This window comes from Symphalangus syndactylus, chromosome 20 (assembly GCF_028878055.3).
Source record: "Symphalangus syndactylus isolate Jambi chromosome 20, NHGRI_mSymSyn1-v2.1_pri, whole genome shotgun sequence".
Classification (NCBI taxonomy): Eukaryota; Metazoa; Chordata; class Mammalia; order Primates; family Hylobatidae; genus Symphalangus; species Symphalangus syndactylus.
In genome coordinates, this window is record NC_072442.2 from 44339871 (window position 1) to 44408816 (window position 68946).

Below are 68946 nucleotides of genomic sequence, written 5' to 3' on the forward strand. Positions count from 1 at the left end.
CCGCAAATGCAAAATAGAGTCTGCAGGGTCCTCACTTGGCCAGGGCAGGCAGAATGACTGTTTTCTAGAGCTACTGTAAAGTCCTACATTTGGGTTTTGAAAATCAGTGTCTCCGCTGGGCAAGGTGGCTCACACCTGTAATCCCAACATTTTGGGAGGCCAAAGCAGGAGGATCACTTGAGGCCAAGAGTTTGAGACCAGCCTGGCCAACATGGTGAAACCCTGTCTCTACTAAAAATACAAAAATTAGCTAGGTATGATGGTACACACCTGCAGTCCCAGCTACTGGGGAGGCTAAGGCAGGAGGATTGCTTGAACCTGGGAGGCGGAGGTTGCAGTGAGCCGAGATAGCGCCACTGCACTCCAGCCTGGGTAACAGAGAGATACTCTGTCTAAAAAAAAAAAAAAAAAAAAATCAGTGGCACAATTATGCAATGGTGGGTGACTAGGCTTTCCTTACAGTTCATGGGGCATAGACCTAGGGGTTTTAGTCAACCACAAGATCAAATGAAAATAATCTGTGAGATACATCCATTAAAATACTAACGGTGGCCGGGCGCAGTGGCTCAAGGCTGTAATCCCAGCACTTTGGGAGGCCGAGGCAGGCAGATCATGAGGTCAGGAGATCGCGACCATCCTGGCTAACACGGTGAAACCCTGTCTCTACTAAAAATACAAAAACTTAGCTGGGCGTGGTGACAGGCGCCTGTAGTCCCAGCTACTCAGGAGGCTGAGGCAGGAGAATGGCGTGAACCCCGGAGGCGGAGCTTGCAGTGAGCCGAGATCACACCACTGCACTGCAGCCTGGGCGACAGAGTGAGACTCCGTCTCGAAAAAAAAAAAAAAAAAACTAATGGCATCTTGGGCAGGAATCAGGGACAGTGTCCATCACACGGGGGAAACAGTCCCACTGCGCAACCACATCTAGAGTGTTGTGACCCATTCTAGGACCCATATTTTAGGAAGGACACTGATATGTTGGAGTATATACAGAGAAAAGATGGGTAAGGTGACAGAGCAGGAGCACCGTCATCTCAGACAGACACCATCACTTTAAGTTCCAGCTCCCTTTCTAGCTTCATGCATTTCAAGGAAATCACTTCTTTTCTAACTACAAACAGCCAGAAAGAGCAGACAGTAAAACAGATAAGACAGCTCGGGCACAAAGGGAGGTGGGGGAAAGTCTCTTGGGTAACTGCCAAACTTTCCCTTCATACAATGAGGCCCCAGTAAAACAGTGGGCCTTAATAAGCACATTCCTTTCCCTTCAGGTGCACTAAGATAGGGAAGCTAAAAGCAGACTCAGGCGTATGCCTGCAGCTGCAGAAAGATGTATGGGAACATATACACAACTCTCCCTCCCAGATAAGCACAACGAGACACAGAAGCAGTCCAAACCTCTGATAAACTCTCCCACCCTGAATCCTTAAAAACTCTTAGTCTGTAAGAGAGTGTGCCTCCCACCTAACTCAGCCAGAAGCTCCTCTCAGGTTTGTTTTCTCTAAAATAAACTTGTCTTGACTGGTGAGCCACCTTTCGTGTTTCCTTCCTCTTTCTTTAATTCTTACAGAAGGGTCTGGAAATAAATGGAGGCTGAAGGAACTGAGATGCTGAGCTGTGTATTAGTTATTAATTGCTATGTAACAGATTATCCCCAAACTTAGTGGCTTAAGAAACCATACACATATTATCTCACAGTGCCTGTGGGTCAGGAATCTGGTATGAGTGCTCTGCTCAGGGTCTCACAAGGCTGCAGTCAGGGCTTTGGTCAGGGCTATGGTTCAGGGGAGGAGGATTCACTTCAAAGCTCATTCTCGTGGCTGTTGACCAGAGACATTAGTTCCTGCCCTGTGCTAGGCAGCTCGACATGACAGTTGGCTTCCCCCAGAGTGACGGCTCTGAGGGACAGGAAGAAAGAGTGAGCAAGATGGAAGTCACAGACTTTTGGTCACCTAATCTTGGAAGTGACAGCCCACCACTCTTACCCTGTTCTGTTTGTCAGAAGTGAGTCACTATGTCCAGCCCACACTCAAGAGGAGGGGGTACAAGAGGTGGGGCTCCTTGGAAGCCACTTTAGAGGCTGCCTACCACAGGGGAGGAGGAGGGAATACGAGGTGGGAGGGGAGGACAGAGGATAGACATGTTCTTTATTAAGAAGGGGCGCCTGTTGAATTGCATGTGGATTGTGGACATAGAGGGGAGAACTCATGAGTGAGAAATGGCAGGGAGGCCTGTTCAGCTGGTGTGTCAGTTAGAACTGCCCAATAATGGAAAGGACTGCCTAGGTAGATAGTGAGCTCCCTGTCACTGGTTGTATCCAAGCAGAAGTTGATGCCCTGTCAGGGAAGTGGTAGAGAAAGTTCTGCTTTGGGTGGCAGGCTGGACTGTCAGGCAGGCCTCTGATTTTCTGCCGTTTGAACTTTCAGGTATTTGGAATTTAGGAATGATTACTGAAGCAATCTCTACCTCATCATAGCAGAATCTGCTTAAATAGTAAGCTCTTTCACTTTTTAAAAGTAGGATTTTCTACAACGTGGTAGCAAGTGGGTGGGACTATCTTTTGAGCCTCTGTAATAGGCCAAGTACTGTATCACTTACTCCTGCTAACAACTCTCCCATCTCACAGTCAAGCTCCTAGGATTAATATGGTGGCTCCAGAGTGTTGGGGACCCAGGCTCCTTCTTTCTTTTGCTCAGCCAGACTTAGAGCATTGCCTTTGTCTGCATGGCCCAAGACAGCTCTCCACCACTTCTGTATTCCCAAGCAAGGATAAAAGAAGGGTGTAGGAAAAGGTCAGACTATTTTTTATATTTGTCTGCTGACAGATTTTTGTTTTTTTTTTTTTTTTGAGATGGAGTCTCACTCTGTCACCCAGGCTGGAGTGCAGTGGCACGATCTCGGCTCACTGCAACCTCCACCCCCTGAGTTCAAGAGATTCTCCTGCCTCAGCCTCCTGAGTAATTGGGATTACAGGCACCTGCCACTGCGCCCGGCTAATTTTTTCGTATTTTTAGTAGAGATGGGGTTTCACCATCTTGGCCAGGCTGGTCTTGAACTCCTGACCTCGTGATCCACTCACCTCGGCCTCCCAAAGTGCTGGGATTACAGGCGTGAGCCACCACGCTCGGCAGCTGCTGACAGCTTTTAAGCCCTACCCTCTCTCTTCATTTTGTGCCCATGTCTGGCTAGCTGAAAAAGCCCAGGAAAGTTAGCATGGTGGTACACTGGAGGCTGAGGATTGCTTGAGCCCAGGAGTTCAAATCCAGCCTGGGCAACATAGGGAGACCCCATCACAAAACAAAGAAATCCTGGCCAGGCACCGTGGCTCACGCCTGTAACTCCAGCACTTTGGGAGGCCGAGGTGGGCGGATCACAAGGTCATGAGATGGAGACCATCCTGGCCAACATGGTGAAACCCCGTCTCTACTAAAAATACAAAAATTAGCTGGGCATGGTGGTGCGTGCATGTAGTCCCAGCTATTCAGGAGGCTGAGGCAGGAGAATCGCTTGAACCTGGGAGGCAGAGGTTGCAGTGAGCTGAGATCACGCCACTGTACTCCAGCCTGGGCGACAGAACGAGACTCTGTCTCACAAAAAAAAAAAAAAAAAAAAAAAAAGCAAATCCCAGGAGTTCCCTTCTTTGGTGTCAGCAAGAAGTTCAAGTCACAAACTTGATCCCTCACACCAGCCCCACCCCCACCCCCATTTTATGTTCACCATAAAAATGCAGGACAGGTGAGCCCCCAAACTGGGGCTTAGACCAGGCAGGTGCTTCGCTTCACCCAAGAAAGAATTCAAGGGTAAGCCAGTGGTGTGGGACAGCAAGTTTTCTTTTTTTTTTTTTTTTTTTTTTTTTTGAGACGGAGTCTCGCTCTGTCGCCCAGGCTGGAGTGCAGTGGCGCAATCTCGGCTCACTGCAAGCTCCGCCTCCCGGGTTCACGCCATTCTCCTGCCTCAGCCTCTCCGAGTAGCTGGGACTACAGGCGCCCGCCACCACGCCCGGCTAATTTTTTTTGTATTTTTAGTAGAGACGGGGTTTCACTGTGGTCTCGGTCTCCTGACCTCGTGATCCGCCCGCCTCGGCCTCCCAAAGTGCTGGGATTACAAGCGTGAGCCACCGCGCCTGGCAGACAGCAAGTTTTCTTAAATTTTTTTATTTTTGAGACGGAGTCTTGCTCTGTCACCCAGGCTGGCATGCAATGGCGCAATCTCAGCTCACTGTAACCTCTGCCTCCTGGGTTTAAGCAATTCTCCTGCCTCAGCCTCACAAGTAGCTGGGACTACAGGTGCACGCCACCATGCCTGGCTAATTTTTTGTATAATATATATGTATATATTTTGGCCAGGCATGGTGGCTCATGCCTATAATCCCAGCACTTTGGGAGGCTGAGGTGGGCGGGTCACCTGAGGTCAGGAGTTCAAAACCAGCCTGACCAACATGGTGAAACCCCATCTCTACTAAAAATACAAAAAAAATTAACCAGGTGTGATGGTGCATGGCTGTAATCCTGGCTACTTGGGAGGCTGAGGCAGGAGAATTGCTTGAACCCAGGAGGCAGAGGTTGCAGTGAGCCAAGATCATGCCATTGCACTCCAGCCTGGGCAATAAGAATGAAACTCTGTCTCAAAAACAAAAAAACAAACAAACAAACTATATCTATATCTATATATCGGAGACAGAGTTTCGCTCTTGTTGCCCAGGCTGGAGTGCAATGGCGCGATCTCGGCTCACTGCAACCTCTGCCTCCCAGGTTCAAACTATTCTCCTACCTCAGCCTCCAGAGTAACTGGGATTACAGTTGTGTGCCACCACACCTGGCTAATTTTTTTTTTTTGAGATGAAATCTCACTCTATGGCCCAGGCTGGAGTGCAGTGGTGTGATCTCGGCTCACTGCAAGCTCTGCCTCCCGAGTTTACACCATTCTTCTGCCTCAGCCTCCCGAGTAGCTGGGACTACAGGCGCCCACCACCATGCCCAGCTAATTTTTTTTTTTTTGTATTTTTAGAAGAGACAGGGTTTCACCATGTTAGCCAGGGTGGTCTCAATCTCCTGACCTCATGATCCGCCCGCCTCGGCCTCCCAAAGTGCTGGGATTACAGATATGAGCCACCGCGCCTGGCCAATTTTGTATTTTTAATAGAGATGGAGTTTCTTGTTGGTCAGGCTGGTCTTGAACTCGCAATCTCAGGGGTTCCACCCATCTAGGCCTCCCAAAGTGCTGGGATTACAGGCATGAGCCACTGTGCCAGACCAATTTTTTCTATTTTTAGTAGAGATGGGGTTTCACCATGTTGGCCAGGCTGGTCTCGAACTCCTGACCTCAGGTAATCCACCCGCCTCGGCCTCCCAAAATGCTGAGATTTACAGGCATGAACCACTGCACCCAGCCTTGGATAGCAACTTTTATTGAAGTGGTGGTGTACAGCAGCAGCAGAGAGACTGTTCCTTGCAGAGTAGGGCTACTCCATAGGCAGTGTGCCCGGAGTGGCAGCTCAGAGGTAGTTCTGCAGTCATATTTATACCCACCTTAGTCATATGCAAATTAAGGGGCAGATTATGCATAAATTTCTGAAAAATGGGTGGTAACTTCTAAGTCATCAGGTTGTTACCATGGAAAGGGGCAGTAACTTCTGGGTGTTGCCATGGTAATGGTAAAGTAACATGGCACAGTGAAGGCCATGTCTTAAAGAGAGGTGCTTTCGCCTCCTTTCCTGTTTTAGCTATTTCTCAATCTGATCCATTGCTGTGCCCCATCTCTGGAGTCAAGTCCCACCTCCTACCTCAACATGACCAAATCTAACTGCAAGCAAGGCTGGGAAATGTAGTCTCTCTTGGGCAGCCATATGCTCAGCTGAAATTCTAGTCTGTCATTAATGGAAGAAGGCGAGGATGGATGTTTGGGGCCACATCACCCTTCTGTTGAGGCAGAAACTTAGACACAGAAAGGCTAAACAGTCCGGGCGCAGTGGCTCACACCTGTAATCCCAGCACTTTGGGAGGTGGAAGTGGGCAGATCACTTGAGGCCAGGAGTTCAAGACCAGCCAAGCCAACATGGTGAAACCCCATCTCTATAAAAATACAAAAATGAGCCAGGTGTAGTGGTGTGCACCTGTAGTGCCAGCTACTCAGGAGGCTGAGGCACAAGAATTTCTTGAACCTAGGAGGTGGAGGTTGCAGTGAGCTGAGATCATGCCAGCCTGGGTGGCAGAGCAAGACTCTGTCTCAAAATAAAAAAGAAAAGAAAACAAAAGAAAAAGCCTGATGCAGTGGCTCAGGCCGTAATCCCAGCACTTTGGGAGGCCAAGGATCAGCTGAGATCAGGAGTTTGAGACCAGCCTGGCCTATATGGTGAAACCCCATCTCTACCAAAAATACAAAAAAAGGTAGCCAGGCGCGGTGGCGCATGCCTGTAGTCCCAGCTACTCAGAAGACTGAGGCAGGAGAATCACTTGAACCCGGGAGGCAGAGGTTACAGTGAGCTGAGATTGTGCCACTGCACTCTAGCCTGGGTGACAGAGTGATACTCTTGTCTCAAAAAAAAAAAAAAAGGCTAAATGAATTGCCCAAGGCCACAGAGCCAGATATCCATGCCATCAGCCCTAGTGCCATTGCAGAGAGAAGTGCCACTATTACCAAAACGCCAGGCATTTGGTCTAGGTCCTGCTGTTCGCCACACAGAAAGCCAATGATGACCAAGATGACTAATATTGTCAAGGAAGAAGGCTGTAATCGGGTCCTACAGCTGAGAAATTGGGAGCTCAGTCTCAAACCCATCTCCCCAGTGGCCTAAAATTAGGGGTTTATATAGCAGGGAAGAAATGTAACACTGTTCAAGATAACAGGAACTAGGGAGGGGCAAGGAAGCAATCATAATGAATAAGGGATGGGCATCTATCTCAATGTCCCGATGTGGCGATCTGGTGAGTTTCAGTTCTTTGATACTTTTTTTTTTTTTTTTTTTTAAGAGTCCTGAAGGTCTTTTCCTGAGGAAGGAACTCAGATAAAAACAAATGTAAGTTTCAAGCTTTAAGACCAGAAGGGGCAATTTCTATGTTTATCCAAAAAAAAAACTGTCTTGTTTATTGGGTAGGTCTCACCACTTTGTCTCCTGAATGTCTTCCCCAGGAGACTCTGATCTCCTTGAGGGCAGGGCATGTGCCTTTCCTGTCTGGAAGGCACCTAGTAAATGCCCAATAAGCGTTGGTTGTTATTGTGAAAGAGCAGTAACTGATTCACAGCTGCTTCCATAGCACTTCCTGGAGTCCAGCACTCACTCCCGACCAGGCTCAAGTTTCTGGATGGGTAGGAGGGCTGGCTGGGAACAAAAGAAAACAAAGGAAAGCTGATTTGTTTCTTTGTTCTGTGTAGCTCTGAGCTAAGCTTCCCCCTCCCCCAGCAGCTTGCACAGACCCTGGTTCCAGCACTTGCTGTGTTAAGAGTGTTATTATGTATTTCCATGTCTGTCCCACCCCCTAGACTGGAAATGCCTTAAGGTTTCTTTAGTCCCAGCACCTAGATCAGTGTCTGGCACATAACAGGTGTCTTATAAATGACCGTTGACTTCATGAGTGGGTGTTTTATTTTATTTTATTTTATTTTATTTTAGAGACAGTCTTACTCTGTCACCCAGGCTGGAGTGCAGTGGCATGATCTGAGCTCACTGCAACCTCTGCCTCCCAGGTTTCAGAGATTCTTGTGCCTCAGCTTCCCAACATAGCTGGGATTACAGGCGTGCACCACCACGCCCAGCTAAGTTTTGTAACTTTAGTAGAGATAGGGTTTCACCATGTTGGCCAGGCTGGTCTCGAACTCCTGGCCTCAAGCAATCTGTCCGCCTCAGCCTCCCAAAGTGCTGGGATTACAGGCATGAGCCACCATGCCCAGCCAAATTTTTGCATTTTTATAGAGATGGGGCTTTGCCATGTTGGCCAGGCTGGTCTTGAACTCCTGGCCTGAAATTATCCACCTGCCTCGGCTTCCCAAAGTGCTGTGATTACAGGCATGAGCCACTGCACCCGGCCTGCATGAGTGAAGAACTGAAAAAGTGAGGACAGAAGGAAGGATGGCGACAGGATCGAGGTTTAGCAGGGTGTCAGAACCACCGTACTAGCCAGTTTTACTGCAATAATGCTCCATGACAAGCCCTCCCAAAACACTGGCTTACATCAACCAGTGTTTATTCACATATTTTCCCCACTCATGAGTCTGTGAGTGGGGAGTTGCCACTCATAAGGCTGGCTCTGCTGGGGCTCAGCTGTACTTGGCTCTGGGCTTAAGCTTAGGTATGCTCCGTGTGTTTCTTCCCTTTCTTGGGCAAGTTGCTGTTTGGCATGTGCCCTTCTCATGGTGAATGGCGGGAGTGGAAACATGGTGTCGCTTCAGGCTTTACCTTGGAACTGACATGCTATTGCTTCTCACATCCCATTGGCCCAAACTGGTCACAGGACCAAGCCCAATGCTGCTGGGTAGGGAAATATATTCCACCCACTCTCCTGCTCCAAGGTCATAAGGTAAGTCACGTGAAGAGCTGAAGAATAATCTACCACAGCTTCCCTGAAACAAAACCCAGAACCTCTTCTGTTCCTCCAGTGAGAATCTCTAGAAGAGTGGCTGCTGGTCCCTGAGTGCCACTTGTGGTCCTGATAGCCCTTTCCTCCTGGGTTTATGGCAGAAAGAGACAATTGTCCCCATTGCCCATTGCCCCTTTCTTCCTTTAGTAATAGAATACTCCAGGTTTTAGTTAGGCATGTGGTGCCCACTAGGGGACACATTTCCCAGCAACCTTTGCAGCTAGATGTGATCATGTGACTAAACTGTGGCCAATGGGATGATGCACAAATGCCACAGGCACCTCCTGATGACAGTTGGTATGAGGAAGCTGCATGTCCTCCCCTCCTCTGTCCTCCTTGCCTTGGGCTGGAATGTGGGCTCACATGGATGGTGAGGTAGCTTCAGCCATGAAGACAACGACAGCACTCCAGGATGACGGAGTAACACAGCAGAAGGAATCTGGGTGTCCACACAAGCTCTTGGTGTTTGCCCTGGTTGCCTGCCTAACCCTGGTCCCTAATGTGAGAGAAAAATAAATTCTTTTCTGCGTTATATTTTTGTTTGTTCCAGCATCTTAGCCTGTACCTCAACTCACATAAAGTCCCTCACTTTCCCTTTGCCGCCCATGCTCTGGCACCTAAAGACGCCTTGCTGGCCGGGCGCGGTGGCTCACGCTTGTAATCCCAGCACTTTGGGAGGCCGAGGCGGGCGGATCACAAGGTCAGGAGATCGAGACCACGGTGAAACCCCGTCTCTACTAAAAATACAAAAAATTAGCCGGACGTGGTGGCGGGCGCCTGTAGTCCCAGCTATTTGGAGAGGCTGAGGCAGGAGAATGGCGTGAACCCGGGAGGCGGAGCTTGCAGTGAGCTGAGATTGCGCCACTGCACTCTGGCCTGGGTGACAGAGTGAGACTCCGTCTCAAAAAAAAAAAAAAAAGACCCCTTGCCTACGTTTTATCTCCCATTCACCAAAGTGTGAACCCAAATCCCTTTTCTTGATTTTCCTTAGCAAAATGGAGACAGGATGGAGTTTTTAAAAATCGTGAACTACAAAGAGTAGTCAACGGCGAAATAGAACCCAAGAAATGAAGCAGAAAGCAATCAAGTTTCCATCATAGAGATACCTCGCCCCATCATGGCCATTACCCAGGGCAGTGTGATTGGGCTTTGCCCAGGGGGCTGGAAATTTAGAGGATATGGAATTTAAAACAATAATTGTGGAAAGTGATGAAAGTGAAAATGTTACGACATTTTTAACATTTTGACAGCACATGCACCCCTGCATGACACAGAAACAAAGGGATTTGGCCCTTCCGTAGGAAGCTTCCAGAAGGCCTGTGGTTAATAACACCTCCTTCATGATTCCTAGATGGAAAACCAAAGTCAGTTTGAGGGTGTGTTTCAGACCCTGAGGCAGCCAAAGTGCCAGTTAGAGCTCTGTGTCCTACCACAGGTGACTCACCCCATGGACTCTGCACCTTTTCGCTCTCACCTTTCAGAATTTCCAACTATTCCGATTTCATGGCCCCTTTATGGAGCTTCTTGATCCGCAAACCTCAGGCTACTTCCCTCTAACCCACATCATCTTTTTTCCTGCCCTCTCTGACCTGGGCTCCTGGCCATGCCATTTCTTTCTTGGCCAAGACCAGGAAAGTTCCCCCTAACTCTCTGGAACCCTTCTTCATCATTCCGGGTTCCATTCACAGTGACTTGTGTCATCCCTAGGCCATTGCCAGGAATCTGATGATGAGTCCAAGAAATAACGTGTGACCCATATTTTCCAGAGTCCTGCAGGAATCTGACATTTGTAGATCCCAAAGTCTCACAATTGCTTTTTTTTTTTTTTCTTTTTTAGATGGTCTTGCTCTGTCGCCCAGGCTGGAGTGCAGTGGTGCAAACTTGGTTTACTGCAGTCTTAAGTCTTAAGCTCCTGTGTTCAAGTGATCCTCCTGCCCCAGCCTCCCAAAGTGCTGGGATTACACGCATGAGCCCCCATGCCCAGCCCAACAATTTCTTAATTATACTATAGCCTTTGCTTCCACAGGAAGGAAGGGAGGAAGAAATTTTCTTTTTTTTTTTTTTGAGACGGAGTCTCACTGTGTCGCCCAGGCTGGAGTGCAGTGGTGTGATCTCAGCTCACTGCAAGCTCTGCCTCGCGGGTTCCCACCATTCTCCTGCCTCAGCCTCCCGAGTAGCTGGGACTACGGGCGCCCGCCACTGTGCCCAACTAATTTTTTTGTATTTTTAGTAGAGACGGGGTTTTACCATGTTAGCCAGGATGGTGTCGATCTCCTGACCTTGTGATCTGCCCGCTTCGGCCTCCCAAAGTGCTGGGATTACAGGCGTGAGCCACGGCGCCCGGCCAGGAGGAAGAAATATTAAGGGAACATCTATTATGTGCTAGATATTTTCCTATTTTCTTTCTCATCTAGCTGCAAGATCGTATGATAACATGAGACAGCAGAGAGGAGAAGACCCCTGTCTCACAGCCAGTAAGTGGTGGGGCTGAGGTTTGAACTCGGGTTTCTCCAACTCCAAAGCCTGGGCTGTTTCCTTCATGCAATCTCCACACAAGAACTTGCACAGGTGCTCAAGGGTGCTGAGGAGGAGTGTTTGGTTGAAGATGCAAGAAGAGAGACAGATTAAATGGGAGTGGGCTCAGATGAGGAGGAAGGAGATGATGGGGAAGGAAGGTGGCAGACGGACTGACTGATGGAGAGGGGAGGTGGGGGAGGAAAGGGTCACAGGGTTCTGCTTTGACAGGGATTTGGGATCCCAAGAATGGAGCTTTTTTTCCACACTGTGCCTTGCTGGAATCACCTCACGTCCCCACATGCGATGAGCTCATCCTTTTCTTGGCACCAACTGCCTCTCATCTTGGCCCTGGCTGGGACACACCAACATTTCTGCAGGAGGAATAAAGTAATAACAGGAATCTCATTTTTCTCCTTAAAATAATATCTCTGTTCTGCCAGCAAGCAGGGAGCTACTCCTGCCAGCACTTCAGTGGGAAGCCTGTTCCCAATCCGATAGGATTAGTCTGATACTGGCTTCCCAGGAGCCTCCAGCAGCCAAGGCAGCCCTCAGGTGACCTTGAGCTCTTGGCTACAGATCCCCTGATGTCCTTCTCAGCCCCCGGATAGTCACTCACCTCCATGCCTCCATCCCAGGCTCTCCAGGGCATAGGGATGCTATTCTCACTAGTTCCAGGCTCCCCTAGCTGGTAGCTCCTTCAGCATCTCTTTAGGACCCAACCAATTTCCTATAAGGAAAGGATCACTGGAAAAACCATTTTGAACAGGAAGAATTTAATTTTTTTGCAATAGGCTTTCCCCTCTTTAAAGAAAAGAAAGAAAAAAAGAGTCCTCATTTACCTAAAGGTCTGAGTGCCTGGAAATTTCTTCCCTGTGTGCACATTACCCACTTCCTGGCTGCAGGGATGGAAGGTCTCGGAGAATTCGAAGGATATTAAACAGATTCATAATGGACTCAGCAGTATAAACATGTCTCAAGTGCAGACAGAAATGCCACAAGTTCCTACTTGGTTTAATGAAAACATACACCAGTTGTGTCTGTGTTCCCATTTTACAAATAAACAAGGTGGGGAGATGGACTCAGAAATTGTCCCTGGGGAGCCAGGTGCCTCTGTCCATTGCAATTTCAATGGCTTCTCCTGCCCACAAACAACTCGGAAAAGAACGCTTAATGTAGCCTTGCAGATCAGTGCCAAAAGGCACAGCAAATGGGAGACGCCCGGCCAAATGGTCCGCAGCCATTCCCATTCTTTGTGGTGATGCTCCGAGTGGCTGGGGGCTCAGGGGACCCGAAGAGGGTGTTACCAACCAAACAGCTCCAGGCAACAGGATGTACACAGGACGGTGCATTGGGAGGCCTGGGTTCAAATCCAGCTTGTGTTCCCACTGCCAGCAGGCTATGCCATCCCAGACACCTGACTCCACCCCTCTGCCTCCAGCCAGGTTTTCCTCATCTGTGAAATGGGGTAACAACCCCAGACCTGTGTCGCCGCATGATCGCAAGGGATCTCTGAGGCAAGGTGGGCCAATGTCCTGGGTTAAGATGTAAATGACTTCAGTAATGGCTATTTTTCCCATTTTAATTCAAAATCAGTATTTCCTATTACTGGTTCTTTCAAATCTAGAGCTGGAGGGACTGTGTCACTGTCAGAAAGCCTAAACAAGTCGAGGCAGGATCATTGACTCAAAGCCCAGCATGACTAATTTGGCCCCATAACTAGTTAGTTCGGTGCTAGGAACATCCACCAAACCAGTGAGCTGGCTGGGTTGACCAGTGGGTTTGGTCAAAACAGCTGCCCGGTTGTTCCAGCAGGGGCACAGCCCACATCTGGACAGGGAAGGAAGATAGATGTGGACATTGGAGCCAGCATGCCTGGGTGTTGCTGTGTGACATGAGGCAAATTCTTGAACCCTCCTGTGTCCTGGGCTCCTCAATTGCCAAATAGGGACTAATAGAAGGCCCTCAAAGGGGACTTGGAGGATGAAATGGTGGAGTTGTGTGAAGCACTCTGGACAGTACCGGCCCCCAGCAAGTGCTCTGCAAGTGTTTGTTAGGTAATATTTGTGTCAGGGGAACTCTAGGCATTAACAGCAAGATGTTTCTAAAGAATAAAAGAAATTCTCAGTTAAGGAAACCACGGCTCCTAAGTGGGGCACGATCTGAGGAAGTTCACACAAGTTCAACTCGCATTCAACTGACATTTTGCAGGCACCGTGATCATAGTAATCATCGCATGGTTAACATTCAGGGATCCCTTTCTCCATTCCAGGAAGAGTGCAAAAAGTATCTTGTGCTTTAAAGAATCAAATCCTCACCTCTACTCTGTAGGGAAAACACTATTATCCCCATTTTACAGTTGAGGATATTGAGGCCCAGAGAGGGAAAGGACTTTTCCTGACCTCAGGCAGCTGGTAGCTGAGATTAGTCCATTTTTCTTCCCCAGAATGCTCGCCACCTCTTTGGCCAGGCTTGGGCACCTGGTTCTTTGTTCTTGGCCCAGACTCCAGTGCTCCCTGCATCACTCCCTGTAGCTTCTTCCTCTGTACTTCAGCCTTCCCAGGACCTGGGTGTGCAGTTTCACCCAGCGTGGGGACATGGGACAGGACAACTTTGAGCTCAGCCTGGGGCCTGGATCTGTGTCCCGGTGGGCGTCACTGTGTCTCCCCTAATCTCCGTGTCTAGCACTACATTTTTCACTGTGCTTGCAGCATTTTTCCCCCCAGGTTTTTGACCATGCTCATGTCCAAGGCTCTAAGGATTCTCTGTTCTCAGATAATAAATAACAAGTTCCTAAGTCTTCCAGAAAGGTGGGAAGGGAGATGCTCAGCAGCTCCAAGGCCTGAAGAGGCCTTGGACCTAACCCAAGAGTTCCTGGCATCGTGGTTCATCTGTCCCCAAAGATACCTACTTTCCCACCTCTCTGGCTGGTGTGTACATTATCCTCAAATTCTTCCCGAGGAAAATAAAAAAACAGGAGTGGAGAATCAGAGAGAGAGTGGGGGAAAAAATACCAAACCCTTGGGAAGAGAATAATTATTCCTCCTACTCATCATCACTTTATAGTGTAGAGCAGAACCTACTGTCCTAGACCAGGCAAGAGAGGCCCGTGGCCTGAGTCTTCACTTTATAGCTGCTCTTGCTTTTGCCAGCCACGCCCCTCTCCATGGGGCGAGGAGTCCACAGGGAAGGGATGTGCCCGTCTGAAGCCGGCACCCGCTGATACACTGTGCTGGGTGTGCCTGGACCCTGGAATGTCCTGCCCCAATGGCCCTGAGCCCACTTCCGGGATTTGCATGGGCCTCTTCCCGGAATCCATCTTCCCCAGGCCCCCTCCACCCCACCCCCAGTGTGTGCACCTCTGGGCTGAGGGGTGTGTGTGTGTGTGTGTGTGTTAGACATTAGGGCTAGAGCATCCTCATGCATCTGCCTGAAGCCCTTGCTGTGCAGGATGGAGCTGGCAGGAGGAAGGGAAGGGAGAATGGGCCGTGAGTAAGGGCCAAAGGCTGGCTTCTCCCCTTGCTGGGGTGTTCTACATTAAATTCCAAAGAGTCCAGGGACTCCAAATTCAAACCTGGCCTTCCAGGGTGTTACGATAGAATATTTGTGAGAGTTGGAGGATAAAACATTTCATTTACGAGTTTACTAAAGTTGATTTTTTTTTTTTTTAGCTCTTTAAGTATTTAGACATATGTAGCTGAACTTCATCTACACTCTTGCCCCAGGCCCTGCAATTGTTAGGAGTTGGTCTGGTTTCCACATTCCTTTTCATCTCCCTACAGACACGTCTCCTTTAGTCACCATAGCTGGGTATAATCACTTGCACTTACAAACAAAGAAGGCTCTGAGGCTCCGGGAGGTTAAGAACTTGCCTGACTTGGCTGGGCGCGGTGGCTCACGCCTGTAATCCCAGCACTTTGGGAGGCCGAGTCGGGCGGATCACGAGGTCAGGAGATCGAGACCACGGTGAAACCCCGTCTCTACTAAAAATACAAAAAAATTAGCCTGGTGTGGTGGCGGGCACCTGTAGTCCCAGCTACTCAGGAGGCTGAGGCAGGAGAATGGCCTGAACCCGGGAGGTGGAGCATGCAGTGAGCTGAGATTGCGCCACTGCACTCAAGCCTGGGCGACAGAGCAAGACTCCGTCTCAAAAAAAAAAAAAAGAACTTGCCTGACTTTGCATAGGTGGGAAGTGGCATAAACTGGACCCAAAACCAAACCCCCCAACCCCACATCTGGTTCTTCCCACTCCCCTGACCGCCCCCTCGCCCTGCCTTGGAGACTCTTTCCCCTCTAGGAGGTGGTACCTTCCTCCTCTGTGGGTGCCCAGGCCGAGTGGTCAGTCAAGTGGAAGGGGCACATGCAGGCTTGGGGGTGGATATAATAAAACAGACTCACTCCAGCATAGGGGGAGAGCAACAAGGCTCTTGTTTCTCTTCCTTCTAAGTAGGTGCTCTTCCCCTGTCTTAATTGGGGGCAACCGAGAAGAGCACCTACTTAGAAGAAAGAAAAATGACAGCCCGTTGCTCCTCAGATTGGTGATTCCTGACAGCTCCTGTTTCAAAACCATAACCTCATCAGGCCCCCCTTCCCAAAGCTCCCCTCTCCCAACAAACAGAGTTTTCCATTGTAGAGAAGGGAAGAAATGCGGTTCTAATCCCCTTCGTTCCATGATTTCATCTCCTTCTCTCTCTCTTCCCTGGGGACTCCATGCAATCACGTGGAGGAGGGAAGGTGGGCCAGGGAGGGGAGCCAACACTTTCTTCACATGATCTGGGGTGTCATCCAGGGCTTTGGGCAGAAATGGGGGAGCTGGAAGGTATAATCCATCCCCTCCCTAGCAGCCAAGAGAGCTGGAAAACTGGGAGGCTTCCATGAGGCCACCCTCCCTTTCCCTCCCCACTGGCCCACATGCCACTGATTTCACCTCCTTGACTCTGTCCCCAGTCATGTATCATGAGTACATGTGTCATGGATACTCTTGCTGCCTGAGCGCAGACCTCATCATTTCTCACTGAATTTTGCAACAGCTGCCTCAGTGGGCCTCTCAGACTCCAGTGCTGTCTGCCTTGGGCCTGTCCTCCACCCAGCTGTCCCTGTGACTCTCCAGGTCATGCCTCAGGAGCTCTGCAGCACCAGCAGGGTGAAGCTCACACTCCAAATGGTGCCCAAGGCCCTCCTCGTCCTCTCCCCACCTTCTCTCCAACTCAGTCATCACAATCTCCTCTTGCCGCTTTCTTTTTTTTTGAAACAGGCTCTCACTTTGTCACCCAGGCTGGAGTGCAGTGGCACGATCATGGCTTACTACAGCCTCAGCCTCCACATGGAAGGTTCAAGCAATCCTCCATCCTCATCCTCTCACATAGCTGGGATCACAGGTGCAGGCCACCACGCCCAGCTGATTTTTAAAATTTTTTGTAGAAATGAAGTTTTGCAACATTGCCCAGGCTGGACTCAAACTCCTGGGCTCAAGTGATCCACCCACCTTGGCCTCCCAAAGTGCTGGAATTACAGGCATGAGCCACCGTGCCTGGCCTTCCTTTTGGCATTTTATGATCAGTAACTCCAGATTTCATAAGGTGCTGTCCTGGTCTCTGCAAGGCTGCTCCGGTTGCTTTCCCTCCTCCAGGAAGCCTCCATACACACATGCACACACACATACACACACATGTATGCACAGGCGGGACCACCACTTCTCCTTGGGGCTTCTGTAGAGTCCCCTGTGCTTCTCTCTCTCTCGTGCGCACTGACCACATTTTCCTCCAATCATCCTCTTGTCTCTCATCCACTTAACTCCTTGAGGGATACATGGTTTCTGCATTTTTACATTTTTGCTTTCCCAGGTCCTAGCAAAGCTCTTGGCCGATCAGCCTTACCTCATGCTCCCATACACTTCAGGGAAGCAGGCAGGCTCTCTGCTCTTAACCCTGTGCTTCCTATCCACACCTCCCAGCCTATCCTGCTGCCTGGCACGACCCCACTGCAGAGCCCTTCATTTCTTCCATCTAAAGATGACCCTGACCCTACCCCTTCCCCTGCCCCACCTCTTTCTGCCCCGTGCTGCCTAGGGTCTCCTCCAGCCCACTGCCCGCCAACCCTGGGCTCTGCTGACACAGGGCTGCTGTGTGTTTTACAGACTTGCAGTCCTAGTTTGAGGTAATACAGAGTTTCCAGGAAAGAGCCACATAGAATTGAATATCATATTTTTTTTTTAATTTTTTTTTTTTTTTTTTTGAGACAAGGTCTCACTTTGTCACTCAGGCTGGAGTGCAGTGGCACAATCTTGGCTCACTGCATCCTCTAGCTTCTGAGCTCAAGCGATCCTCCCACCTCAGTTGCCAAGTAGCTGGGACTACAGGCACATGCTACCACACCCAGCTAACTATTTTTTTGTATTTTTGGTAGAGATGGGTTTTCACCATGTTATCTAGGCTGGTCTCAATCTCCTGAGTTCAAGCGATCCACCCGCCTCAGCCTCCCAAACTGTTGGAATTACAGGCATGAGCCACCACGCCCAGCCTGAATACCATCTATTGTTAGACCGAGAGTCAACGAACTCTTTCTGGAAAGGGCCAAATAGTAAATATTTTAGGCTTTGTGGGCCAAGAGCAAAATTAAGGCTTATATAACAACAAAGAAAACACATTTTCACAAATCTTTTATTAACAAGTCAAAACAATAATAATAATAGAAAGAGTTATTTTGGGGAAATGACGTTTGGCTTAACTGAGGTTCAAAGTTGGTGTTCCTTCTCATCAAATTGCTTGCGAATGTTCATCTGTAAAAACCATTCTTAGCTCATAGACCCTACAGAAACAGGTGTGGGTTGGATTTGGCTGGTGAACCATAGTTTGCTGAGTTTCACAGTTTCTTCAGCCATTCCCAGCCTCTCTAACCCTCCAGTGCTGGCCTTGGCCTTTTCTCTCATTGCCTCTCCAGAACTTTCCTCTCATCTGCTGTCCACCTGTCCTCTCACTCCACCCCCAGCCTTCCCTGCAGACTCCAGGAGAACTGTTTTTTTGTTTTGTTTTGTTTTGTTTTTTGAGTACTGAGTATTTAAATCCTGTTAGGCTAAATTTTTCCTATCTAGGCCAGCAGTCAGCAAGCTATAGTTTGTGAGCCAAATCTTAGTCTCCTATCTGTGTACATTCGGTGAGCTTAGAATCTTTTTTTTTTGTTTTGTTTTTGAGATGGAGTTTCGCTCTTGTTGCCCAGGCTGGAGTGCAGTGGCGTGATCTTTGCCTCCCGGGTTCAAGTGATTCTCCTGCCTCAGCCTCTCGAGTAGCTGGGATTACAGGCATGCGCTACCACGCCCAGCTAATTTTGTATTTTTAGTAGAGATGGTTTCTCCATGTTGGCCAGCCTGATCTCAAACTCCCGACCTCAGGTGATCCACCTGCCTTGGCCTCCCAAAGTGCTGGGATTACAGGCGTGAGCCACCGCACCCGACCTTCTTTTTGGTCTTTTATTTATTTATTTGAGATGGAGTTTCGCACTTTTGCCCAGGCTGGACTGCAGTGGCGTGATCTCGGCTCACTGCAACCTCTGCCCCCCAGGTTCAAGCGATTCTCCTGCCTCAGCCTCCGAAGTAGTTGGGATTATAGGCACCCCCTACCGCACTACGCCTGGCTAATTTTTTTTTTGAGACGGAGTCTCCCTCTGTCACCCAGGCTGGGGTACAGTGGCGCAATCTCTGTTCACTGCAACCTCCGCCTCCCAGGTTCAAGTGATTCTCCTGCCTCAGCTTCCCGAGTAGCTGGGACTACAGGCACGCGCCACCATACCTGGCTAATTTTTTTTTTTTTTTTTTGTATTTTTAGTAGAGACGGGGTTTCACCATACTAAGCCAGGATGGTCTTAAACTCCTGACTTCGTGATCCTACTGCCTTGGCCTCCCAAAGTATTGGGATTACAGGCGTGAGCCACGGTAATTTTTGTATTTTTAGTAGACAGGGTTTCGCCATGTTGGCCAGGCTGGTCTCGAACTCCTGGCCTCGGGTGTTCTTACCTCAGATTGGGCTAGGTCCTGAGTGGAGTTAGGGAGGACAGAGGAGGAAGCTTTTCTTTCTTAGCCTAATAGACCCATTTGTAGGGCATTTCTCACCTGTGAGCCAGTGGTTCTTAGACCCAGTCCAGGGAGCTTGGCTCTAATGCTGTGCCTGGGCCTCATTCCCAGAGAGTCTGGTTTAGATGGGTCCCCAGAGCACATTAAGCACTGTCCTCTGCCAAGGTGCTCAGACTGCAGCTCCTGTCATGGGGACGAGGGTATCTTCTTCCTGTTCCAGAGTCAGTGACCTCATGGTGTGACAGATGCCACGGGGCCACATGTGTGCAGTGGAGTGGGAGCCCAGAGGAGGGGTACCAAAGAGTTCTGAAGGAGTCCTGTGTGAGCATCACCAGGAAGCGGGGGTTTCTGAAGTGACCCGTCTGGTTTCCAGAATGAATGTGTCAGAGGTAAGGACCAGAGATGCCCGGAGTTTCCTGTGAGTCTGCACCCAGGCAGGTGAAGATGATAGAAGGATTCTGATCAGATGCTAGCAACCTGGCTGGGCGCTGACCTGGAAAGCACTTTGTCAGTCCTGTGGGCCATGGATGTGAGGGTGAGAGATCGCATCTGCTTGGGTCTTTGGCAGAAAGGCTGCCTTCCTCTATGCTCTCAGGGGAGAGGGGCTAGCGTTTCTGAGGGCCACGCAGAGCCAGACTGACCCTTCAGGGGCAATTCTCCTTCTTCTTTGTATTATGAAAAATGTCAAATGTACAGAAAAGCAGAAAGATGAGTATGCCATATACCCACAACTTAGACCCAACAAGAGGTGACATTTTGCCATTCACTTCTCTCTCTCTGTCTTTAAAATCATGTATTAAGCTGGGCACAGTGGCTCATGCCTGTAATCCCAGCACTTTGGGAGGCTGAGGCGGATGGATCACTTGAGCTCAGGAGTTTGAGACCAGCCTGGCCAACATGGCAAAACCCTGACCCTACTAAAAATACAAAAATTAGCCGGGCATGGTGGCTCACGCCTGTAATCCCGGCTACTTGGGAGACTGAGGCAGGAAAATTGCTTGAACCCAGGAGGCGGAGATTGCAGTGAGCTGAGATCATGCTACTACACTCCAGCCTGGGTGACAGAGTGAGACTCTGCCTCAAAAATAAATAAATAAAATAAAATAAAACAATATATTAAAGTTGGTTCTTTTTTCTTTTGGCATACAGTTCTATGAATTTTAGCACATGTATTGATTTGCAGAACCACACCATAATCAGGATTCAGAACAGTTCCATCGCTGCCCAAACAACTCCCTGGTGCTACCTCTTTATAGACACGCCCTGCTCTCATTGGTAACTCCTGGCAGCCACTGATCTATTCACCATCCCTACAGTTCCCCACTCACACCCCTTTTTTTGATACAGGGTCTCATTCTGTCACCCAGACTGGAGTGTAGTGGCACAATCATGGCTCACTGCAGCCTCAACTTCCCCATCTTAGGTGATCCTCTCACCTCAGCCTCCCGATTAGCTGGGATTACAGGTGCACACCACCATGCCCCACCAATTTTTCTGTAGAGATGAGGTTTCACCATTTTCCCCAGGCTGGTCTCAAACTTCTTGGCTCAAGCGATCAACTACCTTGGCTTCCCACAGTGCTGGGATTACAGGCGTGAGCCACTGTGCCCAGCTAGTTTTCTCTTTTGGAGAGTGTCATATAAATGGAACCATACAGTAGGTAAACTTTGAACATTGGCTTCTTTTACTCAGCATGATATCCTTGCCCTTTATCCAAGTGATTGTTTGTATCAACAGCCTTTTCCTTTTTGTTGCCAAGTAGTATTTCATTATATGGATGTACCACAGTTTCTTTGTTCATTCACCTCCTGAAGGACATATGGGTTGTTTCCAGTTTTTGATAATTATGAATAGAGTTGTTATAAACATTTGTGTACAGGTTTTCATGTGAGCATAAGATTTCAGTTCTTTAGGTTAGAAACCCAAGCATGCAATTGCTGGTTCATGTGGTGTGTGCGTGTTTAACTTTATAAGAAATTGCCAAATCATTTCAACCATTTCAAAGAATGACAGACACCATGACATGTCCCTCCTAAATGTTGGACATACATTTCCAAGCACGAGAATTTCTCTCCTCAAATCACAATGCTATTATCATAAGCTAACAAGGGTCCCTGAAACCTATTTAAAAACAAAAGGCCCGGTGTGGTGGCTTGGCTGGGTGCAGTGGCTCACGCCTGTAATCCCAGCACTTTGGGAGGCCGAAGTGGGTGGATCACCTGAGGTCAGGAGTTCGAGACCAGCCTGGCCAACATGGCGAAACCCCATCTCTACTAAAAATACAAAAATTAGCTGGGCATGGTGGCGCACACCTATAATCTCAACTACTCAGGAGGCTGAGGCAGGAGGCAGGAGAATCCCTTGAACCTGGGAGGCAGAGGTTGCAGTGAGCTGAGAATGTGCCTTTGTACTCCAGCCAGGGCGACAAGAACAAAATTCGGTCAAAAAAAAAAAAAAAAAATGGAATTATAATTTAGCAAAGTTTCAGGATACAAGATCAGCAAAAATCAGTTGTGTTTCTATACTCCAGCAATGAATAGTCATAAATTTAATCCAGGAGATGAAAAACATGTACATTGAAAACTGTAGTACATTGCTGAAAGAAATTAAAGACCTAATTAAATGGAAAGACATCTCATGTTCATGGATTGGGAGACTTAATATTGACTTAATATTGTTAAGACGGCAATACTTCTCAAAATGATCTACTAACTTGTTATGATTATTTTTAGTTGTCAACTTGACTGGATTAAAGGACACCCAGATAGCTGATAAAGCATTATTTCCGGGCACGTTTGTGATGGTGTCTCTGCAAGAGAATGGCATTTGAATTAAGTGGATTGAGTAAGCAACATCTGCCCTCACCCAATGTGGGCAGGCACCATCCAATTGGCTCAGGACCCAGATAGAACAAAAAAGCAAAGGAAAGGTGAATTTGCTTTCTCTCTTCTGGAGCTGAGACACCCTTTTTCTCCTGCCCTTGGACATCAGAACTCCAGATTCTTAGGCTTTTTGGCTTTCCTGGTTCTGAGGCCTTCAGACTTGGACTGAGTCATGCTACTTAGTTCCTTGGTTTTGCAGTTTGCACATGGCATATTCTCAGCCTCTGTAACTATATGAGCCACTTCTCCTAATAAATCCCCTTTCATCCATATCGCTCTCTCTCTGTCTCTCTTCTGTTTATTATCTATCTCTGGAGAACCTGACTAATACAAGATTCATTGTAGTCTCTATCAATATTCCAATGTTTTTTCTGTAGAAATGCAAAATTCCATTTTCAAATTCATATGGAATTGCAATGGGCCTGAATAGTCAAAACAATATTAAAAAAGAGAAAGTTAAAAGACTTACACTTGGCTGAGCACGGTGGCTCTCGCCTGTAATCCCAGCAGTTTGGGAGGCCAAGGCAGGTGGATTACCTGAGGTCAGGAGTTTGAGACAAGCCTGGCCAACATGGTGAAACCCCATCTGTACTAAAAATACAAAAATTAGCCAGGCATGGTGGCACGCACCTGTAGTCCCAGCTACTCGGGAGGCTGAGGCAAGAGAATTGCTTGAACTTGGGAGGCAGAGGTTGCAGTGAGCTGAGATTGCGCCATTGCACTCCAGCCTGGGCAATGAGAGCAAAATTCTGTCTCAAAAAAACACACAACGACAACAACCCACAATGAGATACCACTTCACACCCATTAGGATGGCTATAATTTAAAACAATGGAAAGTGGCAAAAGTTGGCAAAGCTAGGAAGAAATAAGAACCTTCATACATTGCAGGTAGGAATGTAAATGTAGCAGCTGCTGGCCGGGCGCCGTGGCTCACGCTTGTAATCCCAGCACTTTGGGAGGCTGAGGCGGGCGGATCACGAGGTCAGGAGATTGAGACCACGGTGAAACCCTGTCTCTACTAAAAATACAAAAAATTAGCCGGGCGTGGTGGCGGGCGCCTGTAGTCCCAGCTACTCGGAGAGGCTGAGGCAGGAGAATGGCGTGAACCCGGGAGGCGGAGCTTGCAGTGAGCCGAGATTGCGCCACTGCACTCTAGCCTGGGCGACAGAGCGAGACTCCGTCTGCAAAAAAAAAAAAAAAAAAAACTGTAGCAGCTGCTTTGGAAAACATTTTGATGGTTCCTCAAAAACCATCTTAGCATGTGACCCAACAATTCCTCTTCTAGGCACATACCCAAGAGAAATGAAAACATGCCCACACAGAAACTTGTACACAAATGCTTATAGCAGCATTATTCATATTAGACAAAAGGTGGAAACAAATGCGCATTAATGAATGAACAGATAAACAAACTGTGGTATACAAATGCAATGGAGTATTATTTTGCCACAAAATGGAATGAAGTATTAGAACATGCTCAAATGGATGAACCTCAGAAACATGCTAAGCGAAATAAGCCAAGTACAAAAGGTCACACATTTTATGATTCCTTTTATATGAATATTTAGAATAGGCAAATCTATAAAGATAAGAAACAGATTAGTGATTGCTAGAAGGTGGGGGAAGGGAGTACTGTGTGTGATTACTTAAATAGTATGGGATTTTTTTTTTTTTTCAAGTGGAGACAAGATCTCACTCTGTCACCCAGGCTGGAGTGCAGTGATGCAATCGTAGCTTACTGCAGCCTCCACCTCCTGGGCTCAAGTGAACCTCCCACTTCAACCTCCAAAGAAGCCAAGACCACAGGTGCATGCCACCATGATCAGCTAATTTATTTTTATTTTTTGTAGAGACGGGGTCTCACTATGTTGCCTAGGTTGGTCTCAAATGCCTGGGCTCAAGTGATCCTCCTCCCTTGGCCTCCCAGAGTGTTGGGATTACAGGCTTGAGCCACTGTGCCCAGACTTTTATTTTCTTGACTTTAACTTTTTCAAGAGACTGAGCCAGTCATCCTGTAGGAATTGTCTATTGTTTCCTCATCTTGTTTAGCTTGCTCCCGCATTCTCTGCCCTTGTAAACTGGAAGTTAGAGCTAAAGACCTGAGTTAGGTTCCTTACCACTTTTGTCAAGCACACTTCTGGGCCATGTAGGGTACATAAGGAGGCAGATCACATGGCTACCCTACCATTTGTGATACTAAATTGATCACTAGATTAAGACTGGGAAAGCCAGATTTTTCCATGGGCAATGTACTTTTTTTTCTTCTTTTTTTTTTTCTTTTGAGAAGGAGTCTCACTCTGTCACCCAGGCTGGAGTGCAATGGTGTGGTCTTGGCTCACTGCAACCTCCGCCTCCCGGGTTCAAGCAATTCTCCTGCCTCAGCCTCCCGAGTAGCTGGTACTACAGACGCGTGTCACCACACCTGGCTAATTTTTGTATTTTTAGTAGAGACGGGGTTTCATTATGTTGGCCAGGCTGGTCTCGAACTCCTCATGATCCGCCCACCTCGGCCTCCCAAAGTGCTGGGATTACAGGGCATGAGCCACCATGCCCAGCCAGCAATGTTCTTTTTTACCTTTTGCCGCTGACCAACCATCTAGGGTGAAACTGGCAGTATAGGTGAATATCTAGTTTCCCTGAAGAATCCTCCTTGAGTCTCCCCAACACCCCTGCCATGTAAATTATTATATCTCATTTTATGAATAAAGAAACTGGTTGGGCGTGGTGGCTCATGCCTGTGATCTCAGCACTTTGGGAGGCTGAGGCGGGTGGATCACCTGAGGCTAGGAGTTCAGGATCAGCTTGGGCAACATGGTGAAGCCCCATCTCTACTGAAAATACCAAAAATTAGCTGGGCATGGTGGCTCACGCCTGTAATCCCAGCTACTTAGGAGGCTGAAGCACAAGAATCACTTGAACCGGGGAGGCAGAGGTTGCAGTGAGCCGAGATCGTGTCACTGCATTCCAGCATGGGTGACAGAGTGAGACCCTGTCTCAAAAGGGGGGGAAAAAAAGAAACTGAGTTTCAAGGAGACTCAATAATTTGCCCAAAGCATGGAGAGATATTTTGAGATTTTCACTTGTATTGTTTTCCTTCCCTTTATTCTGCCGTTTTGTATGTTGCCCAATGCCAGCAGACAGCGTGATGTACTTAGGTACCCTCACAGGGTGGACAGGTTCTACCTTCCCAAATGCAAGCAGCTCTGGCTGGCCCTACCTATTAGCACGGTCCTGTGAAGGCTGAGGACACAGCTTGAGACCCTGAGGACAATGGTAACTGGAGAGAAATGGGCACGATGGGAAGAATGCCCCCTGGCCCCTCCCCCCATCTCTCCCCTACCCTCCACTACCTAAGCCTTTTGTAAGCAAGAGGAGCGGACCAGATCTCCTGGAAAGGAGAAAAAAAAGGAAAAAATTCTCCCATCTGTTGAGTATTAACCTCTGAACCATTTAACCAAACATTGGCTTCTCCTGTCATTTGATAAGGTGTATCCAGCAAAGGGAGATGAGAAAATTGGGAGGTTATTCTTTTAAATTACATCAGCAGGGGTTTGTTCCTGCCGCAGAGCTCGGAGGGTCCCGTCTGGGACATCACATCACCACCAGCACACTCAAGGACAGGCTTGAGTGCTTCCCTCTGCCTGGGAGTTCAGGCATTCACAGGGATATTAAAAAAAAAAAAAAAAAAAAAAAAAAGAAGCAAGAGGGTTTTGAAAATAAAGTCCATGCACGGCAGGCTGTCTGCCCTGAGCCAGCACTGTAGCAAGGAGTGATTATGGAGGAAGGAATGGTTTGTGTCACCGTCACACAGAAATGTCCAACGGCTTTTCTGCAGAGACAACACCTCTCAGTCTCCCAGAGACTCTCTGCTCAGACTTCCGGAGCTGTCGGGGACCTCCAAGGCCACTCCGCCTGTCCCAGCCGCCCTTTGAGTTGGGTTTCTCGGCAAGATGGACCAGCGAGCAGTCTAGACAGATAGGGACCTTCAGTGCTGGCCAGCTGGCTTCCGCTGGCGGGTCGGACCCGTTGTGAGGACATCAAGCCCTGGACAGAGGGCAGGAGCCCAGACTTTGGCTGCTATCTTTGGTCTAGCCCTCCCTCCTGTCCCTCTTCTGAACTCCAACTGATAAGAACAGCTTATCTCCCTAGGCTTAGGTCCTTGCTGAACTAGTCCCGTCTCTCTGGGCCTCAGTTTCCCCATGAGTGCAAGGAGCTGGACGGGAGGGTGTCCAAGGGCCTATCAACTCTGCTACATAGTGGTGTTTGTTCGTAAGATTCCTTTGGCCGGGCACAGTGGCTCACACCTGTAATCCCAGCAATTTGGGAGGCTGAGGCAGGCAGATTGCCTGAGGTCAGAAGTTCGAGACCAGCCTGGACAACATGGTGAAACCCCATCTCTACTAAAAATACAAAAATTAGCCAGGTGTGGTGGTGGGCACCTGTAATCCCAGCTACTTTGGAGGCTGAGGAAGGAGAATTGCTTGAACCCAGGAGGCAGAGCTTGCAGTGAGCCGAGATTGTGCCACTGCACTACAGCCTGGGTGACAGAGTGAGACTCTGTCTCAAAAAAAAAAAAAAAAAAAAAAGGCCAGGGGCGGTGGCTGACGCCTGTAATCCCAGCACTTTGGGAGGCCGAAGTGGGTGGATCACGAGGTCAGGAGATCAACACCATCCTGGCTAACATGGTGAAACCCTGTCTCTACTAAAAAATAAAAAAAAATTAGCCGGGCGTGGTGGCGGGCACCTGTACTCGGAAGGCTGAGGCAGGAGAATGGCTTGAACCTGGGAGGCCGAGCTTGCCGTGAGCCGAGATCGCGCCACTGCACTCCAGCCTGGGTGACAGAGGAAGACTCCATCTCAAAAAAAAAAAAAAAAAAAAATTTCTTTGGTGGGGGGAAACACCTATTCTCTACCTTTCCCAGTGACTCACAGTTCATTTGTTGAAAGTCTTCCCTGCCATCTTTTCTAGCCTCATTTCACTGAAACTTCACTCCTTTTTTTTTGAGATGGAGTCTTGCTCTGTCACCCAGACTGGAGTGCAGTGGCGCGATCTCGGCTCACTGCATGCTCGGCCTCCCAGGTTCACGCCATTCTCCTGCCTCAGCCCAGCTGAAACTTCACTCCTTTTATCTGGTCCTTGGTTTCCAGAGCCAGTGAGGTCTTGCCTACCTCCTCCCCTGGACTCACTAATCCATCTCTCATATATCAGTTCTTTCCCAGTAAAGACAAGGGAAAGGCAGCCCACCTGAGCTCCAGGTTCGGGGCTGGGCTTTTCCACGTGTGTTAGCTTATTTAAACTTCACAACAGCTCAGAGCCATGGATGAAGTCCCACTTCAGATGAGGAAGGTGAGGCTCAGAAACAGTGGCTTGGCCAAGCTTCCACACTAGGAAGGAGGAGCTGGGATTCAGAGCAGATCTGTTTGAGCCTAAAGGCCAGATTCTTTCCACCATATCACATAACACCTTCCCTGAGTCCCTTAGTCATTGGGGCTCTTCCTGAGCAAGATTCCTTCCTGGAAGAGACTCCAGGCACCTTGAGGACAGGGGAGGAAGAACAGCAGAGAGGCAAAGCATGGAATCTTGCTCCAAAGACCTAACCCTCCTCGGGCAGACAGGGGAAGAGAAAGGGAAGTACTCAAGGCTCAGAAACTGGTCAGGACATGGCAATAATGAACTTGAGCCCAGGGTTCCACTGCATGTGACTTCACACCTAATCCATTTCCCATCTCAAGTGATGTCAGGGTGTTGCTGACCAGGGTGGCTCGCCAGAGAGGGCTCTATGGTGACTTCCTTCCAACAGCTCAAATGACATAACACAAGGCACACCATTTCCATCACAGAGTAGGTATGTGATCTTGAGCAAGAGGGGGCTCTGAGACCAACCTCTGTTAGAGCCTTGATTTCCTCATCTGCATAATGGGCATAAGATTATCTACCCACCTCAGCAGGTTGTGGTGGACAACAACAGTGAAAAGACTGTACTAGCTTTGATGTCAAAAATACCGTTTTGCCAGGTGCAGTGGCTCACACCTGTAATTGCAGCACTTTGGGAAGCCCATGAGGGAGGATTGCTTGAGCCCAGGAGTTGGAGACCAGCCTGGGCAACACAGTGAGACCTTGTCTCTACAAAAAATGTAAAAATTAGCTGGGTGTGGTAGTGAGCACCTGTAGCCACAGCTATTTGGGAGGCTGAGGTGGGAGGATCGCTTGAGCCCAGGAGGTTGAGGCTACAGTGAGCTGTGGTCGTGCCACTGCACTCTAGCCTGGTTGACAGAGGGAGATCCTGTCCCAAAAAAATAAAAAATAGTTCTTTTTCTTATTCTCTTTTTCTTATTCTCTCATAGTGCCCCACCAAGTCTTACCTGTAGCAGACATCTGGCAGATGTTTATTAGATGTATACCAGCCACTAACCTTTGGACCACCCTTGAGAGCTTATTGAATGTTTCCACACCTCATGTTCTTCTTCTTCCTCTTCTTCTTCTTCCTCTTCTTCTTTCTTCTTCTTCTTCTTCTTCCCCTTCTTCTTCTTCTTCTTCCTTCTTCTTCTTGATCTTCCTTCTCCTTCTTCTTCTTTCTCTTCTTCTACTTTTTTTTTTTTGAGATGGAGTCTCACTCTGTTGCACTCCCAGACTGGAGTGCAATGGCGTGATCTCAGCTCCTGCAATCTCCGCTCCCGGGTTCAAGCAATACTCCTGCCTCAGCCTCCCGAGTAGCTGAGATTATAGGTGTGTGCCACCATGCCCAGCTAATTTTTGTATTTTTAGTAGAGACGGGGTTTCACCATGTTGGCCAGGCTGGTCTCGAACTCCTGACCTCAGGTAATCCACCCGCCTCAGCCTCCCAGAGCGCTGGATTACAGACGTGAGCGACCGCATCCAGCCCTTATATTCTTTAATTATCCCAACAGCCTTTCAGAAGGCAGGGTTTGCCCTTGCTCTCATTTACAGATGGGGAAACTGAGGCTGGTCCTTTGTGGCTTCCAGCTTGCTGAGGGGTTAAGGTGCTTTTCGGAGCCCTCTGCTGACAGTTCTCTGTCGTCTTGTTCTTTGGAGAGGGCAGCCAGCTGCAGCCCAGATGTGGAAACCCGGCTGGCCACAAAGGAGTTAGGTGGGTGGGAATAGCCTACCATTTCCTCTCTTGAAGACAAATGGTTCAGGGGCCATTGGAGGTTCTGCAGGCTATGCTGTGGCTGGATTAGGAGCTTCCGTGGGGCAGGAGATGTGCTGGTCTTGAAAACAGTTCCTGCCTTGTGAGGTGGCCAGTTGGAGGATGCAATCAGTGGACAGGGTGCTCAGTAAGCTCCCTCCCCTTCCCCTCACACCACCACTCTCTAAATAGCTTTGTTTAGGCCCTAGGCCCCAAAGGTCCTCATTCTGGCCTGTGAAAAGGAAGGGATGCTATAGAGGGTGCCATCTTGGCCAACATTTTGTTTGGCCAGCATTTTGAGCCCTCTCCTGTGGCCATGGAGTGAGCAGATACACACAGAAAGTCAGAAAACACCCACACAACGCACACACCACAGGCTCATAGATGTGTGCACACACAGGTACACACACACACACATACACGTGTGCACACATGTGCGTACAGTCACATCTCCAAGGAGCAGCCGTGAGCTTCCCCAGAGTCTCAGAGCTGCGTTAAGGCCCTCAGGAGAGGAGGGAAGGAAGCTGCGTGTCATATATCATTTCTCTCCAAACAGGCAGTGTCCTCTCTGCCCAAAGCAGGGGTGGGGGTGGTCGGTGGCCATGAACTGGTCTCTGGAAGGAGCCCCTCTGGCCCATATTTCACAGACACCCCAGACGGAGCCTGCTGTCAAGAGCGCTGTCTAATTTCCTCCTGACTGCCGGCCCGGATCCCCCCAACAAAGAGGGGCATTGTGTCCTGCCCCCACCCCTGGCATCTGCTCTACAGAGATCCGTCAGGGGATGCACAGAGGGGATTTGTGGGATGAAGACCCCGCATCTTGTGCCACAGCCCCCAGAAGGGCCACAGATTCTTGAGTAGAAAGAGCCTGGTCCTGGCTGAGGGGTCCCCCCAGGCTCATGGGCCTCGGCCACTCCAGTGTCCCCACCAGCAGTCCTCTCGAGTAATAGCTTCTCCTCATGCCTGTCAGGGAAGAGGTGTGTGAACGGGAGCAGCTGAGGATGAAAGGGCATTTGAAGGGGCCCAGGCCTCCCCCACCCTCTCTTAGAAGAAACACAGCCTTTAGCACTTGGTACCCGCTTCTGGAGGGGGACTTGCCTGCTTGGCAGGCCTGCAGGGCACCTTGCTGTGGGGAAGAGACAGTTGTGCCTGGTTTTTTCGTACTCTAGATCTTTCACGGGCTGGTCATGCTAGGAAGGAAAAGTGGGGTCCTAGGGGGCAGAGCCATGGCGAGACAGGATGAAGGGAGGGTGGACAGTCAAGCTTGACAACGGGCTGAGCGCCCTAAGGACTTCCTGGGAGAACACAGTCAAGGATTGCCCTGGGCCTTCACTTTCTGGTTCCTTCCTGAAGAGGCTGCTCCTCCCCAGCTGCCCCTGGGTGAAGATCTGAGCAATGCCTCCCATGGAGGGGGTGTGGGTGTGAGGGGATTGACATAGTGGCTGAATCGGTATCATAAGATGTGCTTAGGGGCTGTCACGTGTGGCCACAGTGTGAAAAGTTCTGTTCTGGGTTAATGCATCAGAAGCAAATCTGGATCTGGCATCCTCCAAGCCCTGGACTTTCCCCACGATCCCCTACTGCCCCTTAGCAGCGCTTCTTTTTTGGTATAGCTTGGCGCTTTGAAAACATTTTGCCCATAGTGTCTGTTTAACCTTTGTACTAGAGGCAGAACAAGGTATTAGAATGCTCAGTTTTTTGCAGTTGGGAAATCGGTCCAGAGAAGATGAGTGGTTTGCTAAAAGCCACGCAGCAAATGAGTAGAAAAGCAGGTACTGAAACCTAGGCCTCCTCCTCCGGCCTCCGTGCGTGTGCTGACACTGTGTTGCAGCCTCCCTGAAGAAGGGGAAGAGCACTCTGACTAGAATCTGGGGTGTGTGTGTCTGTGTGTGTGTGTTTGTGTGTGTGTGTGTGTGTGTGAGAGAGAGAGACAGGCTGACAGGGGGCACTCACTCCCACTTGGAGGGCCCACTCTGAGCCAGGCACCGTGCGAGGCATTCTGTAGACCTTACCCCATTTTCCTGGGGACAGTCTGACCATCTCCACTCACTCTACCTAGGACTTAACACATAGTTAGCACTTAAGTAATATTTTTGTGGAGTGAATGAATGAATCTAATCCTCCTATCAGCCTTTGAGTAAAATATGATCTGTACTTTGTAGGAGCATTTTTCAGCAAGTGTTTATCAAGCACCACTACTTCTGCAGGCCACTGGATGGGGAAACTGAGGCTCAGAAAAGATGAATGACTCCATGCAGGCCACACAGCGAATCTGTGGCACAGCCTGTGTCGGAACTGGAATCTGTCAGTGTCCAAAGCTGGGGTATGTGTGTGTGTGTTTGTGTACGTGGCAGTAGGGTGAGAGCCGTGTGTGTGTGTGTGTGTGTGTCTGTGTGTGTACATGCGGGTAGGGTGAGAGCAGTGGGGAGGGAAGGTGATAAGAAACACAGGATTTCTCCTCCTGCAAGGTAGAGAATTTTTTTTTTTTTTTTAGGAGATGGAGTCTTGCTCTGTCACCCAGGCTGGAGTGCAGTGGCACTATCTTGGTTCACTGCAACCTCCGCCTCCTGGGTTCAAGTAATTCTCCTGCCTCAGCCTCCCGAATAGCTAGGACTACAGGCACACATCACCATGCCCAGCTAACTTTTTGTATTTTAGTAGAGACGGGGCTTCACCGTGTTGCCCAGGCTGGTCACGAACTCCTGAGCTCAGGCAATCCACCCACCTCGGCCTCCCAAAGTGCTAGGATTACAGGCATGAGCTACCATGCCCAGCCAATGCAGAGAATATTTTAAAGGAAAATAACCTGAAGATAGCATGGTCCCAGCAGGCAGTCAGCCAGCTCAGACACAGGCCTGCAGCTCTCTAGCCAGGTGCACCGGGTGCTTTAGACAGGATTTGTGTTCCTGGAAAACTGGTTTTAAATCATTTTTTAAAGCACAAATAAAACCATCCTTTACAGCCACTGGGGAAGCCTGCAGCTTTCTGGGAGGCTGCAGCAAGGTTTTTTTTACCAGGAGGAATTTTTTAGAGCCTTTGGATCTGCCCTACTGGATTTTCTCAAAGCAGGGTGAATCTGCTGGATGGTGGAGAAAGCCAACCACGAGGCTCTTGCCAAGATGAGCACAGACTCAGTGGATGTTCATCCTGGGGGTTCTCAGACCCTGGCTGAGCCTGTTCCCTTCCCACTAACGCTGGATTGAAGCCCAGCCGTGGGCCCCAGCTCTGGGGACAGGCTGGAGTCCTGAGCCAGCAGCTCCGGTTAGGAAATTAATAAAGAAAGAGAAGCTCTCGCAGCCAGGCCCACGGCGAGAGACGAGTTAGGTCATGTCTCTTTCTGTTCAATCGGATATTAGTCCCAACCCTGATGTCACCTTGAAGCTATTAAGCGTCACCCTCGGAGACGTGCGTGAGTGGCTCACAAACCTCTTATCAGGCACGCCTCTGAGTCTCGCTGTTGTCAGTGGTCAGGCTCTGGAAGCTGTTTTTTTTTGCCAACCACGGGTCAAAGAGGAGAGGCTTGTCCAGACTTCAGACAGAGCTCAGAGAGTGGGGGAGGGATTTGCAGAGAACCTTGGTCCCAGAGAGTTCCCCAGGGCTGTAGAAACAGGGTGACTGTTCAGTGCCCCTCTTCAAGGGCATGGCCCACCAGACCTGGTGGTCTCTGAAGCCCTGACTGCATCAAGCCACCTAACCAGCTTCTGGACTGAGCTTCTTCTACACTGTCCATATGTCCAGCAATGGGCAGTTTTGAACCGAGATGTCAGTGATGTCAATAGTTTAACGGTTCCTCCATCCATGCATCCATCCATCCATCCATGTGTCCACTCATCCAATACTGTCTATTGAGCATTTATTATGTGCCAGGCGTCATGTGGTAGCTGGGAATAAAATGGTCAGAGAAACACATCCTTTCTCTTTCTTCCAGCCTATAAAGCAGACCATAAATGAATAAGCAAACAAAAAAAACAGAAGAATGACAAATTGTGGTAGTGGCCATAAAGGAACACACACAAGGTGGGAAGATAGAGAATAAAGGAACAGTCATGGCCACAGGTAGCATTAGAGAAGGGCATGGATTTAAGATTTTTTTTTTTTTAAGACGGAGTCTCGCTCTGTTGCCCAGGCTGGAGTGCAGAGTCATGATCTCAGCTCACTGCAACCTCTGCCTCCTGGGTTCAAGTGATTCTCCTGCCTCAGCTTCCCAAGTAGCTGGGATTACAGATATGTGCCACCACGCCCAGCTAATTTTTGTATTTTTAGTAGAGACGGGGTTTCACCATGTTGGGCAGGCTGGTCTCGAACTCCCAACCTCAGGTGATCTGCCTGCCTCGGCCTTTCAAAGTGCTGGAATTACATGTGTGAGCCACCGCACCCAGCCGGATTTGAGATATTTTTCAAAGTGTTTCAAAAATATTCAGGTAGCCAGGGTTGGCAGCAAATGGGACTGAGAAGGGACAGCCAGTGAGAGAAGGAACGTGAGAGCCCAGCACCATGGTGGCCAAGAGATGATGTGACTGACCAGTGCCTCACTGGTGGTTGTGAGGGATTAGCGGGCACAGGCTCCTCTGGCCGGAGAATGTATAGCTCTTAAGGGCAATCATTTCCACTCAATGGAAGGAAAGAAAGCCACCCACCACGGGCTTGCCCAGTTACTGGAATTGTGGTGCTTTGGGGGTCTGGACGGAAAAGAGTAGATAGATCTCTCCCTGACACTGATTCTCATCTTTGAATACAGGAACTATCAGAAATGCACACATCCATCTCAGGACCTGGCGCAGACAGGTGGGCAGATTTCTGAAGGCCTGAGCCCCTCCAGGCCTTTTCCTTTGGAAATGGATTCCCTACTCGCTTGCTTCTTCTGTCTCTTTTTTTCATATCTCCTCACCTCTCTCAGCAGGTCAGCCACACACTCGCTCGTCCCTGATGCTCCCTCGAGGATGGAGAAAACCATTACTGAAAAGTTACTGTCTGGGAATTCTCAGTTGTTTGGATTCCTACCAAGCCACCATCTCTGGTCACACTCACTGGTTCCCATCAGGGAGTTGCCAGTGGGTGGCCTTGCTTCCTTCATGCAGCTTTGCCCTCGGGAGAAAGTGGAGGATTTTTACCAACTTGAAGAACAGCTGGTCCCAGCTACTGCTCACCCAGTGCTGGTCAATCAAACACCAATGCTGAAGTGGGAGAGGAGTGCAGGGAGTACTCAAAAGAAACCAGAAACCTCTTGATTGATGTGTGCATGTACTTTTAATTTCATGATCAAACTCTCCTCAGCGGGCTTATTAACTGGGTTTATTGGGGAAAGGAAAATTCTCACACTGAGGTTTTTTTCTGATGGTTTTAGAAATTGGTGAATGTTGCTGCCTCACGTTAGGCATTGACCTACTATTGAAAATTAGTTTGGGTTGGGTGCAGTGACACATGCCTGTAACCCCAGGGCCTTGGGAGGTGAGACAGGAGGATCCCTTGAGGCCAGAAGTTCAAGACCAGACTGGGCAACGTAGTGAGACCCCCATCCTACAAAGCAAATTTAAAAATTAGCTGGGCACGGTGGTTCACGCCTTTAGTCCCAGCTAGCTACTCAGGAGGCTGAGGTGGGAGGATTGCTTGAGGCTAGGAGTTTGAGGCTGCAGTGAGCCATGATCACACCACTGCACTCCAGCTTGGGAAATGAAGTGTCTTAAAAAAAAAAAAACTTGGGCCGTATTTATATTAAAACTTCCTGCGTGTTCCTTTAGAGTGCTCCTAGAATCCGTAAGTCCTTGGGGCTCCGGGTGTGGGAGAGCACTCCAGACAGAAGGGAATGAGCCAAGGAGTGGAGAAGAGAAGTCACATGGCCTTTGGCTGTGGGATGGAAGGTGGCTTGGTCTTGCTAGAGCCCAGGATTTGTGGCAGAGGTGGGAGGTTGCGGCTGTGGAGGTGGTCAGGGGCTGGATCATGGAGACCTGTGAAGGCTCTTTATTTTGTAGGTGAGAGAAGCTACCTATAGGTTTTAAGTTGGGGGTGACAGGGTTGAATTTTTTTTTTTGTGATCACTCTACAGGCTGAGAGGGGATGGGATTTGAGCAGCCTCAGATCAGGAGGGAGGGCTCTCAGAGGTTCTAATTCAAGTGAGACATCAACAGCCAGAAGGAAGGCAGTGGTGGTGGGAAGACAATGCCGTGGGTGGGAGAAATATCTATATGGGAAGTAAAATGAGCAGGACCAGGTAGTGGACTGGTTTGGAAAAGCAGAGGTCAGTATAATGATGTGCCCCAGGTTTCCAGTGTGAATGAACAGGTAGGTTGTGGTGTTGCCAGCTAAAGTAGAAGAATCAGAATGTAGGCAGTGGTGCTCACCTAATTGCGGGAATGGCGATTTCCCCTTCGATATCAGAGTTTATAGTCATCCTAGGTGGCAAAGGGCAGTAGGCAGCAGAATATAAAAGCTTAGGCACCCAGATTAGGCATAGGAAGTGTTGGCCTGGGGCCAGAATGCCTCAATTCCAAACCCAGCTTCATCACTGGAGTGGTCAGTTTTCACGAGCTCCTGTGGCAGCGACAAGTGACCCACAAATCCCAGTGGCAACAACCAATGTTTATGTCCTCACTGACATCTGTGAAGGCGATGGGGTCAGCTTTGGCTTTGTTCTATGTTTTTCTCCTTCTGGAACCCAATTCCATGTTTTTCTCCTTCTGGAACCCAGGGAGCCTCCATTTCAGCCTCGTACAGAGGGAAATGAGCAGGAGCACAGCCGTGTGATGACCCGTAAAACTTCTGCTTGGATACAGCACATATCCTTCTGCTCACATTCTATTGGTCAAAGCAGGCCACAAGGACAAGCTGATGTCAATTAGGTGAGGAAGTGTGCCCTTACCGTGGCAGGTGCATCATATGGCAATGATCAGGGAGGCATGTTCCCCAGTGGAGAGGGAAGAAGATAACTGGGCCCAATAATACAATCCACCCCAGACACTAACCACCATAAAACCTTGGGAGTTTACTCAGCTTCTCTCCGCCTTGTTTACCTCATGTGTGAAATGGGAATGACAGTAGTACTACCTCTTAGGATGGCTAAGAGAATTCACTTAGTTTGCACATGTAAAGCAGAACAGTGCTCAGTACAGCGCAAACACTATGTAAATGCAGGTGAATGGAGGGGAGGGGATAGGGGTTAGTGTTTTGTAGGCACAGGGTCTCAGTTTGGGAAGATGAAAACGTTCTGGAGATGGATAATGGCAATGGTTGCACAACAATGAGAAAATGCTGAATGCCACGGAACTGTGCACTTCAGAATGGTTAAAATGATAACTTTTATTTTATGTTAGAGTATTTTACAGCAACTTAAAAAAACGTAGGCCGGGTGCAGTGGCTCATGCCTGTAATCCCAGCATTTTGGGAGGCCGAGGCGGGAGGATCACCTGAGGTCAGGAGTTTGAGACCAATCTGGCCAGCATGGTGAAACCCCATCTCTACTAAAAATACAAAAATTAGCCATATCCCAGCTACTCAGGAGGCTGAGGCAGGAGAATCGCTTGAACCCGGGAGGCAGAGTTTGCGGTGAGCCAAGATTGCGCCACTGCACTCCAGCCTGGGCGACAGAGCGAGACTGTCTCAAAACACCAACAAACAAAAAAAGTAGGTGGATGGGATCATCTGGGGAGAGATTGAAAAATAGGGAAGATGGTGGAAGAAAGAGAAAACCTTGAGAACCAGCTGTGAGAGCAGAAGCATCGAGAAAGGGGCCTGCATGGGGGACAGAGAAGGAACATCTAGGACAGATGAGGAAAGCCAGAAGAGGGTGATGTCCCCTGAAGCCACAGAGTTGAGTTTCCAGCAGGAGGGTGGACGGGGGTGACTGAGCGTGTCCACGTTACTTGGCTGTGAACCTGATCCTGAGCCACTGAACCCACCTCCATTTGGCACCTTCATTTTGATGGGTCTGCCTGATTCCAGCTTCTGGTGATGTCACTTCCAGGCACTGCCCTCACCTGGCCCAGGCTGCCTCAATTTAAGATCCTGGCCAGGTCTCCTCTCCTGCCTCCCTCTCTCCCCTCACCGTAGCCAGTCCTGTTTTGTCCATTGTTGACATCTTGGTGAGACAAATTGTTTTTTAGTTAAAAAGACATAGAGGCCAGGCATGGTGGCTCATGCCTGTAATCTCAGCAGTTTGGGAGGCCAAAGTGGGTGGATCACCTGAGGTCAGGAGCTGGAGACCAGCCTGGCCAACATGGAGAAACCCTGTCTCTGCTAAAAATACAAAACAGCTGGGCATGATGGCGCATGCCTGTAATCCCAGCTACTCAGGAGGCTGAGGCAGGAGGATCACTTGAACCCAGGAGGTGGAGGTTGCAGTGAGCCAAGATGGTGACACTGCGCTCCAGCCTGGGCAACAAGAGCGAAACTCTGTCTCAAAAAAAAAAAACAAAAAAAAAGACAAAGAATATGGAATATTTTTTTATGTCACATTTTACTACTATTAATATACACTTTTCTACCCTGAAAAATAAAATCTCCAAACTTTGAATTTAAACATTAGGGATGGTTACTTTGTGGTCAAGATTCCTTTATTAACAAAAGAGTTCATCTTTTGTTTACAAAACATTGACTATTTGATAGGTCATAGTTTAGGGAAACTGAAAGCTAAACTTTTACAATGAGAACTGAAGACCATGTATTTGCATGGGAGAAAAAATTTTTTTTGGCACCAATTATATTTTGTACCCACCTTTTGAAAAACTAAAGGGGGACAGCTCGGTCTAGATCATTTCTTCCCTTTTTCTCTTGCTTCTAGACACTGGTCAATCAGAAGGTTGCACACAAGAGCTGTGATTGTTTGCTCTGCAAAGAAAAAGGCCTGAGAACTTTGCTTTTTATTGATTTTATTTCTCCGAGAGTTTTCTTACAAAGTGAATTGACCTTGCACAATTAGCTTGATGTAATCTTAAGAAAATATATGAAGTATGCTTTAGAAAAAATCATGCTCTAACCAGCCATCTCATTTGGCAATCATTTTCCACAGCTCTTGCCCTTTTTGGGGTGGGGAGGTGGGGTTATTTTTACATGTGAATGATTACATCTGTGTACAAGAGATCCAAACTCGCGTTGACCTCCCTCTGCAACAGCAGCTGGTGTTGGGCGACAGAGCGCTGAGGCAGCCAGGGCTTCAGTACCCCTTGCTCTTTGGCCATCAGTCCTCAAGTGGCATCTCCAGAAGACCTGGCTGAGGTCTGGGCAGTCCACACACAAAAACCTAGCATTTCCTCCCATGATAACAGCATTTGTAGAACACACAGCAAGAGCTTAAATTCATCCCATGGAGGAAGAGGGATTTTCTTGTCCCCTTTTGTAGTCACAGGACACTGTAACTGGAGAACCTTCCACTCCAGGGTTCCACATCTCCAGGCCCTCACCCAGCAGCCCTCCTTATTATGTCCCCTCCCCTCCAGAATGCAGGGGACACTTTCCAGCCTCTACGTTGTTTTCAGCTCCTAGTTGTTCAGCCCAACAACTCGGCATCTGGAGAGGTTTTCAATCCAGAAATCGTGGATTTAAAAGGAGTAGCTGCTCCTTTTCTCTGGAGCACAGCCCAACAGCCCCTGCTATATCTCTAAATTGATTTTGATTTTGAAGCAGCAGGTGCTGTCATGGGTTCATTCTTGTCCACCCAGTCAAGCCTGTGTGGACGGGCCTATATGGGGACACCGAAACCTACATTGGGCTATTTTTCTGTCTTCTCTAGTCAGTGCTCAGAAGTGTCCCCACTTAGCCAACAAATTTGGAGACAGGGATGGGTTTCTGGCTTGCAGCAGCTGAGTTGCTGTCCTTGACTCTCCTCATTCTGATTTTTCTTGGGGTTTGGGGACAACTAAGGGGCCCCAAAGCCTCAGATGTGCAGCCCACAGAGGAAGGTGGGCAAGGGCGTGCGTCTCCGTCATTTCCTTCCTTTTGAAGCATTTACTTTCCGAGTCGCCAGCTGGTTCCAAAGCTCCTCTCCCACCAGGCCAGGTGGTGTCCAGACCAGGAGGAGGCCTGGCTGTGACATAGGAGAATGGCAGGAGGAGGAGGCATGAGTGGCAGCCAAGAGACCCTGAGAAGCAGTGTCTCTGAAGCTGTTTCCAGATTCATCCGGCCCGGTAGGATCTCTGTCTGATTCCATGAGAGTGTGGGAGCAAAGGCCCTAGGGAAGAGGCTGCTAAGAGGCTGAACAGAACTTCCTGGAAAACCCTAAGACTCCCAGGAATGCTGGGCAGTTTCATATCCAAGAGTCAGTGAAAGATGTGGCTTTCTGCCCTGGCTGGGGAAGGAAGAGGGTGAAGGTGGGTTGGGGTGGGGGTAGTTGGGTAGGGGGCTCAGTCCTTAGTAATTTTTCCTCCATGCAGAATCTCACTCTGAACTTGGAGATGCTGCAGAGTCCCCATCCTCAGGGTCCTGCCCACTGGGGGAGACGGGCTGACCTCCCTTCACACGCTTCCACTTCATCCTTCGGTTCTGGAACCACACTTTGACCTGGGGGAGGAAGCAAAGGAGCCTGGTCACTTCATGGCCGGTGTGACCTCCTCCCCATGTCAATGCTTAGGCTAGCCAGGGTGTAACTCCAGGGACCCCAGCTTGAAACCATCACTTACCACTCCCTACTCCCTCAAAGGCCCCAGGAACTAAGACCAAAGAGAGGACATACCAATCTGCCTGGAGGTCTGTCTTGTATCTTGGGATAAAGCCCCAGACAGGGGAACATGTTCTAAAAGCACTCTGCATTGGCCCCACCCCCTTCACATGCCCCCTACCTCCATTCCCCAACAGTCTGGGGGCAGAGGTCATCAGCCTTATCCTTAGGCACATTTATAGAGCGCTTTTTGGTTTAGATAGCTCTGGTCAGCACATTTTCTCGTCTGAGCTTGAGTATTACCTGCAGGATTATGATCCCATTTTACAGATGGAGACCCAGAGGTCCCAGGGCTAGGAAAAGTGATAGAGGCAGGATTTGAATCTAAATCTTCTGATTCAATATCCAGCCCTCTGGCAGAGTGCTCTGTCAACTGAAGTCTGCCATCAAATATTACTGTTATTATTACTATTATTCCATATCAGAGCATGGGTGTGGGGGTGTGGGGTGGCTAAAGGGAAAGTCCAAAACAAAGGGCCAGGGAAGTGTTTCCTCAAAGTGTGCCCAGGAACCAGCTGCATATCCAGATCACCTGGAGAACATACTAGAAATCCAGATTCTCAGGGCCACTCATTATGGTAAAATCTCTCTCCAGACCTCCGGCATCCACATTTTGAACAAGTGCCTTGGGGGATTCCAACATATACTCAAGTTTGGGAATAGCCAGATCGTAGGTTGGGACCTAGCTGCATATGAGAATCACCTAGGGGCCTTTGAAAAATTCTGAGGCCTGTATCCCATCCCAGGCCAATTAAAATCATCCCTAGGGGTGGAGCCCAGACATCAGCACTATTAAAATCTCCCTAGGGACCGGGAGCGGTGGCTCATGCCTGTAATCCCAGCACTTTGGGAGGCCGAGGCGGGCAGATCACCTGAGGTCAGGAGTTTGAGACCATCCTGGCCAACATGGTGAAACCCCGCCTCTACTAAAAAAAAGACAAAAATTAGCTGGGCGTGGTGGCACATGCCAGTAGCCCAGCTACCCGGGAGGCTAAGGCAGGAGAATTGCTTGAACCTGGGAGGTGGAGGTTACAGTAAGATCGCGCCACTGCACTCCAGCCTGGGCGACAGAGCGAGACTCCATCTCAAAAAACAAAAAACAAAAAAACCCAAAACTCCCCAGGCTATTCTCAGGTATGGCCACAGTTGAAAACCGCTGGACTGGCTGGAGGAAGAAAAAGGAGAAGGTCCAGGGAGGGGTGGTGGGAAAGGAGGGAAGGGAGGGAGATGAGAGAGCAAAGACGAGGAGGGGCCACCGGGGGCGCACCTGGCGCTCAGAGAGGTCCAGGTTTACCGCGATCTCGTATCTGCGGAGCCGAGTCAGGTAGTTATGATGGGCAAACTCTGCCTCCAGCTCTCGCAGCTGCTCCTTGGTGAAGGCCGTCCTCTCCTTGCGGGCTTTGCTGCTGCCCTCTGGCTTCCCTCTGTTCTCCTGGTTGTCTGGGGAGAGAGGACCCCAAACAGGAAGACATGGGCTGAAGGAGACTCCATTCCCTTTTCTTTTGCCCTTGAGCAACTAGGCAGTCTTTCCCAGTCTCCCTTATTTTTACAGGATGCTGAGAAAAAAGCTACGCTGTCCTTTTTATTCCTTCTGGTATCTTACCCATATTAGAACTGGTAAGTTTTTTTAATTTTGGTTTCCAATCTCAGGTACCCCCACCCTCCGCCCACCCCGAACTTTCTTTTATTCCCAAAGCACAAGAAGCTACTCTTGGCTGTTTAATGACCTCTACTCCCCAGCCCACCCCCCAGCATGACGATACTGGTGGCCATAAGCTTGAGGGGTGAGATGCTCTAAAACAAAGCCTCAAACTATGGTCCCCAGATCAGCAGCATCAGCATTACCTGAGAGCTTGTTAGGAATGCAAATCCTAGCCTCATTCCAGACCTACTAAGTCAGAAACTCTGGGGATGGCGCTCAGCAATCTATTTTTACAAACCCTCCAGATGCGTCTGGTGCACAGTCAGTCCACTGCTCTAAGACCTCACCACTCAAAGGAGTGCCTGGGTGCCAGCAGCATCAGCAGCACCAGGGAGCTGTTCAGACCTGAAGGATCTCAGGCCTGCCCCAGACCTACCTACCGAATCAGAATCTGCCCCAGAGGGCCAAGTCTGCAAAGCCATCTGGAGCCCTCTGAAGGAGGCTGCATGTTAGATTCAGTGGGGCTCAGTCATAACTGCCAACAGGGTCAGGGGACACACTCTGTGCCAGGTACTGTACCTGACATATATTAGCCTCTTATTCCTCAATAGCCCAACCAAGTGGTTCTAGTATTAGTATCACCTTATGGACCAGAAAACGAACACAGAGAAGTTAAGCAAATTGTCCAAGTTTATTCAGCCAGGGGGTGTGGGAGACAAGAATTAAATTCAGGCGATTTGACACACACATACCGTTCAAATGAAAAATATGTAGCGGCCAGGCACGGTGGCTCATGCCTGTAATCCCAGCACTTTGGGAGGCCAAGGGGGACGGATCACGAGGTCAGGAGTTCGAGACCAGCCTGGCCAACATGGTGAAACCCCTGTCTCTACTAAAAATACAAAAAATTAGCTGGGCGTGGTGGCACGCCCCTGTAATCCCAGCTACCTGGGAGGCTGAGGCAGGAGAATCGCTTGAACCCAGGAGGCGGAGGCTGCAGTGAGCCGAGATCAGGCCATTGCACTCCAGCCTGGGCGACAGAGCAAGACTACGTCTTGAAAAAAAAAAATGTAGGAAGGGCTTACAAACGGTAAAGTCCTGCACAAATAAAAGGGGCTGAATGGTTATCTCTTGAGCAGACCAGGGTGGGAGGCAGCTCTACCTTCACTTTAATGAATGGAGGTTGTGGGTGGAGAGGAGGTGGGAAGAAGACCACACACTTACACAATTAACTCGCAATGAATGCCACGTGGCCAGGGAATGGCTGCAAGAGCCCGGGGCTCTAACATTTAAAAGTCGTTTGCTTAATTGATTATCTTTTTTTTTTTTTTTGAGACTGAATCTCGCTCTGTCGCCAAGGCTGGAGTGCAGTGGCGCGACCTCGGCTCACTGCAAGCTCCGCCTCCCGGGTTCACACCATTCTCCTGCCTCCGACTCCCAAGTAGCTGGGACTACAGGCGCCCGCCACCATGCCCGGCAAATTTTTTTGTATTTTTAGTAGAGACGGCGTTTCACCGTGTTAGCCAGGATGGTCTCGATCTCCTGACCTCGTGATCCGCCCGCCTTGGCCTCCCAAAGTGCTGGGATTACAGGCGTGAGCCACCGCGCCCGGCGCATTGTCCTCATTTTATAGACATGGAGACCGTTGCTCCGAGTGAGGTGCTTAACCGAAACCTGCGCCCCAACGTCCTGCTCCCTGAAAGACCCATCTCTGCCTTGCTGGCGAGGAGTGTTCAAAGGAGGGATCTTCTGTTTTCAGAGGCTGGGTCTAAGCTACCTGGGGGACTGGGCTGGGGAATTCAGACCCGCTAGTGTAAGGCAGAGAAGCCGCCTATGCAGTCGGCTAAGCAGCCGCATTGGGAGTGGGTGGCGAGGCAGGAACCCCACATTAACCCGGCGATCCGCTTTGGAGCTTTGAGCCTAGCTGGTTCCCCTCCCAGCACCTCCCTCTATGGCTTTCCACTCAATCCCTTTGTATTTCAGTTTCCGCGTCCTCCGCCTCCGCGCCCCACTGCCTTGGGCTGGGCGGCTCTGGAGCAGAAGGCGCACGGTAAAGTGATTTGGGCGCCTAGCCTGGCCCACCTCGCGCTGCGCGTCCGCGGCCTCCGCCGGGGGATGGAAGGGGAGTGGGTGCCGCCGTTCTGGGAACTCGAGAAGGCGGGGGAGGGGCCTGATAGTCCCGGTGCCCGGGTCAGGGGTCCGCGTCCGATCCGGGTTGGCCGCCCGCGGGGCGCGCCCGGGGAGCAGGGCAGGGGGCCGAGTTCCTGGCGCGGGCTGCCTGCCCGGCGGCCTCTGGCTCCAGGCCGGAGAAGGCAGGTCCAGACCCCTCCGGAAGCGGGAGCGTGGGCTGGAGGGAAGGACGCGCAGCCCCGGGCCGGGGTCCCCGAGGAGCCCTCCGGCCTTGGCCGCCGCCAGCGCCGCGCCCCCTCCTGGCAGCGGGCCGGGGAGGGTCGGTCACGAGCGGGTGACTGGCTTCCCGGAGCACAGCCCGGCCCACGGGCTCGGAGAGAGGCAGGAAACCCGGGCTTAGACGACAGGCGCGGTCGGGGACTGGTTTCCCAATCTCCTCCCGTCCCGAGGCTTAGTGTTTCCCAGCCCTTCCTTTCCACGGTTGCGGGGAGTGGATAGCCCAGAGGACTTGCGCAGAGGCTTGAATCCTGAATCTCCATGCTGGAGACTTTGAGGAAGTCACTTAGCCTCTCTGGGTGTCAGTCTTCTCATCAAGAAATTGAGGAAAACAATTTCACCTACCTCCTAGGGTTATTGGAAGACTGAACGAGTTAATATGTGTGTGCAAAATGCTATTAAAATCTAAAAGTGGCCAGGCATGGTGGCTCACGCCTGTAATCCCAGCACTTTGGGAAGCTGAGGCGGGCGGATCACCTGAGGTCGGGAGTTCGCGACCAGCCTGACCAACATGGAGAAACACCGTCTCTACTAAAAATACAAACAACAACAAAAATTGGCTGGGCGTGGTGGCTCATGCCTGTAATCCCAGCTACTTGGGAAGCTGAGGCAGGAGAATCGCTTGAACCTGGGAGGTGGAGGTTGCGGTGAGCCGAGATTGCGCCATTGCTCTCCAGCCTGGGCAACAAGAGCAAAACTCCGTCTCAAAAAAAAAAAAAAAAATCTAAAAGTGCTGGACAAATATATTCTCCAATTTATCAGCTCCACGAGATGCCATTGAAGGGCTGGGATAGAAACAGCTGCACTTCTTGAAGGTTTCTGTGTGTGCCCAGAGGCATCTGCGGCTTTAACCTCACCACACAGCAGCCTATGAGTGGATACTGTTCTTACCCCCTTTAGCACTCTTAACGTGGGTTTGTGTGATAATTTGATTAATAGCTGTCTCCCCAGGGAAACACTTTTTCTCACCCTAGCATCTAGCCATAGTTGCTTCTGTACCTGGCACAACTGCCCCCTACCCCGCCCCCAACCAATTCTGCACATAATTCTCCTAGAGAGAAGAGGAAAAAGTACTCGATAAGTATTTGCTAAATAATCCTGTTATACAGAAGAGCCAGCCTCAGACAGGCCCAGGAACTTGCCCAGTGTGCCTGGCAGCTTTTAGGTGACAGAAGCGAGATATGAACCCAGATCCATATGATTAGAGCCAAGGCTCTCCATATCTCCTGGCTGGCTGGCCCAGGTTGGGGCCTGGAGCTAGACCATGGCAGCTGGGCTTGTCACCCCTTCCAGAGGTCCTGGGGTCACCACCCTGTTTGCTACCCACATCTACCCTCCTCCAAGGCCTGCTTAGGTGTGCACAGGTGCCCCATGGTGTCCCCCCAAACAACTTCCCCCACCCCAGTTCTGCACATAGGGCAGCTGACTACTGCCAGCCAAGCTATGCCCCATCCCTGGCCACCTCTCCTCTCCTGTCTCTTATTGCCCTGATTTAGCCTTTGGGGCTCCAGTGCCGATTTCCAGCAGAGGAAACAGGAAGAAGAAGCCTGGGTTGGGAACTGACGGTCTCAGCTAACTCCCTGTGTGAACCTGGGGGCAATACCTACTAATGGTGGGTGGGATGGATATTGGCTCTGGGAGGGCGGTTGTCCCTTGTCAACTTCCCAGAGTGGGATCAACGTTCACCACTGTTGGAAATGATGAAGGGACCAGAAGTATGGGAAGCAAGCTATGAAAGTTGAAGTGGAAGTTACGCTCTCTTTGTTCTGCAACAGTATTACAAATTACAACATATTCAGCAAAATGCAAACACTATGAGCACTTGCATGCCATTTCTGGGAGCTGTTCGGTAACCCTGCTCATGGGCACAGTTCCTGTGCACCCTGCCACATGAAAGTAACTCATGCTGGGCTGGGTGCGGTGGCTCACGCCTGTAATCCCAGCACTTTGGGAGGCCAAGGTGGGCGAATCACAAGGTCAGGAGATCGAGACCATCCTGGCTAACATGGTGAAACCCTGTCTCTCCTGAAAATACAAAAAATTAGCCGGGCGTGGTGGCGGGCGCCGTAGTCCCAGCTACTCGGAAGGCTGAGGCAGGAGAATGGTGTGAACCCGGGAGGCGGAGCTTGCAGTGAGCCAAGATCGTGCCACTGCACTCCAGCCTGGGCAACAGAGAAAGACTGTCTCAAAAAAAAAAAAAAAAAAAAAAGAAACTAACTCATCCTTCCCAGGATGGTCTGTTCCCAGGATAGTACAACTTTGTTAGGGAGCCTTCCTCTCCCCTGTGGGCCTCAGTTTCCCCATGTGTAGAAGTATGGGATTGGATTGCATTCTATTTCTGCCAGGGAGCTGGTGACAGAGTTCCTTCCCGGCACATAAGCCTTGATGCCCTACACTCCCTACTCTCTCTTCTGTTGAGAACCCCTAGCCTTGATGAAGTCTGAGGCTCTTCCAACTTCACGTATTCTTGTCACAGCTCCTAGTTCCTCCCTTCAGTCAGATCTGAGGTCTTGCTGTGTGCTCTGTCCCAAAGTCCTCCCCAGCCTTCCCACGGCTCAACCATCAGGGCTCTGCTGGGCCGTTCCTCTCTCCCTGCCTCGAGCTGTGTGGAGAGAAGTTATATATACAGAAGTGTGGGAGGACCTGTTGGTGAACCTGGGCCTTAGCACTCGTAGGTGAGTGAGGCACTGAGGAAGAGCTTTGGGACCTTGGGCAAGTCCTTTATGTTCTTGGAGCTTCAATTTCCTCATTTGCAAAGCAAGAATAGCTACACCCGCTGTGCTTATCAGGCTGAGAAGTAATAGGAGCTGGATAGCGGGCGTTAACACCTAGCACAGTGCCTGGCATGTCACTGAAGCTCTGTTCACAAGAACCATCCGAAAGAGTTCTATTGGAGATTGTATCTGAGATGACTCATGGGCAGAGTTAGAGCACTATGCTCCTTAAGGCACCACGTCTCCAGACCTGTGTGAAAGGGTTGTCTTTTAAATGTCTGGCCTTTCAGCATTTTTTTTCTTTTCTTTCTTTCTTTCTTTTTTTTTTTTTTTTTTGAGGCTGAGTCTCACTTTGGTCACCCAGGCTGGAGATTGGTCACTGCAATGGTGGGATCTCGGCTCACCGCAACCTCTGCCTCCTGGGTTCAAGCGATTCTCCTGCCTTAGCCTCTGGAGTAGCTGGGATTATGGGTGCCTGCCGCCACACCAGGCTAATTTTTGTATTTTTAGTAGAGATGGGGTTTCGCCACGTTGGCCAGGCTCGTCTTGAACTCCTGACCTCAGGTGATCCACCTGCCTCGGCCTCCCAAAGTGCTGAGATTACAGGCATGAGCCACTGCACCCGGCCTAGGCCACTAATGCTGCAGCCTTCAGAGTTCCGCAATTCCAGGCACAACAACTAGATGTGTCACATGGCAATTCACATCACTCCTCCTGCGCTGCTTCTCTCTTGGGGGCTGCAGCTGCCTCTTCCAGGACTGCGGAGGGAGGATGCTGGCCCTCAGTGGGCTGCCTCTGTGGTTAGGGAGGAGCTGCCCTGCCCCAGCCCCTGCATAAGCCTCACTCTCCGTTGGAGCAGGGCTGTGAGGGAACAGTCAACTGCCCAGAGAAATGCAAACTCTGTGTGTGTGATTGCGGTTCCACCATGAGCTTCCATACCATCCAGGGCAAATTATTTCATATGTAGCTGCCACATTTGGCAGGCCTTCCTAAAGTGAGCAGACAGCTTTATCAGAGCTACGGGGAGGTTCAGACAGACCCATTTCTGTCTGAACGTTTCTGGAGTTCTGTACTCTACAGTCCAACTCCGAGGGCACCAATTTACATAAATTCATATCCAAATCAGACAGGAGGCCAAATGCCTCACATTCAAATAGCACTGTGCAGTTGACAAGGGATTTGTTTCCTCCAAAGACAACTTCTTTTAGGCTTTCACAAATACTACAGAATTATAGAAAGTAGAGGTGGGAGGGACTTAGAGATGATCAGTGTCACCTTTTCATTTTATAGGTGAGTCTAGAGAAGGTAAGGAACTCCTGTAAGGACACACAGCAAGTTAGGGGCAGAACTGGGCCTAGAACCCAGATTTTCTTGATAGGAAGCTGTTTCCACCCTACTGGGCTGTCTCCTATTGTATCCTCTTAATTATTCCATTAGGTAGGTAAGGTACACATTAGCCTGTTGAACATATGAGCAATTAAGACCCAGAGACTAAATGACTTGCCCAAGGCCCCTGGGACCAGTCTAGGGCTATAGCCTCATGTCACACTGCCCTCGGGGGAGGATGAGTATGGAGGCTGTGCCTATCTTAGGGACATTGTCTGGGTCTGGGTTCAGATCTCTCTCCCTGGGACTCCCCAGAGAGGGAAAAAGAAGGGAATATTTGGAGCATTACATCAGTAGGTGAAACCTTGGCAAATCCTCTGAAAACGGTGTCTGTGGCTTCCTGCACTGTCACAGCATAGACACTTTGATGTCCTCGTAAGCTCTCCTAACCTCAGACGGAGGGGTCAAAGCCCATCGAAATAGACAAGACTTGGATGGAGCCAGCCCAAGACTGGTTGGATGTTCACATCCAGGATCTCCCTGGCTTCCTGGGGTTGGCCTGACTTTCTCACTGAGCCCTGCCCCACCCCAGTGTCCAGACCCTTTTCCTCTCCTGTAGGTGCCTAAAGAGACATCGGCAGGGCTCCCAGCCTCTCTGAGGAGCCCAGCAGTGGGGCCAGAGAATTCAAGGGATGTTTCATGGGAGAGAGGCAGGTTCTTCTGGAATGAAAATGCGTAACACTGGCCGGTCACGGCGGCTCAAACCTGTAATCCCAGCACTTTGGGAGGCCAAGGCGGGTGGATCGTGAGGTCAGGAGATCGAGACCATCCTGGCTAATACAGTGAAACCCCATCTCCACTAAAAATACAAAAAATTAGCCGGGTGTGGTGGTGGGTGCCTGTAGTCCCAGCTACTCAGGAGGCTGAGGCAGGAGAATGGCATGAAGCTGGGAGGCCGAGCTTGCAGTACCCCAGGTCGTGCCACTGCACTCCAGCCTGGGCGACAGAGCGAGACTCCGTCTCAAAAACAAAAAACAAAAAAAAACCAAAAAAGTCTGGTGCTATATAGTCTTTGCTGAGAGTCCCAGGTTGGGTGGGTTGGTGAGGGGGAAGTGCAGCAGCTTTCAAGAGGCGATGGGGAGAGGCATGGGTAGTTCTGGGTTTTGTTTATGTTTATAAGTTCCATATGTCACCCTCAGCTGTCACCAAAGGAAGTGTGGGCTTGAGACCCAGGCCCACTGCTCACACTGTTCCTCTACCTCTACATGCAAGAAAAACAAGGGGGGAAAAAAAAAGAAAAGGATGGGGGTGGGTCCTGGCCAAAGGCCAAGGAGCCAAATTGGGTGAGAAGCCCAAGTTATGGGCAGAGAGGGAGTTGGGGAAAAGGGCCAGCTCTGGAGGCCTGCAGGGGCTGTAAGTCCTGTCTCTCAGGCAGAAAGGATTCTCTGCCTCTGAGTTATCCTCCCTCCCAGGGCCCAAGTGCCCCTGATTTATTCAAGCCAGAGAAATAGGTGAGTGGGCAGGACTCCTGAGTCTCTAGCATGGGACAGTGGCAGAGCAGAGCTGAGGCGACCCCTGGGCTGACCTTCTTACAGCTCACGGGTTCATTGGACCTTTCCCTCTTCGATGTTGGTCAGGATCCTGCTGCCTCAGCAGAAATGGACTTTCTCCAGAGCTTCCGACTGTACCTGATCAGGGGCCTGAGCAGGCCCAGGCATGGGATTTGTGCTGGAGCCTCTGAGTTTAGATGGTGCCCAAGGCCTGAGTCCTGCTTTGGGCTCTGAGCTTTCTTTGCTTGTCAGAAGAGGAGGTCAGGAGCTCTCATCAGGAGGCTGGGGATGCCCAGAGGGATACTGGCTGAGTGTGGAGTTGCTGTCTCCCCTCCCACGCTGGCCACTCTGGACCATAAGACTTCTTCCTCACTAGGGGTTCTGGACATGGACTCGGGACAAGAGGGGCTGCTGCAGCTGTGCACCCCTCAAACCACACCCCACCCAGCACTGCCACAACCCTAGGCCAGGAGTATCGTCAGAGTCCGGCAGGCCCGGCTGACAGCAGGCGGCAAAGACTCCAGCAGGGCTCAGGACACTCTGGCCTGTTTTTGAACGTGGGAAACCTGATGCAGCCAGCCAGCATCAGGGGAGGACTTTAAAGAGAGAGGGATGCTCATATTCGGGTTTGGGAAAACTGGACCCAGGGGTTACCAAGTGTTGGCTGTGGACTCTGCATCTCTGATATCATTTAGTCCCACAGCCACCCACCTTATGAAGCAGGTACTGTTATCCTCATTCCTCAGAGGAGACTGGGACTCAGGGAGGGTTAGGACTCACTCACGTCCACATAGCCAGGAAGTTGTGGATCAGGGACCTGAACCAGGGCTACCTGGTTAATGCACTTGACCTTAGTCTCTGACCACCCTTCCTCCTATTACTGTACCGTGGCCCAGCAAGGGGGTGAGCATGGGCATGAGGTCACTTGTATGGGACTTGGCATCACTCTGGTGACCCAAGTGACACTTACTGGGTTTGTCCATTTATTTCATTCTCATCTCTACTATTGCCTTTTTTTTTTTTTTTTTTTTTTTTTTGAGATGGAGTCTCGCTCTGTCGTCCAGGCTGGAGTGCAGTGGCGTGATCTCGGCTCACTGCAAGCTCCGCCTCCCAGGTTCACGCCATTTTCCTGCCTCAGCCTCCCGAGTAGCTGGGACTACAGGCGCCCGCCACCACGCCCGGCTAATTTTTTTTTGTATTTTTAGTAGAGACGGGGTTTCACCGTGGTCTCGATCTCCTGCCCTCATGATCTGCCCTCCTCGGCCTCCCAAAGCGCTGGGATTACAAGCGTGCGCCACCGCGCCTGGCCTAATTTTTTTATATTTTTAGTAGAGATGGCGTTTCACCATGTTAGCAAGGATGGTCTCGATCTCCCGACCTCGTGATCCACCAGCCTCAGCCTCCCAAAGTGCTGGGATTACAGGTGTGAGCCACCGTGCCCAGCCTACCATTGCCTTTTTCTTTTTTTTTTTTTTTTTTTTGAGACGGAATCTTTTTTTTTTTTTTTTTTTTTTGAGACAGAGTGTCGCTCTGTCGCCCGGGCTGGAGTGCAGTGGCGCAATCTCGGCTCACTGCAAGCTCCGCCTCCCGGGTTCAGGCCATTCTCCTGCCTCAGCCTCCGAGTAGCTGGGACTACAGGCGCCCGCCACCGCACCCGGCTAATTTTTTGCATTTTTTAGTAGAGACGGGGTTTCACTGTGGTCTCGATCTCCTGACCTCGTGATCCGCCCGCCTCGGCCTCCCAAAGTGCTGGGATTACAAGCGTGAGCCACCGCACCCGGCCTTGAGACGGAATCTTACTCTGTCTCCCCAGCTGGAGTGCAGTGACACAATCTTAGCTCACAGCAACCTCTACCTCCCTGGTTCAAGCGATTTTCCTGCCTCAGCCTCCTGAGTAGCTGGGACTACAGGCGTGAGCCCCCATGCCCAGCTAATTTTTGTATTTTTAGTAGAGACAGGGTTTCATCATGTTGGTCAGGCTGGTCTCAAACTCCTGACCTCAAGTGATCCACCCACCTCAGCCTCCCAAATAGCTGGGATTACAGGCGTGAGCCCCCATGCCCAGCTAATTTTTGTATTTTTAGTAGAGACAGGGTTTCATCATGTTGGTCAGGCTGGTCTCAAACTCCTGACCTCAAGTGATCCACCCACCTCAGCCTCCCAAATAGCTGGGATTACAGGCGTGAGCCACCGCACCCAGCCCCATGCCTCTTTTCTCCTTTCCTCTGTCAAACAGCCCCCTTCTTTAGAGATTCACTCCTAAAACTGCCTCCACTTTTTTTTTTTTTTTTTTTTTGAGACAGAGTCTGGCTCTGTCACCCAGGCTGGAGTGCAATGGTGTGATCCCAGCTCACTGCAACCTCCACCTCCCAGGTTCAAGCGATTCTCCTGCCTCAGCCTCCTGAGTAGCTGGGACTACAGGCACGTGCCACCACGCCCAGCTAATTTTTGTATTTTTAGTAGAAACGGGGTTTCACCATTTTGGCCAGGACGGTTTTGATCTCTGGAGCTCATGATGCGCCCACCTTGGCCTCCCAAAGTGCTGGGATTGGGATTACAGGCGTGAGCCACTGCACCCGGCCAACTGCCTCCACTTTTTATGTCTGTACTTGTTGGTGTAAAATAGGAATTCAGGGATCTGCTTGTGGCTAGAAACAACTTCCTGTCTCAGTGGAAAAGCTCCACCAGCCGACAGGACCCTGAGCTAGGAAAGCTCTACGGTCCGTCACACATCTGCGGTGCTGCTTTCACTAAAGGGGTTTCCAACTGAAGGGTCTGTGCCACAGCTTGAACCTTGTCCCTTGTTCCTGTCCCTGTACAGTCCCTGTAAGGGCAGAATTGTGCTTCCCTCCCCAATTCCTATGTTGAAGCCCTAACCCCAGTACCTTAGAGTGTGTCTGTATTTGGACATAGGGTCTTTAAAGAGGGGATTAAGTTAAAATGAGGCTGTTAGGGTGGGTCCCAATCCAAACTGCCTGATGTGCTTATAAGAAGGGGAGATTAGGGGCTCACACCTGTAATCCCAGCACTTTGGGAGGCCAAGGCGGGTGGATCACCTGAGGTCAGGAGTTCGAGAGCAGCCTGGCCAACATGGTAAAACCCCTCTCTACTAAAAATACAAAATTAGCCAGGCGTGGCGGCACACGCCTGTAATCCCAGCTACTTGGGAGGCTGAGGCAAGAGAATCGCTTGAACCTGGGAGGCAGAGATTGCAGTGAGCTGTGATCACGCCATTGTGCTCTAGCTGGAGCGACAGCAAGACTCCATTTCAAAAAAAAAGAAAAAGGAAAAATTAAAAATATGGCCAGGTGTAGTGGTTCACACCTGTAATCCTAGCACTTTGGGAGGCTGAGGCAGGAGGATTGTTTGAAGCCAAGAGTTCAAGACCAATCTGGCCAACATAGCAAGACCCCTGTCTCTATTTTTTATTCTAATAAGAAATAATTTTTTGAAAAATTAAAAATATAATTACTACATGATGTAGCAATTTCCCTTCTAGGTATACACTCAAAAGAATTGAAAATACACTCTCCAGCCAGGCGCAGTGACTCACACCTGTAATCCCAACACTTTGGGAGGCTGAGGCCAGCGGATCGCGAGGTCAGGAGATTGAGACCCTCCTGGCTAACACGGTGAAACCCCATCTCTACTAAAAATACAAAAAATTAGCCGGATGTGGTGGCGGGTGCCTGTAATCCCAGCTACTCGGGAGGCTGAGGCAGGAGAATGGCGTGAACCCCGGGGGGCGGAGCCTGCAGTGAGCCAAGATCGCGCCACTGCACTCCAGCCTGGGCAACAGCAAGACTCTGTCTCAAAAAAAAAAAAAAGATTAAAAGTTCTAGAAATCGATTGCACAACTACTGTACTGTATCACTTAAAAACTGTTAAGATGGTAACTTTTATGTTATGTGTATTTGACCACATTTTTAAAAAAGGAGATTTCAAATATAAGATGTCCCAGGTAAGAAACCTCAGAAGAGTTCCTATGAAACAACTGCAAGCTAAAGTGAGAAAATCAACACAGATTCTAGCAGATACTAGACTTTGAAATTTCTTTTTTTTTTTTTTTTTTGAGACGGAGTCTCGCTCTGTCGCCCAGGTTGGAGTGCAGTGGCGCAATCTCGGCTCACTGCAAGCTCCGCCTCCCGGGTTCACGCCATTCTCCTGCCTCAGCCTCTCCGAGTAGCTGGGACTACAGTCGCCCGCCACCACGCCCGGCTAATTTTTTTTTTGTATTTTTAGTAGAGACGGGGTTTCACCGTGGTCTCGATCTCCTGACCTCGTGATCCGCCCGCCTCGGCCTCCCAAAGTGCTGGGATTACAAGCGTGAGCCACCACGCCCGGCCAAAATTTCTTAACTGTAGCTTTCTTGGATACTATGTTATATACAAATGTAGCTATAAATTTTTGAAAAAGAAGGACAAAAATATTCTTGGAAGGAGTTGTTTTTGAACTGGGTGGTTTTTAAGTAGGACTTCAACAGGCAGAAGTTTGGGGAAGGGGAGGGCGCTCTAGGCAAGGAGAAACCACCAGAGCACAGTCAGGGAAGGGGAAGAAAATGCAGAATGTGTTTGCAAGGTCAGTCCTCTGGTGTGGCTTCGTGGCAGGGGTAGTGGAGGGGACCTGGGGTGGGGAGGTGGCCTGTAAAGGGACATCAGGAGGGAAAAGAGGAGAGAGAGGCCTATTTGTGGAGTTTTATACCTTAGGCAAATTTGTGGTTGGGCGGGGGCAGGCAGAGAGCAGGTCTTGCAAAGAGAAATTGGGGCAGGACAGCTCTGGGAACACACGTGTTGGAGCTGAAGAAGGATGAGACAAATCACATCTGATTAAAGGCATGTCTCAGCAGAGTGAGGACGTGAGAGCAGGAGGGAGCAGTGCTGAGTTCTAGCACCACGGCTTTCCCAGGCGGGCGATCGGATTCACCTGTAGCCACTCTAATCACACGCAACCTTACTTTGAACCCCATCAGGAAACCACCGCAAAACCCCTCATTCCCATAAATTAAAGACAACCACAGTAGCAAGGACAGTTTGGGAGAAAACAACAGTGGCCTCACAGCTGTCCCTGCCAGCAGGGGTCTTTAATCCCCATTGGCTTGGGGCTGGGAGTGGTTTGGGTAAGATAACACCATGCTGGTCTCCAGGGTGGGGAAGTGCCAAAGGCCAGGAACCCTGCTTTCTTTCTTTCCCTCCCTTTTCTTTCTTTCTTTTTTCTTTCTTTCTTTCTTTCTTTCTTTCTTTCTTTCTTTCTTTCTTTCTTTCTCTTTTCTTTCTTTCTTTCTCTCTCTCTTTTCTTTCTTTCTTTCTTTCTTTCTTTCTTTCTTTCTTTCTTTCTTTTCTTTCTCTCTTTCTTTCCTTCCTTCCTTCTTTTTCTTTCTTTCCTTCTTTCTTTCTCTTTCTTTCTCCTTCCTTCCTTCCTCTTTCTTTCCTTTCCTTCCTTCCTTCCTCTTTCTTTCTTTCTCTCTTTCTTTCCTTCCTTCCTTCTTTTTCTTTCTTTCCTTCTTTCTTTCTCTTTCTTTCTCCTTCCTTCCTTCCTCTTTCTTTCTTTCCTTTCCTTCCTTCCTTCCTTCCTTCTTTCCTTCCTTCCTTCCTTTCTCTCTCTCTCTCTTTCTTTTTCTTTCTTTCTTTCTCTTTCTCTTTCTCTCTTTTTTTGATGGAGTCCCGCTCTGTCACCCAGGCTGAATGAAGTGCAGTGGCATGATCTCTGCTCACTGCAGCCTCCGCCTCCCACGTTCAAGCTATTCTCCTGTCTCAGCCTCCCACGTAGCTGGGATTACAGGTATCTGCCACCACACCTGGCTAATTTTTTTTTTTTTTTTTTTTAGTAGAGGTGGGGTTTCACCATATTGGCCAGGCCGGTCTTGAACTCCTGGCCTCAGATGATCTGCCCGGCTCAGCCTCCCAAAGTGTTGGGATTATAGGCCTGAGCCACCGTGCCTGGCCAACCCTTGCTTTCTTGATCATTTCTTTGAGTAGATCAGCTCCAGATTCCACTGGGAGTGAACGAGGAGCAGTTGAAGGAGATGGCAGAGGAGGAAGGGAGAGCAGAGACCATTCCTCTTGCAACAAACTTTCCATTTCTGGAGGCTTCTCAGCCACTCAATATAGGGTGCATTTGCCAGGCCCAACTCACCCCATAACTTCTCCAGCAGGTCTCTAAGCTCCATGCTCCTGATGACAACTGGACCAAAATGATTGCCAGAAGTTCCCTAGACTCAGGAATTTCTGAGACAGCATAATTGAAATATTCAATTCCACCATCCCCATAAATATAGAAATATTTGTCAGACCTTATATTCTGAAGGCTGGTTCAGGAAATATGGGCCTAATACCATTCACAGCTGCTATTTATTGAACTCTTACTATGTGCCAGGCACAGAGTTAATCTCATGGATCACTGCATCTAACCTTCACAGAGAGACTCTCTGTGGAAGGTGCTACTGCTATATTCCCATTTTACAGCTAGGGAAACAAAGGCTGGAAGAAGTTAAGAACTTTTCCAAAGTCATGCAGCCAAAAGTTGCCGTGCTGACACTGCAGCCTGTCTGGCTGGCTGGGAAGAACTATGGAAAACACATTTCTGATCAATGCCGATTAACCTTCCAGGGACCACTCAGCCTGGACTTGGGGAGGCCCAAATGCAAGGGCATGCCCAACCCCTCTGTAGTCAAGATCAATAATATTTTAAGGCAGGCCGAGCACGGTGGCTCATGCCAGCACTTTGGGAGGCCGAGGCGGGCTGATCACGAAGTCAGGAGTTTGAGACCATCCTGACCAACATGGTGAAACCCCAACTCTACTAAAAATACAAAAATTAGCCGGGAGAGGTGACATGCACCTATAATCCCAGCTACTCAGGAGGCTGAGGCAGGAGAATTGCTTGAACCCAAGAGGCAGAGGTTGCAGTGAACTGAGACTGTGCCACTGCACTCCAGCATGGGCATTAGAGTGAGACTCCATCTCAAAAAAAAAAAAAAAAAAAAGAATATTTTAAGGCAATATTTGTAAAAATCAAAAATAATGCAAAAAATTGATAATGAACAAAATATCACAATTTTAGAGACAGGATCCAATTACAGACTCAGGATTGGCAGAGTTGGGTGGGGGGCTCTCTGTGGCTTTGCATTTTCTGAGCTGAATTCCAGATTCCTGGAGTAGGTCGTGAGCCTTGCGTCGCTTTCCCCCTTCTTTGGGCTCTTACAAAGCTGATCTTTCTTGCCTCCTTCCTCCCCTTCAGTTAAATTCCAAAGGAGGACGCAAGCATCTGGGCAATAAAGATTTCCATGCTGAACAGCGAGTTTGTCTGGAATCACAGGGGGATGAGTGACAGCTCGCTGGGCCCTGCCTCATCTGCTGCTGGTGCTCCTGAGGGGACCCTTAGGGAAGCCCAGGGCCCCTGCAGATGGGAACCTCCCTCCACCAAAGTCTGACTCTGAAGCATGCAGGCCGTTCAGCAGAGGGTGTCCCTGTACTCCTGGGTGGCCAGCTGCTTAGCGTGAATGTTCTCTCTGCATTGCAGGGCCATCGGCCACTCGCCAAAAAGAGAGCTGGTGCATTTGGGTTTTGCTGAGACTCGGAATGCTGGAAGATTCTGCCTGAGCCCAGCAGGCTCTTGGCTTTGCTATCCCTTCCCAATGCCCTTGGCTCTCAGTTCCCTGGAAAGTGGCAGAGAGGAAGGAGCCACAGTGCTGGGTGCCGCCACCAAGGGGAAAGCTCTTCAACCCGGTTCAGAGCCAAGTCGCTGAGAGTTGCTTCTCATCCTTAGCACATTTCCTACCAGGGGTAGGATGAGTTAATTTTCGGGATGGGGATCTAACTGGCTGGTGGTTTAAAGGGCCCTTCTATTTAGCAGCCGTGAGGGCTGCTAGGGTTCCTATCACCCATTGAAGAAGAGGCTTCTTCAAGCAGAGACCAAACATCATTTCAAAATGAGGATTGCATTTGAAATCTACTGAAGGGGGTGATACCGGGGGCCTGAAGCCTGGGATTTGAGCTCATTTCTAGGGTGACCAATTCTCCTGTTTGCCTGGGACTGTGGGGTTTCCCACAACAGGATTTTCAGTGCTAAAACTGGAAATGGAGATGAGCTGCTCACTCTAGTTTGACCCCATTCTTTCTGTGTTCTCACCAACTTTCAGTCTTTCATTTTGCAGATGGAGAGAATCAAGGTATTAATAAAACCTGCTGTCCCCATCTCCTAAACCCCTGGGACTCAAAAGTGCTGACGTCGGTATCCCATGGCACCTTAAGCCTCCCCATCAGGGCACATCCCACTGCTGACACACCTCTGCAGGCCTCTTCTTCCTCTCAGTTTGAGCTTTTTTGGGTGAGACCCCTTTATTCATCTCAGAGCATTCCTGGGCTTGGCTAAGAGCAGAAACTCGGGAAAGTTGTCCTTATAAAGCAAAGCACAAAGCATTCCCACCTGTTGGTTGGTGCCCTTCTTTTCTGTCCTGCCCCGGTTAGCCCCATGGGAAGGTCATCTACAGGCTCTGACAGACAGGCGTGCCCCTGAGGGCGGCTGTCAGGAGGAAAACAGGGCAGCACGGGCAGGAGGCTTGGTCACTGCTTTGTTCTGAACGAGGCCAGGACAAGAAACCAGACAAAAGGTGGACAGGCAGAGTGAGCAACCAGGGAGGCCTGGTGGGGAGGTGAGGAAGCAGCAGGTCCCCACCCTGGGGAAGAGAAGGGCTTTAGCTGGAATCTTTTTTTTTTTTTTTTTGAGACGGAGTCTCGCTGTGTCGCCCAGGTTGGAGTGCAGTGGCACGATCTCGGCTCACTGCAAGCTCCGTCTCCCGGGTTCACGCCATTCTCCTGCCTCAGCCTTCCGAGTAGCTGGGACTACAGGAGCCCGCCACCGCGCCCGGGTAATTTTTGTATTTTTTAGTAGAGACGGGGTTTCACCATGTTAGCCAGGATGGTCTCGATCTCCTGACCTCGTGATCCACCCGCCTCGACCTCCCAAAGTGCTGGGATTACAGGCGTGAGCCACCGCGCCCGGCCAAGCTGGAATCTTAACAAATAGGCCAACCTCATCCTCCAGCCTCTGGGACTCCAGCACGGACTCCGTTGGCTGCCTGCCTCCCTGACTCTCTTGGAGGCTGCCCATCCCTCGCAGCTCCTTGCGGGGCTGCCTTCCCAGGGGGTCAGCCAGATCTCAGCATGCTGAGTTGTCTGTCCCCTTGGCCTGGACATGGCCCAGCTCCGCAGGGTGATACCTGGTGGGCAGTCTGCCCCAAACCTCAGCCCTCCATCTCCCCCTCACCCCTTGATTCTCCCATCCCAGCCGCAGGCCTGCTTCTCTGCCTCTAGGCTCCTGGACACAGGGTCTTGGCTTTGGGTGGCCACCCAGCGTCCCAGCTTCAGTCTTAGCTCTCAGAGCCTTAACCTCAGCTGACTTCCCTGGTAAGCAAGCCCTGTGGCTCTAGGACCACTTGGGGCTGGCCAAAGCATGGTGGGGAGGAGCATGACTCAATGGCAGCCTGATTCAGGAAAGCCCCTCACCAGCCCTCGCCAGTCTGCACCCAGAGGATCCATTTCACGTGTCCTCCAAATCCTGGCTGATCCTGTTTCATTCTCTTGCTGGGACACCCTTCCTGGGGCCCAGGAGTGCTGGGACACAGACATGGTCCCCATCACCAAAGAATCCTAGAACTCTCAGTGGAAGAAACCCCAAAGGTAACTGGTCCAGTCTCCTGCATTTGGATAGGCTAGACAGATATTCATGCTCAGAGCACCTAGGCACAGAGAGGGTGAGTAACTTCCCCAAGGTCACACAGTAAAGGAATGATCAGCTGCTCCTGAGCCACCTACCTGAACTCTCCTTTCTCCGCCTGGATGATTTCTTCTCTGTCTCATTGGCAGTGCTCCCAAGCACCCCGTAGTCCTCGCCTGGGCCTCCTGTGGTGTCCACCAGGCCCAGGCTGCTGGTCCCCGTTTCCTTGGAACCCCCTGCCGGGCCTGAGTTGGGCCTGCGCTGGGCCTCTGAGACAGGGAAGTGCCAGTTGGGGGACTGTGGGAAAGCGGGGTGCTGCTCAGTGAAGATGGGCTCCTCCTGGGGCAGGCTGTGTGGGGTGGCCGCCAGGCAGGAGGCTGAGAAGTCAGGGTACGCTGCCGTTGCTGTCGCCGGGAAGTCTGGTTTCTGGTGGAAGGAGAACGGGGTGGGCGGGTAGTGGGGTAGCCCTGAGGCCCCATTGCCTTCCGAGTGGGGGTTTCGAAGGCAGCCCCAGACAGGGCCTGGGGGCTGGAGGCTCCTCATGCAGCTGCTGGCCGCGGGATCCATCTGCTGTCCGCTGCACACCTCAGTCCTTTCAAAGATTTGATTCTTTATACTTTTTATGTTCAAATTTTTAAAAATGCAAGAGAAAAAAATTAAATAGGAGGGAAAAATGTTCAACAGAAAATTTACCCCAGGAACCAAAAAAAAAAAACAAAAAAAAAACCCAAAACTAAAGTCCCTCCTTAAACTACACACACATGTGGCCAGCTACTCCTATGTGTGTGCACACACCTATGTCGGGCTTGCTCCTGCCCCTCCAATGCACCAGCCTACCTACTGGGATCCCCTGTATGTGTATTTGTCGCCAATGACACTAAACATTTTCACTGTCCCAACCCAGACGCACCAGCTGACGAGGAGCTCGTCCTGGAGCCCAGAGCAAATGCCTGCAGAGGGCTGGACCAGGGCTGCTGGGACACACTTTTAAATCCTGCGGTGAGGAGAGAGTGACAAATTTCTGAAGTGAAATGTGAGAGAGGAGAGGGAGGGGTTAACACACACACACAAGATCCCCTCCAACCAAAACCCTAGCAGGCAACTATTAATCATCAGAAACCTTATATGCACATCTAATGGGATTTGCAGATGGAGACTTTTAAAGAAACATTGTCTGTATTTTTTTTTCTAAGGAAAGAGAGCAGCACACACACACACACACACATACACACACACCGTCTTTAATGTGCCTCCTGTAACACTATGAAGTTATTTTTATTGCACTGTTAACAAAATTCCCCAAGTCTTGGATTTAGAAAAAGCCTTAAGTCAGATCCAGAATCCATCAAATTCCAAATTCCAGGGAGTGAAGTGAGGAATAAGAGCAAGAGACAAGCTTGGTGATTGCATTTGATTTAAAGGCCCTTCTACTGCTGCCTGCGAAAAAGGAAGGTGGATTAAAAGAAATCTTTTTAGCAAGTCTCAGCGGCCTAGTATAAAGAAAGACACACTCTAGAAAAAAAGAATTTCTCTCTGCCCAGAGTGACATTCTCACTTTCTCAGTAACTTAAAAAAACAATCAGATTCTTCCTTCCGCTCTTTAACCTCCAACTTACATGCCAATTAGCCACACTCTTCTCTAGAGAGGTTTCAAGTCATTTTTCTTCACAGCAATGGCAAGATTCTTAAATAAGTTCCTTGAAGTTTCTTCGGGTCTCCTCCCACCTGCTCCCTGCCCCCTTCACCTCCACCCACCTGCTTCCCTTTCTCATCCCCCAGAGGCAGAGGCTTCCGAGGAATTTGGGGTAGGGAAATAGGAATCAGGGGCTCCTCATTCCCCAAAGCAGTCTCTTTGGCAAGCAGGCACGTGGGTCTCCGGGCTGGTGCACATCACAGGGCAGCCAGCCCAAGTGCCATCTTGATGCCCAATCAGTCTTCCTCATGGCTGGGCCCTGCTGGTCTCTCAGAGGGTTAATGCAATTTCTTGGAGGACGACATTCCTAACACAGGGGCCAGAACTCCTTCCCTACTGGTTATTGTCATGGCCCAGAGCAGCAGGATGGGGGCAGAAACAGGCATGGACCTTAACAGCAGCGTCTCTGCTGGCTGCTTCCAAAGACGGTGAGGGTTCCCTGAGGAGGGGCCCCTCGGTCTTAGCTCTGCAGCCTGGAGGTGGGGCCCTCGGGGGTGGGTGCAGGAGATGCTCCTAGGAAGAGCGGAAGGGCACCCAGGGATGTGGAATGAAGCCACGACTTGGCCTTTAATCCAGAAACTCCAGTCAGATACACATCCTGGGAGCAGGAACAGCTGTAAAAGATGGGGAGGGGTGCACATATGAAAAGATGTGCCCTCTTCTAGAACAAGCGGTCAGAGTGTTGTAGACCAGTAGAGTGGATGGGGTCATAGCTGCCAACCAGACTCATCTCTCTGCTTTGCCCAGGGCTTAGCTGTGGCATACACAATTCTCTGAGCCTCACAACTTTCCTAGGATGGGTAAGTAAGAATTATGTCTCCATTTTGCAGATGACAAAACTGAGGCTCAGATGGATGACTGGGCTGCCCGGACTCACACAGCTAAGAAATGGTGGAATCAGCACTTGGCCTCAGGTGTCCTGCTGTTCAGTTTGGAGCAGGCCAGATGCAGAGGAAGAGACATGGGGTTTGAGGTTAGACGGGTCTGAGTTCAAGCCCCAGGTCTGCCACTTCCTGGCTGTGCACCCTGGGACAAGTCACCTTATCTCTCTGAACTTCTTTTTTTTTTTTTTTTTTTTTTTTTGAGATGGAGTCTCACTCTGTCGTCTAGGCTGGAGTGCAGTGGCGTGATCTCAGTTCACTGCAAGCTCCGTCTCCCAGGCTCATGCCATTCTCTTGCCTCAGCCTCCCGAGTAGCTGGGACTACAGGCACCCGCCACCACGCCTGGCTAATTTTTTGTATTTTTTAGTAGAGATGGGGTTTCACCATGTTAGCCAGGATGGTCTGAATCTCCTGACTGCGTGATCCGCCCGCCTCGGTCTCCCAAAGTGCTGGGATTACAGGCGTGAGCCACCATGCCCAGCCATCTCTCTGAACTTCTGTTTCCTCATCTGAGATGACAGTCAGAGTGGGATCTGTGTAAGGCACTTTGCACCTTACACATTTTTACCCCCATGGATTCCCACAAAAGCCCTCTGAGGCAACAGTCATTCTCATCAGCTCTGTTTTTCTCTCTCTTTTTTTTTTTTTATCAGCTCCGTTTATCAGCAGAAGACTCCGATGCACAGAGAGACTGTGTAACCTGCACAAGGCCACACAGCAGGGAAGCGGAGGACCCAGGATTCAAATCGAGGCAGCCCAGCCCACAGACATTTGCAAATCTTCAATGAAATCCTTTATGCAGGCCGGGTGCGGTGGCTCAGACCTATAATCCCAGCACTTTGGGAGGCCGAGACGGGCAGATCATTTGAGGTCAGGAGTTCAAGACCAGCCTGGCCAACGTGGTAAAACCCCGTCTCTAATAGAAATACAAAAATTAGGCTGGGCGTGGTGGCTCACGCCTGTAATCCCAGCACTTTGGGAGGCTGAGGCGGGCGGATCACGTGGTCAGGAGATCGAGACCATCCTGGCTAACAGTGAAACCCCGTCTCTACTAAAAATACAAAAAAAAAAAAAAAAAAAAGCCGGGCGTGGTGGCGGGTGCCTGTAGTCCCAGCTACTCGGGAGGCCGAGGCAGGAGAAGGGTGTGAATCTGGGAGGCAGAGCTTGCAGTGAGCTGAGATCGTGTCACTGCACCCCAGCCTGGGCGACAGAGCGAGACTCCGTCTCAAAAAAAAGAAGGAAATACAAAAATTAGCTGGGTGTGGTGGCACATGCCTGTAATCCCAGCTACTCGGGAGGCTAAGGGCAGGATAATCCCTTGAGCCTGGGAAGCAGAGAGGTTGCGGTAAGCCGAGATTGTACAACTGCACTCCAGCCTGGGCGACAGAGTGAGACACTGTTTCAAAAAAAAAGAAAAGAAAAGAAAAAAAGAAAAAAAAAGAAATAAAGAAATCCTTTATGCAAAAGGCAGAGTAAGTAATGGACAAATGTGGCTCCCTTCCTAGCACATCTATTTCTGGTTAACCTCGATGATCCCAAAGGGTGAACCTGGGAATGGGGAGTTCTGAGGAAATTCTACAGAAACAGCCATGTGAGGTCCTTTGTGTGGAGGGGGGCACTCTGTGCTATGGGGGTTCTGGAAGGAATCCGTGGAAGGCTGGGAGGAAGATCTGGCTTGTCAGCTTCCCTAGGAAAACCTTCCCCTGGGCCAGCCGCAGGCTGTAACCGGATTCCTGCTCCGCCTCTGCATCTGGCCCAGGGACCTCATGGCAGGGAGGCCCAGCGCCTGGCCCTTTGCCCCTGGACGGGGTGGGCCCTGGGTCATGGTGGGGTGGGCGGGGAGGTCAGGAGGGCCATGGGGAGGGGGCGCGGTGGGGTGCTTTGCCCTGAGAACACAGGCCCCTGGCACCCCGGAGCCCCCAGCAGCTGCTGGCGTCTGTCAGCCACCTTGTGGGGCGCGGCCGGGGGCCTGCTGGCCCCTACATCTTCCTGACAGGCCCCTCTTCTGAGGCCAGGAAAAAACAACAACAGTTCCTCCCCTCACGGCAACCCATTTGTTAGATGAAGGCCGGGCACCAGCACCTTTAACCTCCTCAAAGTCAGCATTTCCCTGTCAAGTCCCCGCAGGGCCAGAGACAGAGATGGATGGAAGGAGCTGTGTGTTGAAAAAGCCCTGTGGCCTCGTGAGGAGAGCTCTGTTTTCAGGAAGGGAGGGGACCCCGGTTTCTGATTGTTGTGGGGGAGAATAAGGGGAGGAAGAGGAAAAGTGTGAGTCACGAGGAGGTCCCCCAGGGGCGTGGGGGGGCCCAGGAGGGCTTTCAGCCTGGCCACACCTGAGCCATCACATGGAACTTGCGGAATGTCTCCCATTGTGCATGGCAGGCAGGCGTGTACTTGGCGGGACAGGGCTGCTTCTGTTTGTGGCCACCCCACCCACTTGTGCTTGGAGAGGCAGGGTGTCAGGGCAGGGCCCTGGACCTGGAGGCAGAAGACATGGGTTCAAGGTGTGACCTTGCCTGTTACCAGCTGTGTGGTCTCAGGCAAAGCACACCCTTCTCTGAGCCTCATTTTTCTCGCTGGCAAAATGGAGTTGACAGTTCCGGCCTCACCTGGCGGTTAGGAGGATAAATGAACTGCATCTGAGAACAGAGCTGGCTGACTATAAAGGGTGATGCATGTGAGGAATAGCTTCTTCTGTCCTTAACTATGCTGAACCACTGGGCAGGACACACCACAATGTAGGTGAAGATGGCTCATCCCAGCACCCAGATACCTTCTATGGCAACATAACACAAGGGTCCAAATCATGGCCTTGGGAATTGGGGGCCTGTGGGTTCAAATCTCAGCTCTGTTTTTTTGTTTTTTTGTTTTGAGACGGAGTCTTGCTCTGTTGTCCAGGCTGGAGTGCAGTGGTGTGATCTCGGCTCACCGCAACTTCTGCCTCCCAGGTTCAAGCAATTCTCCTGCCTCAGCCTCCCGAGTAGCTGGGATTACAGGTGTCTGGCACCACACCTGGCTAATTTTTGTATTTTTAGTAGAGACGGGGTCTTGCCATGTTGGCCAGACTGGTTTCCAACTCCCCACCTCAGGTGATCTGCCCGCCTTGGCCTCCCAAAGTGCTGGGATTACGGGCATGAGTCACTGTGCCTGACCTCAGCTCTGTTATTAATAAGCTAAATGGCTTCGAGTAACTTACCTTATCACTTGAGCCTCAGTTTCCTCATCTGTAAAATGGGGATAAACTTCTTCCTTCTGCATGAGGATGCTGAGAGACGTGAGTGAGGTGGTCTGTGAAAGCTCTTGTCATAGCCTGGCATGCAGGGGTAACATCTGGATGATGAAGATGATGATACCTGTGATTTTTGCCTTACAGACAACTCCAGAGAGCCCTGTGAAATATTTATATGCCACTGAACAGGGCACAAGATGAAGCCATTAGCCTGCGCTTACATAGTAGAATGTGTGAATCAGATGAGATGCCTGGTCTCTAGCAAGACCTTAAGGGATGGACAGAAGACAGGCAGATTTTGGATACGGTATACGTGGCTGTGGGCTAGCGTGTTTACTACTGGGCCTGGGATTTATTTGGAATGTACACGTGTCCTTTGCTTCTCAGAAGACTTTGAGGCAGCAGAGTTACTACTGCCTGCCAGCCTGCCCGACAGGGTTTTTTTTGTTTTGTTTTGTTTTTTCTTTTTTTTTGAGATGAGTCTCACTCTTGTTGCCCAGGCTGGAGTGCAATGGTGTGATCTTGGCTCACTGCAACCTCCACCTACTGGGTTCAAGCGATTCTCCTGCCTCAGCCACCTGAACAGCTGGGATTACAGGTGCATGCCACCATGCCCAGCTAATATTTTTTATTTTTATTTATTTATTTATTTTTGAGATGGAGTCTCGCTCTGTCACCAGGCTGGAGTGCAGTGGCACAATCTTGGCTCACTGCAACGTCCGCCACCCGAGTTCAAGTGATTCTCTTGCCTCAGCCTCCCGAGTAGCTGAGACTATAGGCACATGCCACCACGGCTGGCCAATTTTTTGTATTTTTAATAGAGACGAGGTTTCACCATATTGGCCAGGCTGGTCTTGAACTCCTGACCTAAGGTGATCTGCCCGCCTCAGCCTCCAAAAGTGCTGGGATTACAGGCATGAGCCACCGCACCTGGCCCTGACAGGGCTTTGTAATGCTCAAATAATATGATCCAAGGGTCAGAGTTGAGTAAACTACAGAACATAGTCCTTGCATTCCACCCCAGGGGCCCAATAACGAGGTCTTTCTCTAAATCTCAGAAAACACTAAGCTAAGGGAGGTAAGTTCTGCAGATGAGTTTTCTGTGTGTGTGTGTGTGTGTGTGTGTGTATACATATGTATACACACACACACATATATATACACACACATATATATACATATATATATTTTTAAACCTTTGGTGCTCTACTTGTCTGCTACCAAGATTGTAGGCAGATGATTGAAAAATGTAACACACAGAATGGCCTGCATAGAAACCTGGCTCTTGGAGGTCATATTATGACTCAGTTTCCTCAACTGTAAAGTGGTAGCTCAGTGTACAGACACTCAATAAGCACCCAGCAAATGAACACCTTCCAGGGGTTCTGGATTGGAGTCAGCTGTATAGAATGAAAACAAATGACAAACGGGGAAACACATAGAGTTTATTATTCTCCCCCATAGAAAAGGACGGAGGTGACAGTCCAAGCTGGGATGGCCTCTCCCCTGGGCACTGTCTCTCTACTTTGCCCCCCTGCGGCACCTTGTTCAGCTGGCATGTCAGCATTCCACATAGCACGAAGGAGGAAGGACAAATGGACTCTCCCCATCTCTGCCCACTGCCCCCCTCCCCACAACCCATTTAAAAAATAGATACGCGGGGCCAGGCGCAGTGGCTCATGCCTGTAATCCCAGCACTTTGGGAGGCCGACGTGGGCGGATCACGAGGTCAGGGGTTCGAGACCAGCCTGGTCAGTATGGTGAAACTCCGTTTCTACTAAAAATATAAAAATTAGCTGGGCATGGTGGCGTGCAGCTGTAGTCCCAGCTACTCAGGAGGCTGAGGCAGGAGAATCACTTGAACCCGGGAGGCGGAGGTTGCAGTGAGCCGAGATCATGCCACCGCACTCCAGCCTGAGTGACAGCGAGACTCCGTCTCAAAAAAAAAAAAAAATAGACATGGGGTCTTGCTATATTGCCCAGGCTGGTCTTAAACTCATTCCTTGAGCCATCCTCCCACCTTGGCTTCCCAAAGTGCTGGGATTTACAGGAGTGAGACACAGTGCCCTACTTTTTTTTTTTTTTTTTTTTTTAAGACAGACTCTCACTCAGTCCCTCAGGCTGGAGTGCAGTGGCGTGATCTCAGCTCACTGCAATCTCCACCTCCCAGGTTCAATTGATTCTCCTGCCTCAGCCTCCCAAGTAGCTGGAACTACAGGTGCATGTCACCACGCCTGGCTAATTTTTGTATTTTTAGTAGAGACAGGGTTTTGTCATGTTGGCCAGGCTGGTCTCAAACTCCGACCTCAAATGATCCACCCGCCTTGGCCTCCCAAAGTGCTGGGATTACAGGCATGAGCCATTGTGCCCAACCCTCCCTGCTCTGTTTTAAGGAAGGTCCTGTTCAACAATTACTCTACAGACCAATTGCCCACAACTATATACTTGGCAGTGAGGAACTGCTGGGGAGCCTGGGAGATTCAGTGTATAGGCACCTTGGTGGCCCTAATAACTCTTTTATCTTCTTCTTCTTCCCCATCGGAACCTGTTCTCAAGGAAAAGAGCTAAGGTAGGGCTGCCAGATAAAATGCAGGGTGCCAAGGTAAGTCTGTTCCAGGAAATATTTGGGACATAGACTAAAAAATTGTTTGTTGTTTGTTTATCTGAAACTCAAATTTAACTGTCTTCTTTTCCCCCTAAATCTGGCAATCGTAATCCAAGGCTAAACTCATTTTCAGGACGCAGAAGGCTCTGGTCTTACCTTTTGAGTCAGGACATTGCACTTTGACAGAAGGCTCTGGAAGGAAACTTTAAAGGGAGCCTTCCAGAGGGAAATGCGTGTTGGGGTAGGTCTGCCTTTGGCTGTGGGCTTTCTGGCTGCCAGAGGAGCCCAGGGTCCCCCAGGAAAGCCTTCTGTGGAGGTCTTTTGAGAGAGACAAAGCAGAGGGGTGGAGGAAGGGCGGCCCAGGTGGAAGGAGTGAGGACAAAGGTGAGTGCCCCTGGGCAGGAAGTGCTGAAAGAGAGAAGGAGGGAGGCCACCAGGCCTGGGCCTGGAGCCAGCCTGGGAGACTCCCAGCCGCCCACTTCTCGGGGCCTCCCTTTTCCAGCCCCTTGCTTTTGAGGCAGCAGTGCCATTATTTGGGGAAACCAGCTAACCAGATAGGACAGCAAACCGGGGATTTATGTGGTGTGGGAACAGCTCAGGTTTCCCCCGCTGTTTACCCAGCAGTATTTTTTAAAACAGAAATCAGCGTGCGGGTAACCGCAGCTGTGAGTTACTAGCTCTGGCTGTGAGGGCTGGGGTGGGGGGAGTCTCTTCAGAGCCCTCTGTCCACTGGCCTGGGAGCTGCTGAAGGAATGTGCCTCTCCCCAACCCAGGCCAGGTGGAGAAGGTGGCCCTGGGGAAGTTCCCAGATCATTGCCCACCTCGCCCTTCCCCTCCCGACGAAGTCCAGCATCCCTGGGGGAGGTGTGATGATGTTTCAAGGTCTAAAGCTTTAGAGATCAGTCAGTTTAGGGGTCAGAACCCATGGAGCCAGGCAAGTAAACACAGGTTCCCCAAGCCAGCTGGGAGGGAGACACCTGGGTGCCTTTGATGAGAGAAAGAGGGGGCCAACGGCTACTTGGCACTGGCCAATTTTCCCTTGCATGAACATGGGCCCAGTGTAACCAACCATATCTTTCCATTTGTCAAAAAAAGCCATATTTCCAGATTTTTTATAGGCAACCTGTCAACTTTTAAATGTTGGCAATGAATTCAAAACACTGCCATTCAATTAAAAGCAGCCCAGAACATGGCACGACTGGTTCTTGGAATATCAATCTGCAATCTCTGATCTTGTCCAACTCTCTCTGCTCCCCATTTTACAGATCAGGAAGCTGAGGCCCAGAGAGGCCTAGGGACTTAGCCGTGGCTGCATCAGTTGTTACTGGGAATGCCATGAGGCCAGGATGCCTGTTA

At 50.1% G+C, this 68946-nt stretch overlaps 1 protein-coding gene across 2 annotated transcripts; it reads right to left on the reverse strand.

Moving 5' to 3' along the window:
* Positions 1-38028: 38028 nt before the first annotated feature.
* On the reverse strand, positions 38029-60143 carry MEOX1 (mesenchyme homeobox 1). 2 transcript variants are annotated; one of them, XM_055258890.2, is made up of 3 exons: positions 59280-60143; positions 41097-41269; positions 38029-39672 (listed from the first exon to the last, which is right to left on the reverse strand). In XM_055258890.2, exons 1-3 carry the CDS (start codon positions 59746-59748, stop codon positions 39550-39552), a joined length of 765 nt encoding a protein of 254 aa, XP_055114865.2. In that variant the 5' UTR covers positions 59749-60143; the 3' UTR covers positions 38029-39549. The 2 variants fall into 2 exon arrangements, with proteins under 2 accessions (XP_055114865.2, XP_055114866.2); XM_055258891.2 differs by lacking the exon at positions 41097-41269.
* Positions 60144-68946: the final 8803 nt, after the last annotated feature.

What these genes read in the sequence shown, in the direction of transcription:
- MEOX1 (XM_055258890.2), bottom strand. Translation starts at nt 59,748, where the DNA reads ATGGATCCCGCGGCCAGCAGCTGCATGAGGAGCCTCCAGCCCCCAGGC. An exon ending in GCGGAGAAAGGAGAGTTCAG is followed by an intron (nt 41,270 to 59,279) that starts GTAGGTGGCTCA and finishes CTCTCTCCCCAG; the next exon opens with ACAACCAGGAGAACAGAGGG. An exon ending in TGGACCTCTCTGAGCGCCAG is followed by an intron (nt 39,673 to 41,096) that starts GTGCGCCCCCGG and finishes TTCCTCCCCCAG; the next exon opens with GTCAAAGTGTGGTTCCAGAA.